At 44.0% G+C, this 71688-nt stretch overlaps 3 protein-coding genes across 7 annotated transcripts in view; 2 read left to right on the plus strand and 1 right to left on the minus strand.

The window, feature by feature from the left end:
• The first annotated feature begins 6082 nt into the window (after positions 1-6082).
• On the plus strand, positions 6083-18482 carry LOC143300504 (ribonuclease P protein subunit p40-like). The gene is made up of 9 exons (XM_076614228.1): positions 6083-6211; positions 8571-8721; positions 9600-9668; positions 10399-10494; positions 11600-11725; positions 12781-12988; positions 14725-14862; positions 17271-17488; positions 18175-18482. Exons 1-8 carry the CDS (start codon positions 6092-6094, stop codon positions 17467-17469), a joined length of 1107 nt encoding a protein of 368 aa, XP_076470343.1. The 5' UTR covers positions 6083-6091; the 3' UTR covers positions 17470-17488; positions 18175-18482.
• Positions 18483-34203: 15721 nt separating this feature from the next.
• LOC143300485 (cathepsin L-like peptidase) lies at positions 34204-53185 on the minus strand. Of its 4 annotated transcripts, none has more exons than XM_076614196.1 (8): positions 53036-53185; positions 51954-52117; positions 50071-50176; positions 49151-49312; positions 47084-47207; positions 44130-44230; positions 40837-41117; positions 34204-34338 (listed from the first exon to the last, which is right to left on the minus strand). In XM_076614196.1, the coding sequence occupies exons 2-8, from the start codon at positions 52106-52108 to the stop codon at positions 34323-34325; spliced, it is 945 nt and encodes a 314-aa protein (XP_076470311.1). In that variant the 5' UTR covers positions 52109-52117; positions 53036-53185; the 3' UTR covers positions 34204-34322. The 4 variants fall into 4 exon arrangements, with proteins under 4 accessions (XP_076470311.1, XP_076470309.1, XP_076470308.1 ...); XM_076614194.1 differs by lacking the exon at positions 34204-34338 and adding an exon at positions 38796-39747 and having other exon boundaries at positions 51954-52108; XM_076614193.1 differs by lacking the exon at positions 34204-34338 and adding an exon at positions 38796-39747.
• A 1164-nt stretch (positions 53186-54349) lies between these two features.
• Positions 54350-71688, plus strand: part of LOC143300682 ((Lyso)-N-acylphosphatidylethanolamine lipase-like) — a 17868-nt gene continuing 529 nt past the window's right edge. The window contains exons 1-7 of one of the 2 annotated variants that reach the window (XM_076614528.1): positions 54350-54505; positions 56452-56540; positions 57660-57949; positions 60566-60797; positions 67497-67611; positions 68542-68725; positions 69779-71688. The exon at positions 69779-71688 is cut by the window's right edge and continues 529 nt beyond it. In XM_076614528.1, the coding sequence (XP_076470643.1) occupies positions 54429-54505; positions 56452-56540; positions 57660-57949; positions 60566-60797; positions 67497-67611; positions 68542-68725; positions 69779-70066 (1275 nt within the window). In that variant the 5' untranslated portion in view covers positions 54350-54428 and the 3' untranslated portion in view covers positions 70067-71688. Of the gene's footprint in view, positions 54506-54867; positions 55048-56451; positions 56541-57659; positions 57950-60565; positions 60798-67496; positions 67612-68541; positions 68726-69778 lie in introns of those variants that run through there. The other variant, XM_076614529.1, reaches the window with a different exon arrangement.

The raw sequence follows: 71688 nt of genomic DNA on the forward strand, positions 1-71688 counted from the left end.
AAGTAACTTTTTTTCATCATGCAATATTTCCATCTGTAATGATGGTTGCGTAATATGTCATTATGTATCTTATCGAAGATTGATTATGTTTTTGTTTTTTTTCTTTCTCGCTTTTTTTTTTTTTTTTTTTTTACCAAACTGTTGTTGTTGGTATTTTGCCAGGTCTGCTTGTCTGAAAACCATGTCAGCAAAAAAAAAAAAAAAAAAAAAAAAAAAAAAAAAAGTGTGTACGTGTAGCAAAAAATGGTGAATAGTGAGGTTTGGCATGTGCTGAATGATAGAAATGAAGGGAAGACAAGTGCCTGGGTGCAGGTGTAGGTGTTATACAAAGCCAAACTACAATATTTGACTATCAGTCGTTCATTATTCTTGCCGTTGTCCTTGTCCTCTTATCTCTTTCATGTTAGAGTTCATAGGTTCATGTTGTTCTTCTTTTTTTTTCTTTTTCTTTGATCTTCTTTTTCTTGTTTTGTTTTTTTTGTTTTTTGTTTTTTTGTTTCGTCTTTTGATTATGTGGTTGTTTAATTTCTCCATGATTGATTTATTGAATTGTTGGCTGCATGGCTTAAAAAGAGAGAGAAAAGACGTACGGTACGGTGCACTTCAAAAAGACGTTCACATTGTTGATTATGATCATGAAGTCAAGGAGTTTTGTCATAAACAGTAGAACAGTCGGGGTTTTTTTTTGTTTGGTTGGTTGTTTGTTTTTTTTAATCAAATGTAAATGATACATTAAGTCAGGGGTTTTTTTTATAACAATTTCAAGTCAGTTCTTTTTAATAATATAATGAAATTAGAAGCTAACAACTTGTCCAAGACAATTAAAAGGATCGGAATCAAAGTGGGAAGTTGAACTTACATTGTCGCAGAACATTAAAAAAAAAATATATATATATATATATATATATATATATGTATATATATAATTTTATATATATATATATATATATATATATATATATGTAACCAAATTTTGACCACTGTTTCTTCTCTACTTTTATAGCACACTTGTCCTTATTCTATATATGTACATTTTCAGGACCTTAGAAATATAGGCTTTAATTGCTTGGATTAATTCTGGACAAAATTCAGGAGGGGACTGAGATCTGTTTTGAGTGGACAACAGATCTTTTCAGGATGACACTTGTGTGTGAGAGGAGCTGGAAACTGCCTGAATTGTGAATCATTCAAGTGACCTGTGGCATCTTAATTGTGTTGTCGTCACAGTTGTGTTCATGGTTTTGTAAATTGTTATGGCGCAGAGCCTGTTAGGAAAAAAAAAAAAGACAAAAAAAGTTGCATGCCAAAAAGAATAAGATGGAAGTAACGATGTTGTACAATGAACCAATGCCTGCGGTATTTCCAGTTTGATTTTTTTTTTTTTTTTTTTTTTTTTTAATGATTTTTTTGCACATACAGATATATATAAAGTATGTTATTTTTCTTTTTATGTTATTGCATGGATATGGGGGGGGTGGGGGGGGGAAGAATTTTTGTGTCTTCTCTTGTCATTTCTTTTGAGTTTTTTTTTTTTCTGATAAAACGAATTTCTGTTATGGACAAAAAGATTTGTCCAGAGAAGGGAAATGCTTAGACTTTTCTTTAAATTGATATGTAAAGAAATGTTTTCTGTTTGTTTGTTTAATTGTTTGGTCATGGAGTCGTTCAAAGAATATTTGGCTAAATGTTCCCATATGTTATGTGCCTATGTTTTTGTTGGTTTTTTTTGTTTGTCTTTTTTATGCTATTGCAAATAAATGTAGACAGTGAACTCACTCTGAGTGTGTTTGTGTTTTTATGTGCTTGTACGTGTATATGTGTGACTGTGCATAACATATTTATGCGCCTTAAAGTCAGTTCATAAATCCCCGGGGGTCTTTCAGTATAAATAGCATCCCTGCCTTCTGGAAATTCTGTGCTAGAAATTTCTTTTTTTCTATCGCTCTCTTTGTTTATGCCATTTTTGTTCCTTCACTGTTGTCTCCCATTTTCTGCCTTCCCAGTCCATCCCCCTTTCTTTTTTCAAGAAATCCTTAACGCTTTTTTCTTTTTTCCAGTCTATGATGTACTATCTGTGCTGTTTTGCTCTGGCGTTTAGGTGATGTGATTGTAAAAAAAAAAACACTGAGATGGGCACTAGCTGTCCATTCTGCAGTGTTACTTGCCTATATTATTTTGGACTTTTTTATGTATTTTTTGCGGACCGGGCAAGAAGGGGCGTCTTTTCACTGTTAGCCGTGCGAAATTTGTCCAAACAGAGCAAACCGATAGGCCTAGTTTGCATCAGTTTGACATGGTAAGTATATTTATCACCAAACATGGAGTATAATACACACTCCTCCTTTTGGCTTTGAAGTATTGTCTTTTCCTTTTTTACGATTTTTTGTAATCTGGGGATGATAAATTAAGCGGAATGTCGAGGGTCCTCAGCATGGCGTAATCTTATTTGGCATGAGGAGCAAAATGGTTAGGATAATGCTTCATGTACTGTGTTTATCTTATAGGTTATTTTGTGTGAGTATGTGACAGTTTTTGTGTTGATGTGGTTGAGCATTTGTATGGTTTGACAGTCCTGATATGGCCCTGTGCGGTCGGCTGGACTATAAGCAACAATTAACAACTTATAATGAACAGAGCTTGAGATCTCTTGAACATAGTTCAGGGTTACATGAGCAGTTGACACTGTTGTCTCACGAAAATGCTTGGACAAATTCAAAACAAATAAAAACAACAAAAAGAAACAAAAAAACAATTTGTTGCTGCCCTGCACGTGAGAGGGCATGTAACTAAGTAAGAAAGAAATATTGTGCGAAGATAAAGATTTTAAAAATCTACTTCCTCAGTAGTTGTTTTTTTTTTCTTTTTATTAAATCTAAAACACTTGATAAGCATTGATATTTCACTTGATATTATCTCACTTGCTAAACGTTGATGACTCACTTGATAAGCATTGGTATCTCAAGCATTGATATCTCATTTGATAAGCATTGATATCTAAGAAGAGTTGATATCTCAGGTCAACCTATGTGCAGACCTGTCAGTGCCTGAAACCCATTCATGTGTATACTTGCACACAGAAGATCCTGCAATGCATGTCAGCGTTCAGTGGGTTATGGAAACAAGAATATACTCAGCATGCACAACCCTGAAAACAGAGTATGGCTGCCTACATGGTGGGGTAGATGAACAAAATGGTCATACACATAAAATGTTACATGTCTGTATGAGTGTGTATGTGTGCATGACTGAAACCTTATTGAATGACACAGGAAATGAATGATGAGCGCCCAAATGGCAACTGTCAGTCAGATCTACCCAGGTAGGCAGCCTGTTATGCAAATGACTGTGTTTGTAAAGCGTTTAGAGCTTGGTTTCTGACCGAGGACAGGCGCTATATAAGCATCCATATCATCAAGCCCAAGACAGGCGCAATAGCCAAGTGGTTAAAGCGTTGGACTTTCAATCTGAAAGTCCCGGGTTCAAATCTCGGTAACGGTGCCTGGTGGGTAAAGGGCGTACATTTTTCTGATCTCCCAGGTCAACACATGTGAAGACCTGCTTGTGCCTGAACCCCCTTTGTGTGTATACGCAAGCAGAAGGTCAAATGAGCACGTTAAAGATCCTGTAATCCATGTCAGCGTTCGGTGGGTTATGGAAACAAGAACATACTCAGCATGCACACCTCTGAAAACGGAGTATGGCTGTCTGCACGGTGGGGTAAAAACGGTCATACACGTAAAAGCCCGCTTGTGTACATTCGAGTGAACGTGGGAGTTGAAGCCCACGAACGAAAAAGAAGATCAGGACAGTTGGAATCCCTGCCACTGTGATCATTAAGGAGGATCCTGCATGCATTATTCTTTTATTCCAAATTATTACTACACCTCCTCCTACCCTTGCACCACCCGTTGCCATTTCATAGACTCTGGAGCGGTTACAATGTATGAGGAAGGTGGTAGAATGGTTAAGGCACATACCTGTCTATACAGTGTCAGAGAGGGTGTTGGCTCGATTCCCACTCTCGCCCTTCTTCCCAAGTTTGAATGGAAAATCAAAAACTAAGTATCTAATTATTCAGATAAGGTGATAACCTGATACCATATGTGCAGCACGCACTTGGCACACTGAAAAAGAACCCATGGCAACATAACTGTTGTCCTCTGGCAAAATTGTGCAGAAGAAATCTGCAATGATATGTACACAAATATAAATACATGCACTCAAGACCTGACAAGCGCGATGGGTTATGCTGCTGTTAGGCAACCAAACTTTGATCAGCGTCTTTCTCACACATGGTCCAAGCTATGATTTCATGGTAACTCCTTTGCATTCTCATTTCACACAAAGCAATCCTTGATCACACTGTGACTGGATGCCATGCCAGTGGCAATGACAATGAGTTTATTCCCATTAACTCTTTTGAGTCATAGAGAAACAAGGAAACATGACAATAACAGGATGATGGCCACAGAGGAAGAGCGAAGATATTTTAAACAAAAGAAACAAAAGGGGAGATAATACAAATGGGGGGGAAAATAAAATGAAATCAAATAAAAGGCCAAATGTAATCATCAATCTGATACAATGCAATAAGAATAGAGAAAGCAATATTCCATAGACAAATGCACAGATCAACAACTTGAATTTACAATAATTGTGAATGAAGTGACATGTTCAGCTCTGTATCTGACTAGTTGAGCCTGAACTGGGAATCCATGGAAGCATTTCTTTCCAAGGGAAATAAATCCAGTCTGAGTCCTGCTCAAACAGCTCTTGATGACACCCCACATTTCTCTCCCTTGTCCACCAATATCCACATCCATCTTGGTTGTGAATCATATCGGAACCCTTCCCTTCATACAAAGTGCCCATGATACATGGTATTCAGAGCTTTGTTCTGGTGCCATCTTGCACAGTCATTCAGCTAATTCCAAAAGAAGAGAACAAAAAACACTGCCTCACCATGCTTTGCAAGATCAACAACAGATTGGTTTACATTGAAAAGTCTCTGTTTTACACCAGAGGGGATAGTTGGACGAGGGGGGCTGAAAGACTCTTCCAGGAACACTCCACTGTGACCCACCCAGTCCCCTGCAATAGTTTCTTCCCCATAACCCTGTGCTAGTGGAACAACCTGCCACCCAGCTTCATGGATACCTTCACTGGAGCTCTTCCAGGCTTGCTTTTTGGTCAGGGTACTGGTCCAGCTAAGAATCACTATCCAGCAGTGTCACTTAGTTTTAACCTTTTAGACCAAGTTATTTCTAAGCTACAGGCCACCCACTTAATCATACCCAGTCAGCTCAGAAGACTTCACTCCTGGGATATATACGTTCACATGTAACCCAGTACATGCCAAGGAAGAAGAAGAAGAAGGCATGGAACGGATCCTCTCTCCCTGCAATTTAATTAATCTCTCACAAGCTGGTTAACTTTCTAGTGATAGTGACAGTGATGGGTAGCCCCGGGTTTTTCTACACTACTTGCAGCGCCATTGTAATCTTCATCACAGACTGAACATCAAGTATATTTGAACTGTACATCAAAGATCTGAGATTGTGTGTGTGTGTGGGGGGGGGGGGGGGGGGTATGTGTGAAGAGGTGGAAGAAAGAGACTTCAAGGAGAAAATGAAACATGGCAGGTAATAGAGCTTCTTGATCCAGATGCAGTTAAGAGGGCAAAGTGGGGTATGAAGGAGGAGGAAGAATGCAGACAATTAGCTATGTTTCATCAAGACCTGTTTGAATAGATGAGTTTTCAAAGTTTGTTTCGAAAGAGAACAGCATTGGTTAAGTGATGGATACATCCAGCTGAATGCGATATTGATGAAAGTGGTGACGACACATTGACACACTGTGGAAAGTTGTTAAGGAATAAACACACACACACACACACACACACACACACACACACACACACACACACACACACACACAGCACATTACACATACACAGAGCGGTAGCGAACACAAATTTTGAGCTCTGTGGAGAATTTCTGTGTTGTATGGGTCCATTTGTGTGTGTATGTGTGGTTTCCGGTGTTTAGTGGAAGGGCGATAACTCACTTTGTTGTTTCGGCCAACCTGCAAAATGGCTGCGCCCTTTTCCAACGCGGTGCCGAAAACTCGGCTTGTTTTCGAAAAGTCCAGTTTTGTGAACCCGAAAAGCTCCCATGGAAAACACATTGAAACTAAGTATTTTACACACAGTGTAAGTGCCTCGTTTACGATACTGTTTATGTTAAAATTATTGTTATTTATTCTCTTCCAGGCAAAGTGAAAGTGATCCTCGTGTCCTACTGTGACCATCAGAACAGCAGAGGAAGCAACTTCTGTCCCCACTATTTCGGCTAGAATTTGATTACAATGGAGAGTGTCTTGCCTGAGTTACATTCCCACTCTCTCGGCCAAGAGGGTTTAGTACAATCGGCGTTGGGATGGTCCCTAAAGCCAGTTAACCTCCAACTCCAAGGCTGCAGCATAAGACTAAGAGCCAGTGCAGTCTTGCCTGCTAGTAAGTTTGAGAGTCATACGAATAGTCAGTCATACAGTCATTGTCCCATTGCAGTGGAGGACATACAGCTCCAGCTATGCTCTTGGCCCAACTGTAAACTTATGTCAGTCACAGATAAAACATTAAAAGCGGAGAGTTGTGTTCTGCTAGTACTGTTTTTATATAGGAAGAAGGTAGCAGAATGGTTAAGACGCTCAGCTGCCAATACAGATGGTTTGTGAGAGTGTGGGTTCGAATCCCGCTCTCGCCCTTTCTCCCAAGTTTGACTGGAAAATCAAACTGAGCGTCTAGTCTTTCAGATGAGACAATAAACCGAGGTCCCTTGTGCAGCACGCACTTTGCACACTGAAAAGAACCCATGGCAGTGAGAGTGTTGCCCTCTGGTAAAATTATGTAAAACGAAATCAACTTTTATAGGTACACGAATATAAGCATACACTCAAGGTCTGACAAGCGCGTTGGGTTATGCTGCTGTCAGGCATCTACCTAGCAGATGTGGTGTAGCATATATATATATATATATATATATATATATATATATGGATATGTCTCCTTGAGAACCTGAAACTGAATCTTACAAGTTACATAGTATTTTTACATTCTCTCTCTCTCTCTCTCTCTCTCTCTCTGTGACCCCCTCTCCTCTTTCTCTCCCTATCCTCTGTCTCATTCCAGTGCATTTCATCTGTTTCTGTCTTTCCTCTCCCCTCTCTTTCAGAGATTTATTCAAATTATTGAAACGCTGTGGCTATTCCAGTTTTTTTTCCCTGGCGGTCAGGTTAACTTCAAGTCAACAAGAAAATGCTATTCCCCAGACAGCTCTCTGAGCCAATCACAGAGCGCACTTCAACTGCCTAATCAACTGTTTAGTTGGCCCTCTATCATGCTGATAACACATTACATCAGTAATAAGGTACACCAGTGACTTAAGGCAAAATAGAATGGAAGATAGGTGGCAATATTTTAAAAATCGGGTGTAGCAGGAATTTGACTGTCGCTCTTGTCGGGATCTACACAGAGCGTCAAGTTTTATATTGATCTGGGATTGACGCCAAGCTACTGAGAAAAAGAAGTGAGAAATCCAAACTGCCCGCTTGAACACAACCAAATCAGAGGCATTCAGTGGCATTTTCTATCGCATTGATCAATGGCAAATTGTTAGAGAATTTTATCTAGAATAGGCAAGTTTTAATTCCTTACTGTCCGCGTAATAGGCATTCAGCTTATCCACTCACTTTCGTATAATAGGCATTCAGTCTATTGAATTTAGACTCGGCCAACCATTGGCAGAACAGCATCTGTCTTATTGAAATTATTTGTTTTATCCCTCTCTCAGCTACAGTGAAAGTTGTGTGTGACTTGTTGCAAGCTACTGTTGACATTTTTTTCAAGTTAAAAGTATTGCTGAAGAAAAAAAACAGAAAAAAAGAAATTGATCCTTTTGTATAACATTTGTCAGTGACACTGCCAGTAAGTGTTTAAGTAAAACTAAAAGTTTAAAACTGAGGACATGTTTGCGCAGAATGTTCAGCAAAAGTTTAAAACTGAGAACATGTTTGCTCTACAAAAGCAACAATTTTTCTTAGAATGCATTAATTATTTTCAAAAAACTGTTAGTAATAGTCCTCTAATACTTACTAATTTTACAATCATAAACACAGCTAATGTGTGTGTGTCTGTGTGTGTGTTCAACTTTGAGCGTGTCAGGGTGTCTGTGCTCTTTGATTACTAATGTGGTAATATGAGACACATGATAGATTATTATTTTGTTGTGGTATTTTTTTTTGTTTTTTTTCATTTATCAGCATGAAGTAAGATTATCTGTATTCATTCCAAATGAAAACTGACTCACAGTATAATATATACATAAGTTACCACATTCAATGTGTTATTTTCAATACTGCTGTTTGATCAGTATTATATTAGTCTCTATTAAAATTATTTAATTATACAATAATAGTATATATGTCAATTATTTATTATGATGTATATTTCATAGGATAGATAGATAGATATAGATATGTGTGTGTGTGTAAATATTTTTCTGTTTGTGCAGGTGAACATCATTGTGCCCTACAATGGTAAGACAGCACACCTGCCATCAGAAATCAGCGGGCTGGAGGAGCAACAGATGTCTCACGTTGCGCGTAATGTTCCAGCCGATCAGCTGCTGGACAAACAGTTCATCGAGGCTTTTGTAAAGAGAGGTGAGCCTTGGACATTTCAAGCTGCCTGCATGTGTTTAGATTTCAACTGATTTATAAGCAAAATGAGTCCATAGTCATATTAATTATAGTCTCCCGTTTCGAGTTTGTGTCCGTCTGTGCTTCCACCAATGTGTATGAGTTTGCCTTGTAAAATGTTAACGCTTGCATTTTTTGCTGAAAATGTTTCTGTATTACAAGTACTAGGCATATATATATAGATAGACAGATAGATAGATATATCACTAAAGTATAGTATTTGATACACAACTTTGCTACAAGTGATCATTGTCTTGAGACCATGTAGATCTCTGTTCCACTTTTCATGTTCAGTTCTCTGACATTGCCTTGACGTGACAGCTTGTAAACTAGTGTGAGTTACACAGTGATTAATATTTCCTCCCATGATACTGGGCAGTTTTTGTGTTGTAGGATGGAAGAAATTATAATAAGAAATGATTGATACGCAAGACAATTGCATTGAAGTGGCTGATAAATGATAATGATAGAGATTATGATTGCTGTCTTAAACCTGCCTGACTAACACTCCCTCCCACCTCTTGCCATAGTAGATTTTAGTGTGTTGTATTTGTGTGTACATGTGTACGTTTGATTATGGTTTGTGCGTACACTACATATATATGTATGATTTATTATGGTTTGTGTGTGTTGTGTTTATGTGTACTGTATGTGTGTATGTTTGATCATACATGGTCTGAAGTGAAGGGAAGGGAAACATTTTTCTCTATTTGTTTGGTTAGAAAAATAAAAGACATACCGGTATATATTCAAACATTATGATTTTTTTGGAAAATTATGATTTTTTTTTGTAGATTATTTTAGATTTTGTATTATAATTACTGATATATTTGATATTGCAGGTCAGCTGTATCTGTTATCACACAAGCGACACATTGACACCCAAGACTGCATCGCCATCATTCCCACAGGTCAGTTGTCACTGTGTAGAAAATAGTTTGAAGCATTTGGCTGTCATTCCCACAGGTCAGCTGTCATTTGTGTAGAAAATAGTTTGAAGCATTTGGCCGTCATTCCCACAGGTCAGCTGTCACTGTGTAGAAAATAGTTTGAAGCATTTGGCCGCCATTCCCACAGGTCAGCTGTCACTGTGTAGAAAATAGTTTGAAGCATTTGGCTGTCATTCTCACAGGTCAGCTGTCATTTGTGTAGAAAATAGTTTGAAGCATTTGGCTGTCATTCTCACAGGTCAGCTGTCACTGTGTAGAAAATAGTTTGAAGCATTTGGCCGTCATTCCCACAGGTCAGCTGTCACTGTGTAGAAAATAGTTTGAAGCATTTGGCCGCCATTCCCACAGGTCAGTTGTCACTGTGTAGAAAATAGTTTGTAATGTGCATGATCGTAATTGGGTTTTCTGCCTGAGTGGAGTTGGGTATTATAATTTATATCCACATAAATGAAAAATATGTGCCAGCATGCAGAATTAGCCGTTTGTTGTAGATGCCAGTGTACGTCGTTTGAGTGAAATCATAGTTATATGATTACGGACAGGCACAACAGCTGGTTGGTAGAAGTGTTGGTCTGTCAGTTTGGGGGTTCTGGGTTCAAATCCTGTGTCTAGAGTCACCAGAAATGTGTTGTTTTGTAACTGAACGAATGTCATTTCGCTTGCATAACAATCAGCGTTATGTGTCTGACAGGTCATCTGATACTGAGCGTTACCAAGGATACGTACGAGAAGCTCGGTCTGGAGGGAAAACCGTCCGCTTTTTCGGGCAAGAAACCAATGAAATATGGTGAGGGTTAAAAGACGCTTCCACTACCAGCACCTCTTAATTAAGCAGCGGCCTACAGACAGGCCAGTATATATAACATTTTTATGGACTCAGCGTGCACACTGGTGTATCACATTTGTTTTTGAGCCACTATGAGGAGTAATGGTATTAGCAGCTGTTGCTACGTGAAACTTTGAAAATTATGTTGTACATGTATTTTATGAGTAAGGATGACAAAGACATCAGAGTTAGCATTTGAAATAATCAGAAGAAAATACAGGAATGATGAACATGATAATAGAAATACATCATCAGTGATATACTTTTTTTTTTTTTTTTTTTTTTTTTTTTTTTTTTTAATGTTTCTTAGGTTGTATCTCAACAGAAAAAAACTTGCCAAAATTGACTCACCTGTTAAAATGATTAGATTATTTTATTCTGTGTGGTCTGTTTTCACACATGCATAGAGTTTATATATTCCGCCTATTTGCCTGAACATTATTTGTAAAAGAATATATGTGGAAGTATGAAGAGTCTGGTGTTTAATCTTCAAACTGTCCTTTTTGGCATAAAAAAAAGCTATAGATTTTTTTTTTCCCAATAATATATATGAGTGAAAACTGGGAAGACAACGTAACAGTCAAAACATCCTAGTGTTTGTTTACTGCAGTCAGGATCACCTGATTTTCTTCTCTTTTTTTCTTTTTTTTTTTTTTTTTTTTTTAATGTAACAAAGGAACCCCCACACCCACCCCCCACCTCCACCCACCCCCCCACCCCCCCAAAAAAAAAAAGAAGTTCATTTTAAGTCTGCCAGCAAAAAGAGAAATTGGATCAGGATCAGGATAAATACATTGCAGGGGCCAATCTGGCCATTGTCGGAACAGACTTGGGAGAGCACACATTAAAAAGAATGAATGAATAAAAAAAAAAATGAATAGCTTGGTGTAGGGGGGTCCTTTTGTAGTAAAATAAATCAAACAACAATTAAAAGAGTAGAAAAGAAGGTGTTATCCAGCTGCATTTTAATATCATGTGTGTGTGGGTCACTGTGTGGGTCACTTAGTGTGTGTGTGTGTGTGTGTTCATGCATGAGTGAAAATGAGGAGTTTGTCACCTGCTCCAGTGATCGACATTGACCTCAAGCGGAGCAGCTTTACACCAGGCAGGAAGGGGTATGACCGCGCTGTGTGGTGCTTGGAGAAGTGTCTGGGCCTCACCTGTGACTACCTCTTCTCCTGGACACCTCATGGTAAATACACTGTTTTTACCAAACTTCTCGGAAAATTCTTTTGAATGTATTTTTGACAATTTCAAGATGCTATCTGCTATTGCAGAAGGTTTGCTGCTTAGTCCGATTGGACATTTGTTATAGTTGTCACAGTTGTTTGATGTTAGCGTTTCCTTCTATATTGTGCCTATGTCTCCCGTTTTAATGCTTTATTTTTTCCACTGCTCTGTATCTTTCCCCACCACACACACACACACACGCGCACACACACACACACACACACCATTTTTCACCCTTTGCCCAATGCTGTTCTCTCCACCACGCCCCGCGCTCCACCCTCCAGCACCCCCCACCCCCCTTTTTTTTTTCTTCTCTTTTTTTTTTCCCCCGTCTAATATCACTTAAAGTGGAAGACGTTAAACTGAAGACTGCTACTACACTGTATTGTGATGTATTGCATTACCAAGGACTGACCTTCAGTTGTTTAATTATTATTGCTTTTGTGAAGGACTAGGGTTGATCTTTGGTCGTATTTGATTATCATTTATTCCACATCTCTTCACCTGGTTAGTTCCAGCGTGTCAAAGTGTTAATGTTCCCAATCGAGCCACATAATTTTGAGACCTGTTTGAAGACATAATTGGACACAAAACAGAAACGCCAAAGAATCGATAGACAGATAAAAAATGTGAAAAAAAACTTAGCCGTATAAAGTGCACAGGAACAGGTGTCGAGATGGCTGCCGGAAAAAGAGAGGGCACTAGCCAGGGGGACAAAGGGGAGGTTACCTACTTCCGGGAGGTTATCGGCCATAGTACTTTCGTTTTCTCCGCATAGGCGGATAGTAGTTTGCACAGGACAGGAATGTCAGACCCCTGCCGGAATCTGCACTAGTTGGGTCACGGTAAGTATGTTATTTAAACGTAATTTTAGATAGAACATTTCCTTTGATTATAGTTATTACAGTTGGTGTGGTTTAATGGTTTTGATTCTTTTTTTCTTTATTCTTTTCCTTTTTTTTTGAAAATTTATTATATTTCTTCTTTTTTCTTTTTTTTTCTTTTTCTTCCCCCCAGATGAATCGGTTTGTCCAAGTTCAGTGGCCCAGTTCTTCATGAGTAAAGGCCTAGTGGTCTCCCCTGTGCCAATGGCAGTACGAACCCAGTGGTTGAACCGTGCCTCAGTGCCGGTGGTCGACAGTGCTGTCGTTGAGGAAACGGAGCAGTCCTGCAGCAGAGAGGCATTGTGGGAATGGCTCGGGGCTGTTGCCTGCGGGATTGACATGTAAGTAGAAAGAGCAAGAGGTGTTTTAGGTCATGAAACAGCTTCTGTTCCATCTCGGGTTGTCTTCTACAAGTCTGCCAGTCTTCTAATCTTTGTCGTTGTTTTGTGTCGAGAGGTTGTTTTGTGTTGAGTGGTTGTTTTGTGTGGGTGCCTATTGATGAGCGCCCAGCGATGACCGGAAAGCGAATGCCTAAGCTGGGCAGGGGGTCTTTCCCTTTTCCTTCTTCTTCTTTGCTGAATGTTGTGCTGTGAAAGTGGGTTTCCCAGCTTCCCTTTGGGTGGACGCCTTCTTCCACACATATGTTCCTGTCCTTTGGGTTGGAAAAGAAGTGTGCTTCCAGGGAAAGATCAGCAGTGTAGTTTTAAGCGTGTAGACTTGCGAATGTTTTTAGGCTTGCAGTTGTACGTTCAGCCAAACACTTTTGAGCTCCCCAGATCTCAGAACTAAATGCAAAATTCCAAAATCGGTTCAGCTCTTTAAACTATGTAATTAGTGATGTTGCTGGTGTCTGTGTGTAAGGAATGTGACACCGTGGTTGAAAAGCTGTTGAATCGCCTGGTATTTGTGTTTTTTATATGTCTGTGTTTCCTTCTGTAAAAATTACAGCTTGTGTGTGACTGGTTATTGTTATGTGAGGTGTACTTCAAGTTAAAGATAATATTTAAGATTTTTTTTTGTCTTTAGTGCACCCATACTAAACACCTGTGAGTTTTTGTGCATTGTTTATGTGTTTTAACACCAGTTTCTTTTCTTGGTGGAAATACAAATCTAAAAGAAAAAAGAATCAGTTGGAATGCAAAACAACATTAGACAGGCACATTTTCACCTCAATCACTTATTGCGGGCCAGCAAAGAAAAAGACTACATAAACCTGAATATATATACAGTGTTCTGAATGAAGCGCTTAACTCTTTTAAGTTTTGAACTGTCTTGATGGGGGTGTCCGGGTCTGCAGGTTGTTCAGTGCTGTCTCTCCCCCTACATGTACTGAGTATAACAACATTTAAATGTGTATGTGTCTGTGTGTCTCTTCGTAACTCTGAGAACAACAACGGCAGATGTGCAAGTCAGCCAGTGTGCTAATATCTTCACCGTTGGAGAATAAAGATTCATTCATTCATTCATTCTTTCTTTCTTTCTTTCATTCCGATCCTGCACTTATTTTTCTCACTCTTTCTCTCTCCTTGTCACCCACCATGCACCTAATTATGTTTTTTGTTTGTTTTTTTTTTTGCTGCCCCATCATCTGCACCATTTCAGTAGCATCTCTCCCCCACCCCCCGACTCCCTCCATACACAGTCATAACAGTGGATTCGTCTTTCGCACCCCCAAGTGTTGGCTGTCCACATGGAGCTATCGATGATGGGTGTTTATGTGATAACTCACTTTTTTTTTACTTTTTTTTTTTGCTGCCCCATCATCCGCATATGCACTGTTTCTGTGGCATTACTCCCACGCCGCTCATTTAGATTCCCCCATACATGGCCACATCCGGGTTCATCCATCACAGTTCCAGCATCGGCAGTCCGCAGGGAACCATCGATGTTAGGTCACACCAGAGGAGACCCTGCACTGCTGCTGAGTCACTTCGGTGGTGTTCAGTGGTGCCTGTTCTGATTTAACGTACTTAGGACACCACCTACTAAGCCCCCTACTAACGACAGTAATGGCTTAGTTGCGGAGCCAGCCTGAGTGAGCGTCCCCCCCCCAGGTGATAACTCGCTTTGCCTGCAGGTCGGAGGCTTCACCAGACAGCTTTGTGTCGACGATGGATTGCCCCTCACCCTCCACCACCTGCGACCGATGCTGTGTTCTGTCGGTGACCGGGTTCCTGACCCCTGCTGCAACGAAATGGCTGCTGGATCGGGTCAGGTAAGGACAGACAGAATGTGAAGACGTGAGAGCTACGTTTTGTGGGTTTAAGTTTCATGCCAACAACGCCTGGTTTTAAGGACAGACATTGTGGTTAAAGTGCGGGAAAAACTGATGGTTAACTTTTGTGGGTAGACATAGAACTCGTGGTTAATTTTCATGGGTAGAATACCTGGGTAGATTTTGTGGGTAGAGCTCCTGATTAACTTTTGTGGGAAGGACTCCTGGTTAACTTTGTGGGAAGGACTCCTGGTTAACTTTGTGAGAAGGACTCTTGGTTAACTTTATGGAAAGGACTCATGGTGAACCTTGTGTGAAGGACTCATGGTTAACTTTGTGGGAAGGACTCCGGGTTAACCATATTGGAAGTTCATGGTTAACTTTGTGGGTTACTTTTGTGGGAAGGAGTTACGGTTAACCTTGTGGGAAGGACTCATTGTTAATGTTGTGGGAAGGACTCATTGTTAACCTTGTTGGAAGGACTTCTGATTAATTTTGTGAAAAGGACTGCTGGTTAACTTTGTGGGAAAGACTTGTGAGAAAGACCCCTGGTTAATTTTGTGGGAAGAAATTGTTAACCTTGTGGGGAGGACTCCTGGTTAACCTTGTGGAAAGGACTCCTGGTTGACTTTGTGGGAAGGACTCATTGTTATCTTTGTGGGAAGGACTCCTGTTTAACCTTGTAAGGACTCCTGGTTAACTTTGTGGGAAGGACTCACCTTGTGTGAAGGACTCCTGGTTAACCTTGTGAGGACTCCTGGTTAACTTTGTGGGAAGGACTCACTTTGTGTGAAGGACTCCTGGTTAACTTTGTGGGAAGGACTCCCAGTTAACCTTGTTGGAAGTTTATGGTCAACATTGTAAGAAGGAATCCTGGTTAACTTTGTGAGAAGGGCTCCTGATTAACCTTGTGGGAAGGGCTGACGATTAATTTTGTGGGAAGGACTCCCATTTAACCTTGTGGGAAGGTCTTGTGAGAAGGACCTCTGGTTATTTTTGTGGTAAGGACTCCTGGTTAACCTTGTGGGAAGGACTCCTGGCTAAATTTGTGTGAAGGACTTGTGAGAAGGACCTTGGTTAACTTTGTGGGAAGGGCTCATTGTTAACCTTGTGGGAAGGAGTTGTGAGGACTCCTGGTTAACCTTTTGGGAGGGGCTACAGGTGAACTGGCGTATGTAGAACGTGATAGACGGGCATCAGAACCACGTGAACAGAGAAGTGGACTTGTGTCATGAAGGTCTGGGGAGTGGAATCCCACCCAGTGCTGGTGTGTAAGGAGGGTTGGAGAGTTTTCTGTGTCAGCATTTGGTGTGGAAATGTTTGATGCTTGAATTCATTTTGTGTGCAAGTGTGTAGGATTGAAATAAGCACGCCAAACACCACATCAGCATTCAGTATTTTGGGAAAATATGTAGATGCCCTGGCATGCAGTCCCACCCAGAATGAAGCATGGTTTCATGATGAAAAAAAAGACTAAAAGGAACAAAACAATTTGTGTGAAAACAATGCACATTCGAGTTGCACTTCACGTTGCAGTAGAAGTTGGTATCATCTGTTGAAGATGCTTCAAAAAATCTTAAGGAACATAGCAAACACATATGACTAATTGATGGCAAGATTTGTGCTCGACCAGACCAGGTGACAAGTATGATTTTCTGGGCAGGACTTTTGGTTGCTTAACCTTTCTCTTTTTTTTTTTTTCTTTTTTCCCCCTTTTTCTATCAGAGCAAGAGGGTTAAGAAAATAGTTCCTTTCAGACAAATCACAATACTTTTGGACAAACTGACATAGAAACACTTTGTTACAGTGCAAAAAATAATCATATACATGCAGAACTACTTCCCTGGCTGTAGAAGTGATTTAAAGGACCAATAACATGTTTGATGGTGATGGGGTTCCAGGACTATTTCTCTGGCTGTCGGATGCCAACCCCTGCCGAGTGTTTGTTGGAACGATCATGAAATTTGGTAGGAACATTTTGAATTTGGTAAGAACACTCGCACTCCGAGCCACATCAGCAAATGTGAATTTTATCTACAAGGCATGCAAACACTCGGGCCTACCTGCAACACAGTGTAACTGCTACGATTGAGCTGATTGGTCCACTCAATGCTGTTTCAATGTAAATGCGCAAGCAATTAGCTGAGCATCATCATGTGAAACCAAAGTTTGTAGTGACTGCCCTGGCCTCGTGCTCAATAGATCTAGAGCATCTGGGTAATGTTACGACAGGAAAGCGTATTACCATGCTATCTAGTCGAAAATGAACTGAGAACAATATTGACGTTGGGCGTAACATCAGAACGAACTGCTATCGAGCGTAACAAAATACGGCACAGTCATGACCATTGGCATCTCTATAGGCTGAAGGAGTGACTTAAAGGACTAGTTAACCTGCCTGTGTGCAGGAAGGAGGTGGAGACAGAGGACTGTGGATGCAGGTGGGGCAGCCTGACCCTGATGGGGTTCCAAGACTGCCCAGTGTCCGTGGGCTCCAGGGAGCACGGCTTCCTCCAGTCAGGGGACAACCACCACACCTTGGTCTGCTTCCCCAGCAAGGAGTACTGGCTGTACTCGGCGTACGGGCAGCACGATTTCTGTCAGTGATTGCTGTGATGGACAGCAGGTTTGGAGGGGTGGGGTGGGGTGGGGTAGGAGTTGGGGCTGGAGGGAGTGGGTTGTGTGAGTGTGTGTGTGGGGGGTGGGGGAGAGGGGTTGAGAAAGTGTGTGTGTGTGAGTGTTGGAGGGATTGTGTGAGAGTGTGTGTGTGTGGGGTGGGGGGGAGTTGGGGGGGAGGGTGACAGTGTCTCCATGTGTGTATGGGGGTAGAGAGGTGAGTGAGAGTGTGTGTGTGTCTGTGAGTGTTGGGGGGTGATGAGAGTGTGTGTGTGTCTGTGAGTGTTGGGGGGTGATGAGAGTGTGTGTATTAGGGGGATGAGAGAGTGTGTGTGTGTCTGTGAGTGTTGGGGGGTGATGAGAGTGTGTGTATTAGGGGGATGAGAGAGTGTGTGTGTGTCTGTGAGTGTTGGGGGGTGATGAGAGTGTGTGTGTGTCTGTGAGTGTTGGGGGGTGATGAGAGTGTGTGTGTGTCTGTGAGTGTTGGGGGGTGATGAGAGTGTGTGTGTGTCTGTGAGTGTTGGGGGGTGATGAGAGTGTGTGTGTTAGGGGGATGAGAGAGTGTGTGTGTGTCTGTGAGTGTTAGGGGGATGAGAGAGTGTGTGTGTGTCTGTGAGTGTTAGGGGGTGGATGAGAGAGTGTGTGTGTCTGTGAGTGTTGGGAGAATGAATGAAAGTGTTTGTGGTTTGTCCACAGGGGGTATACCTTGTTTGATCTGGGGACAGCACTGTTGTTGCTGGCGACGCTTAGTGTGTGGGTGTGCAGAGATGGGCTTTGACTGTCTGAGAGGGAGAGAAGTTGTCAAAAACAAACATTGAAGGATGCGAATGTATGTGTGTGTGTGTGTGAGCGTGTATGTGTGTGTGTGTGTACAATTTTGATGAAGTCCAACAATAAAATGAAGAAGACTTGAACTGTTTAATTCTTTTTGCATGCACAATGATGAATGTGCCGGCAGGGAGTGCGCAGGAAACAGAAGTGAGTGGATGTGTGTGTGTGTTAAGCTCACTCTGGCCAAAGGGCCCCGAATGCTAGTCATTTGGATGAGACGATAAACCGAGGTCCCGTGTGCAGCATGCACTTAGCGCACATAAATAGAACCCACAGCAACAAAAGGGTTGTCCCTTGCAAAATTCTGTAGAAAAATCCACTTCAATAGGGAAAACAAATAAAACTGCACACAGGAAAAAATTTAGAAAAATGGGTGGTGCTGTAGTGTAGCAATGCGCTCTCCCTGGGGAGAGCAGCCCGAATTTCACACAGAGAAATCTGTTGTGATAAAAAGAAATACAAAAACAAAATCAAGGCCCTACTGTGTCAAATGAATGAGCCAGATCGGGGTTTTAGATAGTTTTGAAATTTTTGAGTGGCACCTAATTTCCATAATGACGTTATACGTTAAAAATATCATAACTGACCTTTCCACTCTTCACTGCGACCAATAAACGCAGAGTGTGTTGTTGTGCTTGCGAGCAGGGGAGTTATTTTCACGTTGACTGGTTCATGAAAACAGTGTGTGTCAACAAAGGCATCTGACCCAGTTTCTTCTCAGTCACAAGGCAGACAACAGAATTAGACAAAGGGGCCTTATCGCAGCTATGTAATGTTTCAAACTCTGTGTGCTTCCTGGATTGGTTTACAGATCATCAGTGTGTGAACATTTTGAACAAAACGTATGGATACTTTTTTTCTTCTTCTTTTTTTTTTTTTTTTTTGTTATGGCATAAGAAGGAAGTTATTTATTTTGTCCCCAACTAACTCATTATGTTACTGATCAGTTTGGAAGTTTTCAGTTCATAAATTGTTACATTTGGTTGTGGGTTTTTTGACAATTTTATTTCTTACACATACAAAGGCCTGTGGGGAAAGTCGGGGGAGCCAGCTGGCTGTACTGAGTTAAGCAGTTTTAATAAAGTACAAATGATTTATTTTTCGATAAAAAAAAAATTCTTAAAGATTGCCTTCTTGCTACAGGAAATATTCACTTGGCACAAGCTGTGGAGACTTTAAGACTTTGATAAATATTCCAGTCTTGTCATCCTGTTCTCTGACATGTTTTTCAGTTGGTATCAGCAGTCACTCAAATCACCTCTGTCAGCATCAGACCTTACTATGAATGTTGGTAGAAGTTGACATGTATTGGACGGGCGCCGAGTCGTTAAAGCGCTGGACTTTCAATCTGAGGGTCCCATGTTTGAATCTCGGTAACAGCGCCTGGTGGGTAAAGGGTGGAGATTTTTCCAATCTCCCTGGTCAACATACATGCAGACCTGCATGTGCCTGAACCCCCTTCATGTGTATGCGCAAGCAGTAGATCAAATATGCACGTTAAAGATCCTGTAACCCATGTCAGCATTCAGTAGGTTACGGAAACAAGAACGCACCAAGCATGAATACCCTTGAAAACGGAGTATGGTTGCCTACATGGCGGGGTAAAAACGGCCATACACTTTAAAGCCCACTCGTATACATACAAGTGAACATGGGAGTTGCAGCCCACGAACGAAGAAGACATGTATTATGCTACAGTGACAGTAGATTTCTCTCCAAGGAAATCACATTGCTGTCCTCAGGAAGAGCATTTCGTCATAATCTGATGCTACCCTTTTAATTTATTTTTTCCTTCTATTTTCCTTCAGGAATTGCACATGTTTTATTATCAGAGTGCATTTTTCTACAGAACTTTATCAGGGACAACCCTTTTGTTGCCTTCAGACTTTATACATTCTCTTAAGTGCATGCGACAAATGGGACCTTGGTTTTCGGTCTTGTCCAAAAGACTAGCGACCAGACTGCCTCTCAACTCATGGTCTAATAGACGAGGGCATAAAAATCCTGGTCGGTGTGTGTCCTTGAACCATGGACACTGGCCTTCTGGACAGAGGAATCGCCACAAGGCCTGTGCTTCGTGTTGAAATCACTGGGGTATGTCAGCAGAAGTTGCCATCACTACTCAGTACAACACTGGGAAAATGACAGCAGAAGTTGTCACTCGATACTCGCGTACAAACTGCTATCATGCCTGAAAGACAAACCCTATCAGGAGAGACTGCGTGAACTAAAATTACCATGCTTGGAACACAGGAGGCTCCGTGGAGACATTATTGACGTATACAAATACTTGCACTATGGGTTTTACTCAGTCTCGACCTAGCTTCCAACTGGCGTCCACACGTGATCTCAGAGGCAGTGCTTTGAAATTAGAGAAACACCAGTGCCGTCTTAATATCAGAGCAAACTACTTCTCTGAAAGAGTTGTTAATACCTGTGGTGACGGCACCATCTGTTGACTCTTTTAAAAACCACCTGGACAGCTATACTGGACTGAGCTACCTTCAGTGTATGTTCCTGCCTGCCAATGTTAACCACCACCCTTGTACTTGCCACTGCCTGCACGTCACATGCGCATCAGTGATTAGATCGCGGATGACGAACAAGCCCTTGACGGGGCCTCAACTGTCTAACAGTCAAGTCAAGTACTACCAAGTCCAACACTGCCTGACGTGTGAAGAGGTCGGGTTAGGGGTACCCCAAGTGCACATCTGAGGAGTGGATTACCCCACGTCTGTCTCCTCAGTTTGAAGGCTGAACTGAAACTACAGTGAACGTGGCAGTCAAGGTACTTATACTTTCATCTTATTTTTCTTTTTCTTATGATTTTGAGAAAAACAGAGTTTTTGATTTGTTAAAATTTCATGTTGATTATAATTATTATTCTTTTTTTCTACTTTCATTTTAATTGTTATTTTTATTTATTTATATGTTTATTCAATTTTGTATATAGTTATCTTCTGGGGGATTTTCCCCTCAAGGCCTGTTATCATGGTGGGTCGTTTGGTCAGACATCTGTAGCGCATATGGAGTTGTCCAAATGCAGTGACACCTCCTTGAGCAATTGAATTGAACTTCTTTCTTTCTTTCTTTCTGTGTGCTTCCTTCCTTTTTTCCTTCATTTCTTATTTTCAGTTTCTTTCTTCCATTTTGTTATGTTTCTTTTCTCTCTCCGCTTACAGTAAGTCCCCATTGTAAAGATCAGTTCTTACATACCTGCATTCACAGAGGGACAAAGACTGTCATATTGAAACACGTAGCTAAAACAAAATACAGGTTATTGCCATGAAAGGACACTCTCCCTCCTCCCACCCCTCTCACACACAAAAACACAAAAACAAACCCAGAATGGTATAATGGGTCCTCAGTCAAACACCTTTCCCCCCTGTAGCACTCCAGAGACACTTCAGTGGAAGGGGTGGGGGGTGGGGTACCACTTCTCTACCAGCTGGATAAAACGTAGGTCTTCAGTGGCAGGTTGAAGTGCAGGGGGGCGGGGGGATTTTTTTTCTTTTTTAAGATGCAAATAGTTGGATGGGTGTAGAGCTGCCAGATCATCATTTCTTTTTTGCTTTAAACATTCCACTACATTAACTGGCCCCAGTAATAAAAAAAAAAAAAAAAAAAGTAGCACCAAGAAGAAAAAAATCAACCTACCTCTGATTCTTCTATCCTGTAGTCTTTGACAGTGGAGCATCTCTGACAAACTGGCTTTCTTTTTTTTTTCTCTTTCTTTCCATTACACAACCAACATCAATTTGCCGATGACTCTGTCATGGTTCATGCATGCTGGGTATTTTCGTGTCTCCATAACCTACCAAACACTGACATGGGTTACAGGATCTTTAATATGCGTATTTGATCTTCTACTTGTGTATACACACGAACGGGGTTCGAGCACTAGCAGGTCTGCACACATGTTGACCTTGGAGATCTGAAAAATCTCCACCCTTTACCCACTAGGTGCCGTTACCAAGATTTGAACCCGGGACCCTCAGATTGAAAGTCCAACGTTTAAACCACTCAGTTATTGCGCCCATCAACCTACTTCTCAACCTCTACCTGTTCCTCATCTCTGAACAAATGTGGGGCATCTCTGATGAACTAGCAGCCCACTTCTCTCCATCTCTACCTGTTCTCCTCATCTCTTTCAGGGTGTCACTAAGTTTTAAGGCTACTCTGACTATATATGTGTGTTTAATTTGTTCAAATTTCAGTCTAAAGTCTCAAAAGTGTGGTAGTCAGTGGTGGCAACTAGAGCAGTGGTGTCTCCATTAAGGGGAAGGCCTCCAGAGACTTGGTCTCTGCTGTTTGAAATGATGGGCGCAATTGCTCAGCGGCTTAAGTGTTGGACTTTCAATCTGAGGGTCCCAGATTTGAATCTCGGTAAAGGCACCTGGTGGGTAAAGGGTGGAGATTTTTCCCATCTCCCAGGTCAAGTACTGTATGGCTGCCTACATGGCGGAGTAAAGAAAGAAAACGGTCATACACGTAAAATGTTACGTGTCTGCCTGAGTGTATATGTACTATGTGTGAAGGCCTGAAATCTGATTGAAAGACACAGGAAACGAATGATGAGCGCCCAATGGCAGCTGTCAGTCGGCTCTTAGGTAGGCAGCCTGTTGTGCAAATGACTGAGTTTGTAAAACGATTAGAGCTTGGTCTTTGACCGAGGACAGGCACTATATAAGTATGCATATCATCATCATCATCATCATCAAATGACTGGGTGGCACCTTTTGAGTTTGATTGATTCACAAATTTCAGTCATGTATTCACACATAACGTAAAGGAAGTGGACCTGCCACAATTGAACTTACTGCCGATGGAAAAAGGTGAGTTTTGTGACGAGATTTAAAAGATGCGAGGGAATCAGAATGACGGAGGTTATCAGGGAGCTTGTTCCACGTCTTTGGCGATTGAAAAGAAAACTATCTGTGATCTGGCGTACCAGTTCTTACATCTGTGTGCCTACTGATCGATTTTTTTCCTCATCATCCGACATGTCGATCAACGTTTCCTTTTTTCCAACGATCATAGTATAGATCTAGATCAAAGTTTCAAACTCAGTTCCTATGTCTTCACCTCGGCTTTCCGGCTTCCACGAATCGTAACAAACACTCGACACAGAAACTGGTTTTCAGTAATCTCATATTATATGGTTGTTTGTTGGGGTTTTTTCGTGTTGATTAGTGATATACTGCAAATAGACGTGGTGAAGACTGCACAGGTTGATTTAGATTATGTTCACTGTAAAAACAACTTTTAAAAATATATCTTGAAAAATCTATTGAAACGTGCTAGTTTATTGAAACATGCTAGTTTGTGCTGGATAATCATAGCCACAACGAATTCAGAACAAGGCAAGGTATGTTTATTTCAGGAAACCTCACGTGGGGATTCATGAAAGCATTTCGCAAATATACAACTGATCACAGCTGTCCAAAACAGCATGTGCAGCCTAAATCGGTGTAGGTTGTGAGCCAAATCGGTTTGAAGCACAAAAGCTGTTGCAGGCCTGTTTTCTAGTGAATTGTAAACGGTGGACGGGCGCAGAATGGCGCGATGAGTGACACTGTCCACCAGGAGCACAAATTTAAAACAATGGTACGTACAAGGCTCTCCACGCCATCTTGTCATGTTTACGCTCTGTCTCGTCTTAAGCTTTTTTTGGCTATTAAGTGTATTCATTTGGCCTTACTTTGCTGCATGCGGCTTGTCTGTATTGTATTCTTACATTCTGTGTACTCGATTCGACTCGGCCCCCCTCGATTCGTTCGTTTTTCTCTACCTCTAAGTCGATCCTGTCTTTCCTTTCTCTGTTGGGGGTCGGATTTTCGCTGGGTGCCTAAGCGCGGGTACCATGCCTCGTATGCCATCCCACGAAAGCAGGGATCATGAGGCAGGGACTGAGACTCGGCAAGAGACTCTCCCAGGCCCGGAGCTCATGATTCCTCCCGATACGGACCGCGGCGATGCATCTTTAGACACTGATCGCTGAGGCGACTCTTGTACCAGTAAAACGGTCATGAAGGGAACCGGGGGGAAAGGGGTACGAGCGTCGCCTCCCGAGGTGTCCCAGCGCGAGGCAGGGAGAGGGGGGAGTGGCAAGTCCTCTCTTGGCGGTGGGGACTCGCAGCTAGGCGCGAACTCCCAAGGGGAGGCCGCGCCCGGCCGTTACCCGGGTCCCCACTCGGAGACGGCCCTCACAGGCCCCATTGCTGTTCCCCCTCCTCCCTTCTCTGTCGACCCCACTCCCCCACCTCCTTCTGGAGGGGGGGGGGGGAGAAAAATTTGGTTCGGGGGGGGACCTCTACTTTGCCCACCCCGGGCCAAGCCACCCCAGTCTCCCCACGGGAGGGGATTTGGGGCGCGTGGCAACCCGCTATCCGGCCAGTCTCCCCTGCTGGGGGAGGCCCGCGCGTGTCAGGCGGTTCTGGGCAGTCAGCCCGCTCGTCTTCGGGCGGGACTGACACCCAAGTCGGACCTGACCTCCCTCCGACTTGGCCAGGTTTTTCCCTTCATGGAGGTCAAGGCGCCAGTGACCCTTGGGGTTGGGGTCACAGGATGGCTGGTGCCCACGGGTGGTTACCCCCATTCTGCCAGTACTGGGGCGCACCTATGGTGCACGCTGGGTTGCCGGGAGGACCAGGGACCAACCCCTTGTCCACTCCCCACCGGACCCAACCCAGCACATCTCACAGGGTGACACACACAGCCCCGACAAGTGGGATGGACTTCTTGTCGGTCAGGTCGAGCTCCTCGACCAATATTGCCACTCAGTCCACAAATCGGTCCTCTGTCAACCCACAGGTGACCGCCACGGTCACAACGGCCTCCTTGTCAGGACCAATGGCTGCCGAGGGGCCCCGCTCGGCCTGGGGGAGCCTGCAGTTCCCACCTACCCAGCCCTCAGTCCTACAGGGAGATGAGTGGGTGTTTGTCTCCTCACAGCACTCGTGGGTTCCTCTTGCATCCAGGGACGCCCTCTCTGAGAAGGTATGGCACCCACCATCCCAAGCATGGTTGGACCTACGGTCCACACGCTCCTCACCTGCTTCAGGCGTCAAGGACATAACAACTGTGGCCATGGTCCCGGCTCGGGATCGTCCCAGCTCATCCCGCTGGGCTGACCACAGCTCACAGGACGCCCCAGTGGGTACATCCACTTGGGATGGCACCCAGCAGGGGATGGACTGCGAACAATAGTTGGAGCCTCTGTCTTCGGATGAGAACAAGCAGATGAGCACTCTTCGCCCCCATCCCAGGGGGACAGATTGAGCCTGCGCCTCCCTAGGGACCAGCCTGAGCCAAACTCGGACTTTGCCGAGGTCGAACTGACCCTCCCCAATAGGGTCACGCATGCCGAATCATTCCCTCAGGCTACTTTGTTACCCTTGACCCTCCTTAGGCCATGTGACTCTAACTCCAGAACCACAAGGCGACCCAGAGTGCCAGAAATGGCGCAGGAATGGCTTAATAAGCCAGCCCGCACTGTCAGGGGTGCTGCTTCCATCCCTCCTCCAGGCAGGGAGTCCCTCTCTGCCCCGGGCGCTTTTTCCCCGGGCAAGTTTCTTAAAGATTCCTCCAAGGGAGGGGTGTGGTCCTGGTACACACAGGACCACCCTGCCTACAGGGAAGCAGAGCCCTCCGCGCAGGACAGGATGTTGGTCTCACAGCGCACCACCTTCCCCACTTCAGCTACTCTATCCTTTAAAACGTTAGCAGAGTGGGACAAATTGGCCCGCCGCTGCCTCCTCGAGGTTTCCACGGCTTATGCCTTCTTCGACACGTTCCTCCACAGGGCCAATGAGCTGTGGGAACAGCGTCCGGTTAATCAGGACACGGGGTCTCCTTCCTCTGTCCCGCCTGGCCTCTTCACCGACCAGAGTTTAAACACTTTTGGCAATAGGGTAGCATCTGGTCTCACGGCAGCTGCAGACACAGCTACCAGCCTTCACTTCAATACTGTGCTAGTGCGGCGTGATGCCGTTCTCCACCTCTCTAACATTCCTGTAGAGAAGGCTGCCCTGCAGTCCATCCCAGCACAGCAGCACTCCCTCTTCGGCCAGTATGCGCCCCATTTTGTCAGCCACAGGTCAGAGACAAAGAGTGAGGTGGCCTCATATTTAGCTCACACCTCCCATGGGCGCCAGGGTTCTATGCCATTGAAGAGACCAGCCACCAGGGCCCCTCCATATACCACGCCACCTAAGTCAAAGCGGCGTGCGCAGAATCAGCGGCAGAGGAATAAACCACCTCATGTCCGTCCAAGCCGACGGGCCATGCCCAATGCCAGAAGGCAGCCCCGATTCAGCACCGCCAGTCATTCAGCCCCTCCAAGTAGGAAACTTGTACTGGCATGCACATCAGTGGCATGCTCTGGGACTCAACGACTGGATTGTATTGGTGCTAGAATCGGGGTACATGCTGCCTTGGGCGAAGGATCGCCCCCCTCCAAGATCCACTCCTCCTCCTGATGTGCCCAGCTCGACGGAGCAGGAGAGCATCTTAGAGAAAGAGATATCGCACCTACTCCTCAAACAGGCGATATCTCAACTCTCGGACCCGGACCCCGGTTTTTACGGCCGGTTGTTCGTGATTCCAAAGGTCTCTGGAGGGTGGAGACCAGTCTTGGACTTGTCCCCCCTCAACAAATTCCTCCCCAAAATCAAATTCAAGATGGACACACAGGCACAGATTCGGGAGACCATTCAACAGGGGATTGGGCTACCTCTATCAATCTGAAAGATGCTTATTTTCATATCCTCATCCATCCGGCATCCCGTCGGTACCTGAGGTTCGTGTGGAGGGACAAGGTGTTCCAGTTCTCAGCCCTCCCATTTGGTCTCTCCCTTGCCCCTTTCCTGTTTACCAAGGTGGTGCGGGAATTGGTGTCCATCGTCCGGTCGGAATCCATTCGTCTCTGTGTGTACCTGGACGACTAGCTTATCCTGGCCAATTCGCAGGCCCTGTGCCAGAGTCATACGGCCAGACTTCTAGACCTTTGCTCCCAACTGGGCTTCCTCACGAACCAGGAGAAATGCGATCTGTCCCCAAGTCAGTCCTTTGACTTCTTAGGGATGAGATTCGACACGCGGGTCCATGATAGTCTCTCCGACGCCAGATTGCTGGGACTGTCTGGCAGGTTTCCTCAGCCACTTGCGCCGTTCCTCCCAAGCAACAGCACGGACACTTTCTTCCCTCCTGGGCATGATGGAGTCCATGGCACCTCTCATTCTCCTGGGCAGGGTTCTCAAGCGCCCTCTTCGGAGGGCACTGAGGTTACGGTGGTCCCAGAGCACTCAGCCATTGGATACCCAGATATGTCTGGGCGAGTGGCTCCTCGAGGTGACATCAGAGTGGTTAATCACCTCTCTTCGGACACAGGGGGTGCCCATATCCCCACCTACTCTTCAGGTGGTACTCTTCACAGACATCTCCTCCCTGGGCTGGGGAGCCCACATGGACTCATTCCATGCAGCAGGGACTTGGTCCCCGGAGGAGCGCCTATGCCACATCAATGTTCTGGAACTGGAGGCAGTTCGCAGGGCTCTCCTGCACTTCATGGGGGAGGCCGCTGGCAAGACCATCCGCTTGTTCACGGACAATACGACGGTCGCATGTTACGTGAACAAAGGGGGGGGGAGCGCACTGCGGACCGAGGCTCTCCTTCGTTGGTGCCACAGCATGGGCATTGCACTTTCAGCGAGACACATAGCAGGAAAAGCCAACATCTTGGCAGATGCTCAGCAGGTCCAAGAGTGTCATCCACACAGAGTGGACCCTGGACAAGGACACCCTTCAGGGGGTGTGGGAACGGTGGTTTCGGCCGATGGTGGATCTTTTTGCCACAAAGTTCAACAAGAGACTTCCCACTTATGTCTCTCCAGTCGCCAACCCAGAAGCGTGGGCAGTGGATGCTCTCTCTCTAGACTGGAGCAGTCTGATTGCCTACGCGTTTCCTCCCTTTCCAATTCTGTCCAAGGTGATACGGAAAGCCAGATTGGAATGCCCGCAGCTGATCCTCATTGCACCGAAATGGCCAGCCCAGCCCTGGTTTCCGGACCTTCAGTCCCTGACACATGTTCCACCCCTGGAACTCGAAACCAAATCTCATCTGCTGAGGCAGCCTCGTTCGGGCATTCCTCATTCCAATCCTCAACTGCTCCACCTGCACGCGTGGCTACTGTGCGGTCGGAACTGTCAGCATCACCATTGAAGTCTTCGACCCCTCGGTCGGCCTCTGTGTTGGCTGCGCTGACCCAGGGGGGTGCCTCCTCTGACCTCCTCTCCATAGTCACCAAAGCAAGGAGGGAGGGAACGGAGACTTTGTATGACTTTCGCTGGAAGAAATGGTTGCAGTGGTGTACAGCTCAGGACATTCCCCCTACTAACCCTACGAGCATGCAGCTGACCAACTTTCTGGCTCACTGCTCCTCAGTTCTCAACCTGTCTGCTAGTTCTGTGCGAGGGTACAGGTCTGCCATCTGTACCACAATCAAACAGCTTGGTGGTCCCGCCTTTGAAGCGGATTTCCTACTCAGAGAGGTGGCTAGGGGCGCCTCTCTGAAGGAAGCTAGAAACCCCAGAAGAGTGCCCCTCTGGGACTTGTTCCTGGTGCTGGATTTCATTCAAAAACAGCCCTTCGAGCCATTGGGGACTATTCCTTTCGACTTGCTCACCCTCAAGACCACTTTCCTTCTGTTGCTGGCCACAGGCCGTCGTAGAAGCGAGATTCATGGTCTTAGTGGAATGCCACAAGATCTGGCCTTCCACAGAGATGGTTCCATCACTCTTCGTTTCCTTCCAGAGTTTCGGGCTGAGAACCAAGACCCCGAGGTCCCTTCCCCCTATCTTTGTCTGATATTCTTGCCCAAGATGATTCGTAGAGCCTACTTTCATGCACACAGGGATATCAGCTGTCTTAATCCCAGAGCACACGAAGTGCGGGCCATAGCTGCTTCGGCTGCTTTCCAGCACTCAGTGCCACTGCAGCATGTCTTGGAGGCAGCCTTCTGGTGGTCTGAGAATCCCTTCATCAACTTCTACCTCAGGGATTTCCGTATGACCAGGGCTGACGGTTCCAAGGGGATTTCCTTTGTTGCGGCTAACACTGCCGTCTCGGTTACAAGGGCTCCCCATACGAACCAGTAGGCATTGCCCTCCTCTATTTGCTTTAAATTCTGCATCAGTTTGACATGGTACAGTATATGACACCAAAAGGAGGAGTTTGTATTATACTCCATGTTTGGTGATACGTATACTTACCATGTCAAACTCGAATGCCCGCCCGTCCGTCCCCGCGTCTCCGCCGTGGTTCTCATGGGGCATTTTCTTTGATGGCCACGGAATGATTCAGCACTTATAGCTTTTAGAAGCGTTTGATTGGCTAAGAGCGGACCGGGCAAGACGGCTCGTCTTTTCACTGTTAGCTGCGCGAAATTTGGCCAAGCAGAGCAAACTGATAGGCCTAGTTTGCATCAGTTTGACATGGTAAGTATATATATCACCAAACATGGAGTATAATACAAACTCCTCCTTTTGGTCAGCTAATCCAATTTGTAATGGGCATATGAGAACCACAAAACCTATATACGTACGTGTATGAGAACACGAAGATGAGCAGCTTCCGTTATTGCTGGGCCTGTTGATGATACTTTCTAGTCTGTACCATTTCCACTGAAAATAGCCCCCAGAAAAAATAAAAAATAAAAAAGGTGCGGTGAACTGGGTACAACGTGCAAGTTTGCTGAGAGTGACGCTATGTCATATTTGTTGGAACATACACCCAACCACTCATCCACCAACTCACACGACCTATCCACCCCAACACTCCCCCTCCTAGATCTAATTAATGCATTATTTTTTTCCCCCTATTTTGGAATGTTCATAGTGTGATTCTTTCCAAATATCAAACTGGCAATACCTCTTCTATGATCAGTTGATAGTAGATTTGTATATATTAGTCTATACTGGTCTCTATTTTTGTCGCTTAAAGTGAACAATGTCTGCAGTGATCCATGGCTTTTTGCTGAACGAATACAGGATTGAATTAATCGTGCTTCGACCCCCCCCCCCCTCCCTCCTCACCTCCCCCCCCCTCCCCCCAAGTCAAGTCGATACATATTTATGTTATTTAGATCTGGGAGCGAAAAATGTTGGCTCTCTGTGTCAAAGATGTGGTTTGATTTGATCAAAACGACATATTTTGCTCCCGAATCTAAATAATATAATCAAAGATTTAATGTTTCGACTGGAAATTATAACACATGTAGTGCTATTGGTCGAAGAAAACAATATCAATAAGAAAAAATATTATCGATACGATGACAACAACAACAACAACAAACAATAAGAAGGGAAAAAAAAAGGACACTAGAATTCAAATCATATTTTGATGCGTTTCAGATGCCATACTCGGCAGGTTTTGGACGGTTTTGGCATGTCGATATCAATACCCAAAAAGTGCACTATTATACGTAGCGGTTTTGCTTTGGTATGCGATTGTGGACATGTAAAAATTATGTGTCCTTGAGCTCCTTGCCAACTCAAGAAACGTCACTCTTATTGAACGTATAACGACCATCCGGCCAGTTACGAACCAGCCAGTCCAACAGCTGAGCTGTTCTTTGTTGTTTTGCGAATAGATCCCAGCCAAAAAAACAAAAAAAAAACTCGCAATGTGTGCTGGTGTGCTGAAGAATTGGCGTGAAGCAGCCACGCTGATTCTTACACATAGCCAAAGGGGTAATCCTCTGATGAGCAAAATCAACCCGTCAGCAAGCGAAGCGTTGAATCAAATGACGTCGTCTAAAGAGGGGGGACTACAGGTGTTATATCTGAAACGAAGTAGCAATTCGTCATTTATGCCAGACATGTATGTATTCCCTGGTGGAGAAGCAGATAATGCTGATTTTTCGCGCGCCTGGGTGACGCTGTTTGGGGCTACCTCCAATGCCAATGCCGAAAAACGATTTGGTTTTTCAAAAACATCTTCTCAGAATGCTCCGATGTTTAGTAGAAAACGGGATGCTGACTTCGCAGCTCTGCCCAGCGAGATTGCCTTCAGAATCACCGCTATTAGAGAAACATTTGAAGAGTCTGGAATTTTGATTGCTCGAAAAGCTGATCAGGCAGGATCCAGGTTTAATCAACAAGCAACAACGGCCTTTTCCTTTGGATCAAACCATGCTTCCCAGACGCAAGAATGGCGCGAAAAAGTGGCGAGAAATCCTGAGGAATTCCAAACACTCTGCAAGAAACATGATATTTTGCCAGACATCTGGTCTCTGTATGACTGGTCCAACTGGTTAACTCCAAGCACTGGGAAAAGTGCTCAGGGATTTGCAGGACAAGGACAGGGAGCTCAGGGATTTGGACAAGGACAGGGAGCTCAGGGATTTGGACAAGGACAGGGAGCTCAGGGATTTGGACAAGGACAGGGAGCTCAGGGATTTACAGGACAAGGTCAAGGAGCTCAGGGATCTGCAGGACAAGGTCAAGGAGGTCAGAGATTTGCAGGACAAGGTCAAGGAGCTCAGGGATCTGCAGGACAAGGTCAAGGAGGTCAGAGATTTGCAGGACAAGGTCAAGGAGCTCAGGGATTTACAGGACAAGGTCAAGGAGCTCAGGGATTTACAGGACAAGGTCAAGGAGCTCAGGGATCTGCAGGACAAGGTCAAGGAGCTCAGGGATTTACAGGACAAGGACAAGGAGCTCAGGGATTTACAGGACAAGGACAGGGAGCTGCAGGACAAGGAGGTGCAGGAAAAAGAGCTCAAGGGGCTCAGGGAGCAGGACAAGGGGCTCAGGGAGCAGGACAAGGGGCTCAGGGAGCTGGACAAGGAGCTCAGGGAGCTTCAGGACAAGGAGCTCAGGGAGCTTCAGGACAAGGAGGTGCAGGAAAAAGAGCTCAAGGGGCTCAGGGAGCAGGACAAGGAGCTCAGGGAGCTGGACAAGGAGCTCAGGGAGCTTCAGGACAAGGAGCTCAGGGAGCTTCAGGGCAAGGAGCTCAGGGAACTGGAGGACAAAGGTCTCTTGGAGTGAACAGATTTGACGCTGCATTTTACATCTGCGCCCTTGGACAACAGCCTGCCATGGGAGCGGATGCAAATGGACTGGTTCAAACAGTGGTAATGAGCAATTCCTTTACATTTTGTCCTTGAGTTATTGTATGAATCCTCAGCCTGTCTGCTTTTACATATTGTCAGCTTCTGTTGCTTCTGTTTTCCATTTCCTCCTTCGTGAAGAAAGGTTATTTGCAGGAGTTGCCACCATTGTGTTAATGGTGAAGATTTCTTCCTTCCATTACACGACCAACATCAATGTGCAGATGAGTGTCATATTTGATGCATACTGGGTATTTTCATGTGTCCATAACCCACCAAACACTGACATGGATTACAGGATCTTTAACGAGCATATTTGATCTTCTGTGTGTGTATACACATGAAGGGGGTTCAGGCACTAGCAGGTCTGCATATGTTGACCTGAGAGATTGGAAAAGTCTCCACCTTTTACCTACCAGGTGTCATTACCTAGAGTCACACCCGGGACCCGAAGATTGAAAGTCCAATGCTTTAACCACTCAGCTATTGCCCCAATTTCCAATCTTATTTCAGATGGGTAAACCTACATCCAGTCCAAGAGTGTATAATCATGTAAACGGTGGTTGGAAGTCTACATAGACTCACGTCATCAGCCACAAATTGATAAAAGAAACAACCTTTTGCACATTTCATTATTTACCATTTGGCACTATGAGCCTTAATTTTAGTTTCTGGTTCTTGTTTTATATCTGTGATGAATTAAGAGAAAGTGCCACATGAAGCTGAATTTAAAAACAGGCTGTCACAGGTGTTTGTATTTGACCTTTTTTTCTTGCGGTCTTGATTATTGAATTTTTTAAGTGTGGTACTTTCAATGAATGGTAGTAAAGCATGTGAATTCAGCAAGAGCATGTGCATGAATATAGAGTCAGCATTTCCATCTGAAGCAGGCACAAATTTGTGGAAGACTCACTGACAAACTGTTTGTGTGAAGTTGTCACTTGCTTAGGATGGTGCATTCACTTCATTCAGCAAACAATTTGACCTGTGTTGAAATAATGAATACAAGATGTGCTGACAGTGAGGTGGCAGCTGGAAGTCCTAATTTTTTTTTCCTCCACAGTGGGCCAATCCCCAGAATTTGGTGGATGACTACACAAACAACCAGTTGCAGCTGGCGCCTCCACATCTGTACGAATCTGCTCGCTTGGCCAACTTTAACTCCACAGATGAACTGCTGAAGACCCTTCAGAGCCGTGCCGGCCAGCCCCTGGACAGGTGGATGGCTGTCCCCATCCAGTGTGCTGATGGCGTCATCTATGCCTTCCCTGGTGAGAAGCTCTTCTGACCTTAACCTGATGGCCAGCCCCCCCAACCCGCCACCTCCCTGTACCATTTAGTTAGTTTGATGTACATGTCCACTTCCATTCTCCTTAGACTCTCACTCTGTTATTTGCATAATTGCAACTGTTGACAATGGAAAACAGAGTATGGCTGCCAACATGGCGGGGTAAAAACGGTCAAACAAGTAAAAGCCCACTTATATACATATTATATACATACAAGTGAACATGGGAGTTGCACCCCATGAACGAAGAAGAAGTAACTGTTGCACTGTCGTCAATTGCTGTTGTTACACTTACAGTGATCACAGCTTTGGCAGCCAGTACCTGTACTGATATAACATGTTGACCAGTTTTAATATTTGCTGTTTATATATAAAAATTGGGGATTTCCTTTCTTGTGGCATTATGCTCCCAACCAGTTCCATTCCCAGTTTGTCCTTGCAACTACCTAGTTTTAATGTATTTGTTGTTGATTTGTTAGGAATTTCCTTTCTTGTGTCGTTGGTTGTGCTCTCAGCCTGCCTTCCATCCCAGCCTGCCCTTGCAGAAGGTGGTTCTCAACCTGTGCTGGCACCATCAGTCTTGGCCATGGATGGGAGGGAAGATCCACTCGTAGTCAGGGCGGTTGAGACCTACACAGACCAGACCATTGTATTCTTCACCTAAGGTTTTCAGTTTGTGGACTGACATACAGGTTGGATTTCTTTCTTCAGACAAGGTGTCAGCCATATGAAGTGGATTCAAGAGACCATCTTGGGCTGGACAGAAGACAACCCATTCAGATATTTTCATTAGACCCATGAGATCATACAGAGATGAGCAGTTTTAGAAGTGAATGCTGTTGTCATGTAGAGTGTCACTTGCATGACTTTGTGGCAGTTGTTCTGCTGACTCACACAGGAATTAGATCAGGCTGGGTGGTGTGGTTACCCCATATCAGTTTGGATAAGATGATAAACCCAGACCACGTGTGCACCATGCACTCTGCGCATTTCAAAGAACCTACAGTAACGAGAGGGTTGTCCCAGACAAAATTCTGTGAGAGTGAAACAAATACACTTGGCAGACAAAAAACAAAAAAGAGAAGAAAAAGAAATGTATGTGTGACACTGCGCTGTGGCTGGCGATGTGATTTCCCCAGAAAGAGCAGTGCGAATTTCACTAAGATGAAATCTGCTAGCATGATTGTGACAAAACATGATACAATCAATGCAATTATCTTGCATTGCCAAAAGTGGTTTGGCACTTTGAGGTTGGTGAACAAGGCAGTTCTTCTAAGATGTTTCACTTCTGTGGCAGCAACAGTAGAAAGTGACAAGATAGGCGAAAATAATATACACTACAATGGAAAAGTATAAACACAGCTACTTCAGTGGGCACTTTTGATTGTTTTTGCACTTCAGTGGTAGATCTCCTTGAATGGTTCTAAACATAACCTATTTTGATGATGGCTCTGAAACAAGTAAAAGTCTAATAACACGAGATTAGCTCGTACATATATAAAATGGGTGAAATACATAACGTTCTGAAAAATGTTCTCAGACAGGTAGACTGCCTTAGTTATACGGCCCCCACTCCCATAGCCCAGTGAGTTTGTTATTATCACTGATATATATTGCACCTATCCTCAGTCAGAGACCAAGCTCAGAGCACTTTACAGTCATTTGATTTGTACAGCAGGCTTCCTGCCTGAGTAGAGCTGACTGAGAGTTGCCTTTATGTACTTATCATTCATTTCCCATGTTATTCAGACAGGCTTTTGTCATGTGCGCACGCACGTGCGGGTGCGCACACACACATGTACATTAGTGTGGATGTTACTATGAAATTTTGCCAGGGATAACTCTCTTGTTGCCATGGGTTCTTTCATGTGCCCTAAGTGCAAGCTACACATGGGACCTCAGTTTTGTGTTTCATCAGAATGACTAGCATCCAGACCACTACTAAAGGTCTAGTGGTGGGGGAGAAAATCCTGGCGAGTGTGGGATTTGATCCTGCACCCTCGGATTCTCTGGCTTCCTAGGCAGACCTTCATGTTGGTCACAGTGTGTGGATTTATTTGTCCGAGTCAGTAACGGTGTGTTTTTTCTCAGTGTGTGTTCATTCTATTCCTATTTTTTAGTCTCTCATGAGTAAGGTAAGATGCTTCATTTATGTCCACGTTTTCTTAGTTACATATTTATTGTGTATGTGTAAACAGGTATATGTGGTCTGTTTTATTGTTATTTTTTTCTTCTTATTTTGGTGGAGTGTTGGTGTTGATGTATTTCTGTTTTCATGGTTCGTCTTTCTCACTCCCTCTAAGAACTTTGTTTTTCTTCTTTTAATGTGTGTTTTAATGCAGTAGGGCTGGGTGAAGAAGGAGGAAAGAAGAAAAAAAAACCATGTTAGTTGCTAAATCTTGATTCCAGCGGTTTAAGGTAAATACAAATCTGGTTTCACTCCCTCAGGAGACTCGCTGTACCCGCAGCAGCCGGACTTTGAAGGGGAGGCGCCCATCATGCAGCGCAGGGAGACAGTGCAGCAGCTGATGAAGCAGTCGAGCCAGCTGCACCGCGCCGTGTCCCAGACCAGCAAGACCAAGAAGAAAGGTGCCAGCCAGGGCGCACACTTCCAGCTGCTGTGCAACCTCAAGTCCCTGCCCCACGGGCAGATCTCCCCCAAACAGCGTTAAAAAAAAAAAGGAACCCTGATGTGGCCGCCGCCTCCTCACACCAGGCCTGCAGAATTGGAAGGTGGTGGTGGTGGTTTGAGATAAAAAAGGGGGTGGTGGGGGGGGGGGGGGGGGGGTGAGGGGGGATGTTTTGTTGGGAGGGGTTGGCCGTTTGTTGAAGTATTGACCTGAGAAGAGAATGTTAAACTCTCTCCACGCTTTTTTCTGAAAGGGGGGTCTGAAGAGTATGGGTTGTAAAAAGATTTGTTAATTAAAGTTTAAATACGGATGTGTGTTTGAGGGGTGCTGATGGTGGGGTTTCATGTTGTTAGCAAGGCATAGAGTTGGGGGAGCCAAAAACTAGTTGCTCTTAGTTGAAAGGGGGAGGGGGGGGGGGGGAGCAGTTTTGTATTTAAGTATTGTTGAAGTTCAGTACTGGTGCCATGGGCGGGAGGGCAGTAAAAAAAAAAACCCCCAAAAAAACCTCAGTGATACATCAAATATAATTGTGCGCAATTGTTGTTGTGGATCTACATAGGAGGGGTAAAATAATTATTCAGTGTTGAGGAATTGTGCCATTTTGAAGATGATTTTGTGAAAAATTATGCAAGTCTGTGATATAGGGAGTGGGGGGGGGGGGGGGATAATATAAATAAAAAAGCATAAATAGAAAAAAAAAATTGAAATTTTAAAAGTGCAAGTCTCTTGTCACACCAGGCTTTGAAGGCTTTAAAACTTTAAAAAAAAAAAAAAAAAAAAATCATAAAAATTAAAATAAAAAAAAGAATGGGTGTGGAAGGGGTTGAGAATATATGTGAAAAATTATTGAGAAGTCTGAAGGTGGAGCTAGGAGGGAAGATGAAGCCAGGGAGCGTAAGGACCCATGGGAACCCACTTGAAGAAAACTGATTGCATAAACATCTCATTCCGTTAATGTTCTGCTGAGTTCAGTTACAGAGAGCATCATCGATATTTGCAGTTATTGCGTAATGCTGAAAGTGGCTTTTTTTTGTAAACACAACATTTCAAGTACAGTTGCTTTTTGTGGGGTTGGTTTGTCATGTTGATGACAAATGCCGAAGTGGGGAGTGGAGGTTATGTTCTCATGACCATCTCATCAGAATTGAAACCACACTTCCACCTTGAATAGTCATCCAGTGTCTTCCACAATGTTTATCCACCATGGAGTGATGAGAGAAAAGCCACCTCGGGTTGCATCGCAGCATGAATTTCATTTTTTATATCACATGCGTTCCAGATAGGATAAGGTTCTTGTTGAATGTTGCAATCAAAACACATCCCATTTCACATACAATGATTGGAGAATAAATCTAGTTTTCACGGCATACTGAGATGGGATTGATTTCCCTCCAAACTTCTCTGCATGGAAAAATAGAGGTTGAATTCACACAAACCCAGCACTGACCCTCGTAAAAGATTGCGCCCACATTCTACCTTCTAAGGCTGGCCTTCAGTGGCACCCTATAGGTGGTGTTACAGTGGTTCTTTGCAGATGAGTGTCATCTGTACCTGCCATTGCAGCAGTGTTTTAAATGTAATTTTAGAAGAATCTTCCCCTTGCATTTGAATGCAGGAGCAAGGAATTTTTGTATTTTTTGCAGAACTCTATTCATACCTCTCCACTTGGTAAATCTACCACAATATACAGCTTTGGATACGGTATTCACATGAATGCAGAGTCTGTAAATCGAAGAAATAAGTATTTATTTATTAACACTTTTGTTCTATGAAATTTTTGAAATAAACTTGACTTGATTATTTCTGATTGCAAGTGTTTTTGTTTTTTGTTTGTTCTTGTTTTTTCATCAAGTACCATTTGTATTCAGGCATGGTATCTGTTTGGATTAATATCCATTCATGTATTGGATCCATACTGGAAAGCCAGTGCTTTTTATTTCCTTCAAAGGACGGCTGCCCCCAGATTACCACTTATGCAGATCAAACCTGACAGTGCTATTGCCTTGTTTACAAAAAGGGCAATTTTAGCAGGGCAGCAACTTTCCCTACTATTAACTTGGCTCACTATGATTGCATGTACTGTGGCCTTGGTGAGCACTTTCCTCTTTATCTGGAAACATTTTCAGAATATGGCAAGCAAAGACTGACAGATGCAAGCATGGCACAAGCAAGTGCAACTTGGACTATTTATAGCCCAAGTTTATAGTTTTGCCAGTTTGGTGATTTTCTCCTTTTGGTTTTAAAGAAATTTCCAGTCAGATGTCAGATTTATTGTCGGCATCCTTTTGTGTGTGTGTGTGTGTGTGTAGAACGTTTTTATATGTAAAGGACATTTTGGGGTTTAATAACACACACAACTTGGTCTTGGATCCTGGGGCTTTTCTTTGTGTGTGATTTGCAACATTTGTTGTCATTCTCACACACAGGAAATAATAATATCCTGAATTCAAAGCAGTCAAACATCCACAACAGTATGCTGGTTTCAGATATTTATCAAAACTGAAGGCCACATAAGTAGATATTAAGAGACTGTGGCTTTGTTCTACACAACAGGCAGGGAGAGGGGTTGGAGTTTTGGTCAGTTTCAGGAACAATGTAGCATATCTCAGAAGTTGCTTGGTTCAGAAAAAAACAACTGGTCAACACAGATGGGTGGCCAACTGTGCAATGATTCAGAAGGAATGACCACACAGCAGAAATGATCAAGAAGTAAGGAGTTGCTGCTTGGTGTTGGGGGTGATTTGGTAGAAAGTGGTCTGCAGCCTGGGTGGTTGGGTGAAAACCAGTCTGCATGATGAGTTGGTCTTTGGGCAGTTCAGCAGGAAGACGTCTATGCAACAGGAGAGTGGGGAATGGTTCAGCACAGGCCGACACAAGACAGGCATTTTAAAGAATCATGCCCTTGCACAAGGGTTATGAAATAATGGGTGTACACACAAAAATGGTCATGTAATACACAGCTAAGCAGTTGGCCCTGATAACAGTTTTATCAACTCAGTGAAGTTGGTCTGCCTTGGAAGACATATGTCCGCACAATGGGATAGCTGCCCATGAAACAGTAGCAAGTCTGCACAGTGGAGCAGATGACAATGAAATAGTTGAACAGAAACCGGCACACACAACAGGGCAGCTGGTCGTGGAATGGTTCAGCAGAAGCAGGTCTTGAAATCGATGTCACTGAGCATGGAATGGTATTCAGCAAGAACACCTCCAGGAGTGTGTTCTCGAGAAACTGACTGTGGAATGATGAGAGCAGAAAGACCTTCAGGTGGCAGGGTCATTGTTGGAACAATGACATCAGGAAGGGCATCAAACCACAGGGTAGCTGGCCGAAGAAGCGATGCCACAAGCGTTGCCTCTGTTGCGAGCTATCAGAATGTAGCCTTTCTGTCCCCATCCCCCTCCCCAGCTGCACAAAATGATTTTCAGTACAGTTTTATAATGAGTACGCAACAAACAGTCAAAATAACTTTGTGTATGTGCACATTTGTAACACACAAATCTTTTTGTTTGTTTGTTTGTTTTGTTTTTCATCTGCTTAAGGGCAGTGCTGCATGGGTAAAATTGGGTGGGAGCATTGATTAAAATGTACACCTCCCAGTTTAAACAAGTTGGATGTTCTCAAACCCTAATCACCGATACCTCCCAGAAGTATCACTTCCTCAAGGAGGCGTCACTACATTGACTGATTGGTATGGAGACTTATACAGTGCCTATCCTCGGTCAGAGACCAAGTTCTAAGCGCTTTACAGACACAGGGTCATTTGCACAACAGGCTGCCTACCTGGGTAGAGCCGACTGACGGCTGCCACTGGGCGCTCGTCATTCGTTTCCTGTGTCATTCCATCAGGTTTTAGTCATGCATACATACACACTCAGACATGCTACATTTTACGTGAATGACCGTTTTGCTCATTTACCCCGCATTGTAGGCAGCCATACTTCGTTTTCTGGGGTGTGCATGCTGGGTATGTTCTTGTTTCCATAACCCACCGAACGCCGACATGAATTCCAAGATCTTTAACGTGCGTATTTGATCTCCTTAGTGTGTATACACATGAAGGGGGTTCAGGCACTAGCAGGTCTGCACATATGCTGACCTGGGAGATTGGAAAAATCTCTACCCTCTACCCACCAGGCACTGTTACCAAGATTCGAACCTGGGACCCTCAGATTGAAAGTTCAACGCTTTAACCATTCGGCTATTGCTCCCATCATTCAGAAAAAATCAATGTACGCCACACCACATCTGTTTGGCAAATGCCTGATCAACAGCATAACAATGAGCTTCATGTACTTAACTGAGTAGATTTTATCTACAGAAGAGAGGACCGGATAAAAATACTTCTTTTTTTTTTTCCAACTCTGGTTCTTCATATAGTAATACTGGTTAATAAGCATACACAATCACAGCCAAAGAATGTCTTGACAGGAGTAACGAAACATATCAGCACATACAATGCGGTTTTACCAGACATGAACAGTCTAAAGTCAGTACCTGTTTTTGACGAGCCAGAAGTCCTGACTGCCTACCACAGAGTGGCCATACCCCACAGCCAGCACCCCATGGTCCAGCCACAGAGCGCTGCAGTTTGGGTCGTAGTACACGCCAGACTTGTAGAAATGGAAAGTGGACAGGGAGGCGTCAATGCCGACAGAGATGGGCCCCACCTCGGCCAGGGCCCTCTGCAAGGCCAGTTCGCTCCCCTTGGGCGCCACATTCACATAGCCGTTGTCTGTGGCCCCGACATCAGAGGTCCTGAAGCGGCATCCGTCGTTCTGCAACATGCCGTCAAAAAGTACTAACATATATCACGTGGGTTACAGCTTTTAGGCTTCCTCAGCAATTTGCCTGATCATTACGATTTTTTTTTTTAACTTTTTTTTTTTTTTTGAGTCCACAATTACTAATGTTATGGTTGCTTCATATGGAGAAATTTAGTAGGAAGCCATAATCCTTCCAGTGTTTAATAAATTCTTAAAATTGTTAAGTGTTCCTGCAGTGACAATGTTGCTGGGCATATTATTCCAGAAGTTAACAACCCTGTTAGTAAAAAAGTGGGAAAAAAGGTTTGATTTGGTGAATGTCTTCATTAGTTTTAGTGGCTGTCCTTTAGAGTGAAAAGATTTTGTGTTGTGCTCTTATCATAATGTCCATGTAGAATTTTACATACATTCTCAATGATATCACTCCTTAACCTGCAATATTCCAGGCTTGGGAGTTTCAAACTAGTTTAGTCGCTCTTCGTAGGACATACTACCTATCCCTATAATTTGCTTGGTAAATCTTCTCAGTACATTTTCAATCAAGTCAATGTTTTCTAAGGTAGGGGGACCATACCACATCACCATATTCCAATATTGGTCTTACTAATGTTTCACATAATGGCAGCATGACATCTTTATTTTGATACTGGATGAAATGGGTGATCATGCATGCTATTCTATTTGTGTTTTTTACTGTAGCATTAATGTACTGATCCATCCATCTTCACAGACTACAGTCGAGCGTTTCTGCTAGTCGGAATATAACCCAATGCTTCCTTGTACTGACAAAACTGACCCATTTACTCCCTTGTACTGACAAAACTATAGAGAGGTGCAAGTACAGACACCTAAATATCCAGTGGCGGCTAATATTCAGTCTGTCATGATGTGACCTCATTGCAGAAAAGAACTTGACCAAACAATCTCCATACTGAATGATGTATCTGTTTTATTGAACATACACTTGGAATGGTAAACATGTTCCAGCTTGGAAGTTTGTTTTGCGTCTTGAATATGAAGAGGGAACAGAAGATAATACAGAAGCATTTATTTGTATTCTTTATTATAACCATCCTTTTATCTCCCTCCCACTACAATAACCACCTGGTGAAACTGTGAAAAATTATGAATTGATGTTACAATCAGTAGTAGAGGAGAATGACTGATATAGAAAATAGACAAAGGCCTATTTGGAGATTCCCCATGCCTCTATTTTTATGTACGTTTCCACATTTTCTGTGTCTTCTTTCAATTTCTTTTACATTTACAACTAAAGCATTCATTCAATACTTTCACTTTTTTTTTTTTATCAGGTTCTTCTCATTGCTGTTCTCCATGTTTTTGCTCCATGTAGTAGGTCTGATTTTAGATAGGGAGTTGAACAGCCTAATCTTGATGAAACTATTGAAAGAAGTTTTTTTTTTATTAGCTCAAGAAGCATATGTTCTTGAGCCGACAGAAAGCTGTTCTTTGCCTTGTCAGTGACCCTGCGTAAGAAAGTGAATGAATGCACTGACTTCAAGTGCGCTCCCATTCAGTGTGATTAGGTGGGAACTGGTCGTGCTGTTTTCAGGATCTTTCTTTTTCCCTTTTTAACTCTTTCCGGACAAAGGAATGCTCACGCATTCCTACACAAAACGTATTCGGTTTCGGACGAAGGAATGGAATAGCATTCTCCGAAAGTAAAATTCCATCATGCGCTGTACACATTTTGTGATTAGCCAAGCAGAGTGCGCTATTCTGGGTCACTCCACAATCGAATGGTATGATTGGTCAGCCTGGGATGTGTGGCCCGTCTCGCACACACGCTGACAAAGTCACTGACCGGTCGTCTGCTTGCGTGCCAGCCTGTTAGCAAAGCGGGCTCTTCTCAGAATGTTGTGAAGCGAACAAGGCAGTGACGGCAACGTTTTAGGGTTGCCGAAGTACTTGAAATGCTACAAACTGAAGGGTCGGACATTGAAGAGGTGGATGATGACGAAGAAGAAAGCGAATTTAATGCAGAAAGCGAGCATGGGTATGGTGATTCGGGGTGAAAAATTGGCAGTATTTTCTACATATGGCAAAACTGTAAAAATAAGATGAGAAATTTGATTTTTTTTATATGTAATAGCTCAACACGTAATAAACCAGTTCTGAAAGTTTCATTTTCTTACACAGTATTTTGTATTTTTTGTAATTTTTTTCCAAACCCATACAAATGGGCCGTCTGTGGGGAAAAGCAAGGGAGAAAACTTGTCGTCCCGAGTGAGTTAAGTTGTGGATGTTAAGGCCAATTTGTGCTTAAATGGATGCTGGCTTTGTGTGTGTGTGTGTGTGTGTGTGTGTGTGTGCTTTATTTTGCTTCCCCCCCGCGCCCCCAGCATCAGCTTATTGCTGTAGGACAGTAGTGCCAGATCATCCACATACTCCAGGTCTTGTAGATGGGTCCACAGCACCCACTGGATTCTGTTTCACTTCAGTCCTGTGGTTATCCCTTTGACCAGTTTGAATGGCCAGAAGGAAGGGGGGATAACAAGCAGCCTCTCTGGACTGGTCTTCACCAGGTGAACAGTCCGGGAATCACTCCAGCACTTTCCAGTGGTAATTATGTCCTCCTTCGACAAAAGCCATGTTAACTAAAACGGGCATGATATAAGGTTACGCACTGTGGTCCATGACAAACATGCCCAAACCAATACACTCCCTCAAACACAAGGAGTGGGGCAGAGGGCTGATCATGGGGTCAGATTTTTCTGCTTATGGCTGAACTGTGATCTTATCCATTTGAGGTATGAAGGGTAACTAGCTGATAATCAGAATGACAACAACATAAGTAATCTTACATTCACAAAGTAGTTAACTTGTTAGCACTTTTTTTTTTTCTTTTTTTTAAATTAGTTTTCCTGTTCTTAATTTTGCAAGTATCAACTGATTTTGTTTTCAATACTCAGCCATCTTGCATAAGAGATAACTTTAAAAAAAATTATTTTTAATACTACAGAAATAAGTATGTAATTTTTTTTTTTTTATTCCAATACTGACCTTGCCTTCATAAGGGTAGGACTGCTCTGTGTCAATGCCTTTATTTTTGTGGACATATATGAAGGCAGCGTTCATGGTACCTCCCCTGCAGCCCACATTTCCTGTTATGTAAACAGAGGCAATATACTACAGTCTCATAGTTGTATATCTAATCTTTTATTTCCATGGAAAAATAGCTGTCACAACAATAAGAATTACTTGATATAATGCATTTTACTTGTCTCCAAATATTCATGCATGGATATGTCTGTAAATGAATAATCTAACAGTCAATGAAAATGGTACAGTTAAACAGTAATACCAAACACACACACACACACACACACACACACACACACTGTTGCACACACAATCATGCACAAAAACTACACAAGGACAATCTCATGCATACAATCATGCACAAACACACACACACACACACAAATCATGCAAGGATGTATTCACTGTATATTATTCCTTCTTTTTTTTTTCTAATCAAAATGGCAGTGCAAATTTCTTTCACTTGCATTGTCAATAACAGATGTGATCAGAAGGGTAAGAAAAGTGGACAATGTGTAAATTGATACTGATGGTAAGTAAGGGGAGTATGAAACGGAGAATTTTGACACAGGGAGTAGGAAACGGAGAGAGTAACAACATGGGGTGGGAGTATGAAACAGGGAGAGTGTTGACATGGGGGGATAGGGGGGTGGGGGGGGGGGGGGGTATAAAGCAGGCAAGAGTGTCGGCATTGGGGGTGGTGAGTATGAAGCAGGGAGAGTGCTGACATCAGGGGGAGGGGAGTATGAAGCAGTGTTCACATTGGGGAGTATGAAGCAGGGAGAGTATGGACATGGGAGGAGTATGAAGCAGGGAGAGTGTTGAAGGGGGGTGGGGGGGGGGGGGTATGAAGCAGCAGGGAGAGTGTTGACATGGGTGGTGGGGGGGGGGGGGGGTTATGAAGCAGGGAGAGTGTTCACATGGGGGAGTAGGAAACAGGGAGAGTATCAACATGGGAGGAGTATGAAGCAGGGAGAGTGTTGACAGAGGGGGGGGGGGGGGGTATGAAGCAGAGAGTGTGTTCACATGGGGGAGTCAGAAACATGGAGAGTATCGACATGGGGGGGGGGGAGTATGAAGCAGGAAGAGTGTTGACAGGGGAGGGGGGGGGGGTATGATAGTGTTGACAGGGGGGTATGAAGCAGGGAGTGTTGACATGGGAGGTGTGTGAAGCAGGGAGAGTGTTGACACAGGGGAGTGGGAAACCGGGAGAGTGCTGACACGGAGTTGGAGGGGGGGAGTATGAAGCAGGGAGAGTATCGACATGGGGTGGGTGGGGGGGGAGGGTGTTATGAAACAGAGAGAGTATCGACATGGGGGGGGGGGGAGTATGAAGCAGGGAGAGTATCAACATGGGGGGGGGGGTTGAAACAGGGAGAGTATCGACATGGGGGGGGGGGGGGGAGTATGAAGCAGGGAGAATGTCGACATGGGAGGAGTATGAAGCAGGGAGAGTATCGACATGGGAGGAGTATGAAGCAGGGAGAATGTCGACATGTGGCAGGGGGGGGGGGGGGGGGGAGGGGGGTATGAAGCAGGCAGAATGTCGACACGGGAGGAGTATGAAGCAGGGAGAGTGTTGACATGGGGGTTGGTGGGGGGGGGGGGGGGGAGCATTAAGCAGGGAGAGTGTTCACATGGGGGAGTCAGAAACAGGGAGAATATCGACATGGGAGAAGTATGAAGCAGTGAGAGTGTTGACAAGAGGGGGGGGGGGGGTTATGAAGCAGGGAGTGTATTGACATGGGGTGTATGAAACAGGGAGAGTGTTGACACGGGGGAATAGGAAACAGGGAGAGTATCAACATGGGAGGAGTATGAAGCAGGGAGAGTGTCAACATGGGGGGGGGGGGGAGTATGAAGCAGGGAGAGTATCGACATAGGGGTGGGGGATGAAGCAGGGAGAGTTGACATGGGAGGAGTATGAAGCATGGAGAGTATCAACACAGGAGGAGTATGAAGCAGGGAGAGTGTTGACACAGGGGAGTAGGAAACCGGGAGAGTATCGACATTGGAGAATGTGAAGCAGGGAGAGTATCGACATTGGGGGGGGGGGGGAGTATGAAGCAGGGAGAGTTGACATGGGGGAGGGGGGTATGAGGCAGGGAGAATGTCGACACGGGAGGAGTATGAAGCAGGGAGAGTGTTGACATGGGGGGGGGGGGGGGAGTATTAAGCAGGGAGAGTGTTCACATGGGGGAGTCAGAAACAGGGAGAATATCGACATGGGAGGAGTATGAAGCAGTGAGAGACTTGACAGGGTGTGTGTGTGTGGGGGGGGGGGGTGGGGGGGGGGGTGTTATGAAGCAGGGAGTGTTTTGACATGGGGTGGGGGTGTATGAAGCAGGGAGAGTGTTGACACAGGGGAATAGGAAACAGGGAGAGTATCAACATGGGAGGAGTAAGAGGCAGGGAGAGTGTCAACATGGGGGGAGTAGGAAGCAGGGAGAGTTGACATGGGAGGAGTATGAAGCATGGAGAGTATCAACACAGGAGGAGTATGAAGCAGGGAGAGTATCGACATAGGGGTGGGGAGGAGGAAGCAGGGAGAGTTGACATGGGAGGAGTATGAAGCATGGAGAGTATCAACACAGGAGGAGTATGAAGCCAGGAGATTGTTGACATGGGGGGGGGGTGGGGGGGTTATGAAGCAGGGTGAATGTCAACATGGGGGTGGGGTGGGGGGGTATGAAGCAGGGAGAGTGTCAACATGGATAGAGTATGAATGAAGCAGAGAGAGTATTGACACAGGGGAGCATGAGGCAGTAAGAGTATCAGTCTTGTCAAAAGCAGCCAGCACACCGAGCAAAGCTACGACAAACAGGTCTCCAGAGAAATGCTTGGTAAAGAGTTGAAAATATAAGAAGAGAAAAAAAAACAACAACATAGGGTGGAGGGGGCCATGCCTGACTGACCTTCAGTGAAGGAGCAGTCCATCAGGTTCTGTTCAGAGAGGGACATGAGCCTCCCTGTTTTGTTGAAGTGTTGTGCTTCCAGGGCTCCTGTGCTGGAGAAGGCCCAGCACGACCCACAGTTCCCCTGAACATGTTAAGATAAGATACGATAAGAATAACTTTATTATCTCCAACTGGAGAAATTTGGTCAGGTGCATTATCACAACATAGACAAGTAAACAACATGGGGACCATAACTGTAAAAGTCAACAACAGCTTTTACGAATATTACGAAGATACAAATGTAAAAAATATCACATACACCGTTTCATACATACATCCACACACTGCAGGTAATAACTAGTATTCTTAATGTAAAAACAGAAAGAATTAAGAAACATTATTTGAATATAATTATAAACATAGCCTACTATACTGCACATTGATTATAATAGACAGATAAGAATAAATTGCGGAAAACTGCAACCAGATAATCAGCACACACCCGCACCCCCAACCCACGCAGATTACTTGATTAAACAAGAGTAATAAACATATGTTCTCAAATAAAAGCATTTCACATATTCGCTTTTAAAAATATTGCAATTAATTATTACATCGTAATTATTAAACAGAATATATTTAGAATATGGACGTTAGCATTAGACATATTCCATTGTACATTCATCCTGCATATTGCACATTCATTATAACCAATTGTCACGTTTTTAAGCTCAGTAAACACACACACACACACACAACTAGAACAAGATACAGCCTATCATGCACAGACTTTCACACGTCTCACATGAGAGTACGCGCGCGCGCGCACACACAGAGTTCTCAAGAATTTAAAAGGTGGATTGAACGTGGAATAAAAGTCTTCAGAGCTCTGGATTTCAAATCCACACTCAGGGTTTGTGGCCTTACTTCTGGCCTCAAAATACATTTCAGACATTCCGAAAACTGGTTGTTTTGTTTTGTTATGTGTAGACTCAAAGTCAGTATTACAAGCTTTGATTCTCCAAATCTAAAGAAGCGAACTGAAATGACAATGGAAATAAAACATTATTCATCAGGAAATTAACAAAGAATGAGGCCAGGAGATGAAATGATTTAACAAATAGTAAAGAGTGGTAACTCTCTTCATTCACAAGGTACACAACTTCAAGTCAGTGCTGCTTACGCTACCGATTCAGCCAGCACACAGGTAAATAAAAGGTACATTGGAACAAACCCAGACACTTCCTCAAAAAGGAGGCGCTAGGCCTGTCCTTATACCGATCATTTGACATGTGCACACAGCAGCAAAGACAGAAGAAATGTGCGAACACAAATTAGCTTTTATTCAAGACTGGCATAGCCTCTTTATCCTGAACAAGCCACACAGAACACAGACAATACAGAACACACACATGGTTGCCTCAGTGGTTTTTCAACTGGAAATTAACAAAGAATGAGGCCAGGAGATGAAATGATTTAACAAATAGTAAAGAGTGGTAACTCTCTTCATTCACAAGGTACACAACTTCAAGTCAGTGCTGCTTACGCTACCGTTTCAGCTAGCACACAGGTAAATAAAAGGTACATTGGAACAAATATTATTCATCAACTGACCAAACAGGGCATTAATATAACCCTCAGCTGGGTACCTTCACACTGTGGAATATCTTCTGATGAGTGGAGACCAAGCAGCTAGAAAAGCAGCACGAAATTTCGAAGGCGCAATGCAACTTGACATCCAGTTAGATCTACATCTAGTATAGAAAATGTATCCAGAAATCGGTTTAAGAAATTGCTTATAGATTAAAATAATCAATATTACCAATACTGTGTAAACACAAAGAATGTGGCTAATCCCAAACATTTTCTAAATTTGACACCAACAGCACATCCAAGACAAATTACAAGTCTAATGTATAGAATTCATCTAAATGCCTTTCATACAAAATTTTCTAAAAATGCGCTATATAAATACTGATCATCACTGTCAAGAAGTGAGAGAGGGGGAGGAAAGGAGACGACTTGCATGCATGTGTATGATGCGTGCATAGTTCATGCAGTTAATGTGTGTGCTTTTTCAAGGACCTGGTTTTTGACAGAAGTGACGTAACCTCTGGTCCTCCAGTCCACTGACTGTGGCAGGTCGCTAGCAGAAGAAGAAAGGTACAGGATGGACTCTGCCGTCTCGTTCAACTTGACAGCCGACGTCTTGAATCCGTTCAGCGTTTTGACAATTTCGGTCTGCGTCTATTCATAGAATTACACGACCAACATTAAATGAAGGAATACGAGTAAATAGTGTGAAACAACCAGTCAATCACTAAAAGTATACAATTGCAAAAAAAAAAAAAAAAAAAAAGAGCAAAAAACAAAACAAAACAAAAAAACTTGATAAGCAAAATGGATTCATTTATCATTCAGAGTGATCCACCGACTGATCACTTCTTCATTCATTCAGCGACTCAGTTACCCATCCAATTTAAAGACATATATACACAAACGTAGGCATGCGTTACCTATGTGCACACACACCTGCAAACACATGAACACACAATCCATGCACACATATCCGAACATTACTAAGAGGTGTGTTTTTGTCCTGACCATCCTGTAGATGTGGCATGAAGGTAGTGTGTGGTGGATTATCTTTTGCAGTGATGATGGAGTCTCCCGTCAGACCGACGGATGAGTAGGCAGGCAGGCTTAGCTGTCAGTGTGTGTCCTCATATGGGAGAAGAGGCCGATTCTGGATGCGCAGCAGCACTTCCCACAGGTGTTGCAAGGGAAAACATCTCCAGAAGTTGAGCCCTGCTTCCTTCGCTCATGCTTCTCCTTAATGGCCAGCGTTCTCTTGTTTTCAAACGTCTTTATGCCACTAGAGCACAGCATCCTCCAGCAACAGCGGTCAAGGACACCAGTTTCCCAGGAAGCGATGTCTTTGTCACGGTGATACCTTCTTATTATCTGTGCAAGGTGACAGTGGAGAATGCTGACACTGCACTCACCATGTCCGCCAGGTGGTTGATGCCCAGCCTGTAGCTGTGGACCCCACGGTCAGCTTGGAGATTGTGCCGCACAATCATCTTCAGGTTGCTCTCCCAGATCTTGCGCCTGCAATCACCAGATAGATGCACAGTAAGCGGGTGCTCCACGATTAAACACCTGCAGTGAAGATGTTCACACAGTACACCTGCAGTTGACAATGTACACACAGTACAAATGCAGTTCCAGATCTTGCAGCTGCAGTGACAGATCCTCGCAGAGCCCTAACAACTTCCTCAGTTAAGATACTCAGCTTGGTCTAACACCTGCAATGGATACATGTTTGCCCTCTACACGTCACACTGCCACTCTCATCTATAGATCTTTCACATGTGATAACAGATGGAGATACACATCAATGATTATGTGTCGTCTCGTTATTCATGTGTCTTCTGCAGACACACTTACAGTAAACGCTGATCCATAAATCACATACAAGCAGTGGACAGATGCATGCAGAATGTCACATTTTGATCCTTTCAGATCTAAGCCTGCACTGAACAGATGCATGTACAGTACATGTGTTCCCCACTGAACAGATGCATTTACAGTACATGTGTCCCCTGCCCCCCACTGAACAGATGCATGTACAGTACATGTGTCCCCCGCCCCCTACTGAACAGATGCATGTACAGTACACGTGTCCTCTGCACCCTGCTGAACAGATGCATTTACAGTACATGTGTCCCCCGCCCCCCCACTGAACAGATGTATGTACAGTACATGTCACCCCCCTCCCCCCACCCGCTGAATAGATGTATGTATAGTACACATGTCTCCCCCCCTCCCCACTGAACAGATGCATGTACAGTACACGTGTCCCCCACCCCTCCCCACTGAACAGATGCATGTACAGTACATGTGTCCCCCACCCCTCCCCACTGAACAGATGCATGTACAGTACATGTGTCCCCCACTGAACAGATGCATGTACAGTACATGTGTCCCCCACTGAACAGATGCATGTACAGTACATGTGTCCCCCACCCCTCCCCACTGAACAGATGCATGTACAGTACATGTGTCCCCCACTGAACAGATGCATGTACAGTACACGTGTCCCCACCCCTCCCCACTGAACAGATGCATGTACAGTACATGTGTCCCCCCCCCCCACTGAACAGATGTATGTACAGTACATGTCCCCCACACCCCCACTGAACAGATGCATGTACAGTACATGTGTCCCCCACCCCCCACTGAACAGATGCATGTACAGTACATGTGTCCCCCACGCCCTGCTGAACAGATGCATGTACAGTACATGTGTCCCCCGCGCCCTGCTGAACAGATGCATGTACAGTACATGTGTCCCCCGCGCCCTGCTGAACAGATGCATGTACAGTACATGTGTCCCCTCCCCCTGCCCCTCCCCCCACCTGCTGAATAGATGTATGTATAGTACACATGTCCCCCCCCCCCTCCCCACTGAAAAGATGTATGTACAGTACACGTGTTCCCCCCCTCCCCACTGAACAGATGCATGTACAGTACATGTGTCTGCCCCCCCCCCCAACCCCTCCCGAACAGACGTATGTACAGTACACGTGTCGCCGACCCCCTGCTGAACAGTACACGTGTCCCCCCCCCCAACTGAACAGATTATGTACAGTACATGTGTCCCCACCCCTCCCCACTGAACAGATGTATGTACAGTACATGTGTCCCCACCCCTCCCCACTGAACAGATGCATGTACAGTACATGTGTCCCTGACCCCCCGCTGAACAGATGCATGTACAGTACATGTGTCGCGCCCCCCCCCCCCCCCCCACACACACACACACAACCATACATACACGCCCCTCACCCCCCCACCCCCATCCATGTACTAATCAAAGGTCTACCTGGCAGCCTCTGTCCTGTCAGAGTCATAGGACTTCTGGTGGACGTGTTTGAAGATCTCCCACTGCCGGTCTAGGTCCCAGGGAGCAGCATCAGCAGCCTGAAGACAGACCCAGGCCACTCCCAGCACCAGTGGTGCCACCATGGCACTTGGCATCTGGCAGTGCTTGGCATCAAGATGAAAAAACTGTTGTCACACTGTGAACCTTAAGTTTTTCTCCTTTTTTTTGTTTTTGCTGTGTTGCTTTTCCTCTATAGTTTCTTGTCTCGGATAGATCGTCACGATGTTATCAGTTTGTTCATTTTATCGTTCACCTTGCTGATTTGATTAAAGAATACATTTTTTTTTTAAACTTAAATTATGCTAAAAGAGAAAATGCAGTAAAACTATGGTCAATGATGTAACAAAAGGAAAAGAGCACAATGAAGACAGAAAATGAATTGTGCAGCGTCAGATCGAGTTGACAAAATGTGACAACTAGAGCTCCTGCCAACACAACGCATACATCAATAGTATTTATTACTTAAATAACTTGAATTTTACAAACTGGATAATATTGATTACATTGAAAACAATGATGATTACGCTAATAAAAACAGCTACACTAATGAACAAATTATACTAATAATATTATCATCATAGCAATGGTATGTCATTTCACCACACATTCTCAAATTTGCTAGAGCTGAAGGCTTGATATTTATCACTCCCAGTCAGTTGAGGAAAGAAAAATCCAGCGAAAAAAAAAAAAATTTCCACGCACGGCTAAGAAAGATCATTTTTGCAAGCTGCACTGAGGTCAGGTGTGCCGCGGCCCAGAGACGAGCAGCTGTATATGGTGGCCATTTTTGCAGCGGCAAGTTGAAGTGCAGCAGACAACCATGCAGTTTTGTATTTGCATGTGTTATGTTGCAAACTGATGGAAAGAAGGCGAAAGGTTTTCTGAAAAAAAAAGAAGAAAAGAAACTGAAAAAAAGATACGTGATGCCCCTTTGATATGCACATCATTTTATGACTTTCACCAGTATACCGCGGCCAATGGAATTCAGTAAAACATCATGGAAAGTTAATTAAGTAACTAACCTCAAATGGAAAGCTGAGGCCACAACAGTACAAACTGACAACCTTCTTCTTCTTCTTCAGTGCAACGTTTAGTGTGGAACGGATCAAGCCTGCATCCTCTTATTCTTACTGATTTAGTTGTGACTGTCAGGTCGGAATCGACGGAGCGCGTCGCAGCCGGCCCGTCCAGGTGAAATAGATTGAGACTCGGTTGTTCATGTTCAAGTTCGTGTAAACTGCTGTAGCCTACCAGTGAGAAAATCGTGCATCACACTCAAAGTGTGTCAGCGTGCGTGTTTTTGTGTTGTTGTAGTATGTGAGAGAGATTTAGACCTCAGTGACTCAATAGAATTAACGCGATGAAAATGGGCCTCGTTCAGCGAACACATACATAAAGCATCATTAGGCGGAGTCATTGAGTTGCGCGCTCACACACAAAACACACACACACACACACGTCACGGTATCGTCGGCCCTAAATTCCACCAGCACAAAAGGTACGTATCTTCATAAATTTCCCTGCGCCTATGCCATGAGCTTTTTCAGGAGGAGGCTCTGTCATGAGTTGATCAGTATTTTCTGGTGTGCTTGTATATTTTCGACAGCAGCAGGCATGCTTATATAATTTTTTTTCTCTCCTCACAACAGCGCAATCTTCGACAATCTCCCCAAACTACGACAAAATCATCAGTAAAATAATGTTGGCCGTATAAAGGAAGAAGACTAAGAAGAAGATGACATTCTGCGTTAGTCTTGCATAAGCGTAGATACAACTTGCATCGCCTGTAACATCACAGGAAATTGTCTTTTCCCCTATGTTTGATGACAGAGCTCAAAATTTATATGTATGTATGTATATATATATATATATATATATATATATATATATATATATATATATATATATATATATATACGACTTTCAGCTATCTTGTGCTTTCAAACTGGACCCCGGCGTCTGATGAAGTTTCACTGAAGTATGAATATAGTTAATGTGAAAGTTGAATTTGCTGAACTGATTGGCTTTGAACTCAGTGCATTAGAGTTTTCTGCCCAAAATGAAAGTATGTAAAACAAGTCAACCGCAATGTCTGTAATATGAAAATAAAATTACATCATCTCCGGAAAAATAAAATCGTTGTGAAAGAATTAGGTTACTGAAAGAATACATTTCAATCTCGTATTGTTAATCACACACACACACACACACACACACACACACACACACACACACACACACACAGAGGGAGGGGGAGGGAGGGAGGGAGAGAAAGAGAGATTGCCAACATTTGAAAATTGCATTGTGGGAAATAGTCCCAAGCATTGGCACTTGATCGGCAAGCATGATGACACACTTTTCGGACCGCCTTTTGTAAGTCGGTCTTTTCTTCATATTTTGACCTACGTTTTCGACATGGGTAATCTGACTCGTGCATGGCGATTCTCAAGGCTTCTTGCGTTAAAAATCGTGTCGCCAATGGCAAAAGAAAGGTAAGGATGCAGGGGAGAGTACATTGTTTGCCTCCCCATGGTAACCTTGACTTTTCTCGATCACTTTTATTTGATGGGGCGAACTGTTTGTCATGGAAGGGTTCGATTTTATCAAAATAATATATTTATATATCTTAACCTTCACGTGTACCGGAGATAACTGGACAGGATGACTTGAAATGAAGGGCCTGTGATCGTAACAATGTGTGACTTCCAAAATCATCTGAACTTTGTTATGAAAGTGAACCTTGGTACAGCTGCACTTTGCAAGCGTATCGTGTACTTTTGGAAGTTGACGTCAGATTTCGATGACGTTGGCATCAGGAAGTCGTTTGAAACATTAAAAAACTTTCTTCAAAGAAGAAGAGTTCACTGAGCGGACGACGACAAACAAACGCACGCTGTGGCAAGGAGGCTTTAAGTCTATGGAGCTGCCCAGTTCCTAAATTAGGAAAAAGAGAATCACTGACAGGCAAACCGAATCCAGAAACCGAGCAACGGAAACACCAACAGGAATGAATGATGGCGGGTTCATCTCCGAGGTAGACATATCGTTCATGTGTAACTATCGCTGTATCAGTTTAAATTTTATACAGAGCACTTTCACCAGACCGTGAGTTGTGGGCTTCGTTCATTGTTCTGTATTCATACATAAGCACAAACGGTTGTTACTGGCTGTGGTTAAAGTATGCGTACGTGTAGGGTGTACACAGACGCAGACGTTTTTGACTCACTTGTGTAAACAAAGTATGTTTTAACCTGGTGTTCGGTTGTCTCTGTGTGTGTGTGTGTCCGTGTGTCTGTGTGTCCGTGGTAAACTTTAACACTGACATTTTCTCTGGAAATACTTTGTCAGTTGACACCAACTTTGGCATACAAATAGGAAAAATTCAGTTCTTTCCAGTCATCTTGTCTAAAACAATATTGCACCTCTGGGATGGGCACAAAAAAAATAAAAAGAAGCCTAATTATATGCAAACTGCATTTACTGTTAGATTTATATTTTTTGTATTCTCTAAACTTGGCACTTTGACCTCTTATTCTGACACAACAACAAGAGGAGTCATTATCATTTTTTGTTCAAACAGGAACTTATTTTGCTAAGCATGGAATTTTTATTTATTTTGCAAACGTTTTGGTGCAGATGGTAAACAAGGGAAATTACTCTGTAATTAATGCTAGGGGACTTAATTTATCACAAGTGAGTCTTGAAGACCTTGCCTCTCTTGTTTTGTTTTGTTTGGACATGGAGTGTTGCGTGGTGAGCAGATCCACATACAAGTTCTGCATCCACAGTTAATCCGAATTCTTCCTTTTCATTTTCAGTTTTGGGGTCTGGGTTGAAAAGTGGAATTTTTAACAGCAATTTGATATTAGTTTTGGTTTGAAGTTTGGTTTTGATAATTAATATTTTTATGTGTTAAAAAAAAGTTATTGTTTTTTGGTGGGACTCGTTTCTGCTCATAACTAATTCAGTTTCATGCCCAGAGCTGAGAGAAAGTTCAAAAGAAAAAAATATTATGATTATGTTTGCCTTTTCTGTTCATTTTCTTTTTAGCTTTGTCAGTTTTTGTTGTTGTATGAATTGATTATTCCATTTGATAACATTGTACACAGGTACACATTGCACACATGCACATACAGTCACACACTCAGACATACACACAGACACAGACATACACAGACACATACCACCCATACACCACGCGCACGCACGCGCGCGCGCACACACACACACACACACACACACACACATTGCAGAAATCATTCATTAATACATTATTATGTATGGGTACTTGTAAGCTTGATAGTATGTACATTCATGACAGCATATAAATTCAAGATGAGGACATCTCATGCATACATCATCTGTTGTTCATCATCCAGGCCAACCTATTTCAGGCTGGAACAGTAGAAGTAAAAACGGAATATGTTTTCTTTTTCAGTGAGACCAACAGTTTCTTCTTCAAATTCTTACAGTGGCGTCAAACCTCATTCAAGGATCTTGAAAGCATTGACAAGAAGATTCTTGACTGTAAGTAAATATGGACGTCAAATTATTTTAGTTCAAAATATTAATTTTTGTTGCCATGCAGTCTTTCCTCATTTCTGTGGTGTGTAGATTGTGCCATTGGTGGAGGTGGGATGGTATAGCGTGTGAGGATTATATTTTTATATCTTTGGTTGAAAGGTAACACACACATACATGGTTATAACTGTGCGTGTGCACACGCGTGCGCGCACACACACACACACACACACACACACACACACACACTCTGAGTAACACACCTACACACATACACAGTAACAAATATTAACATGCACATACATGGATGTGCATACACTCACAAAGTCATGTGCACACATTTTCAGTCTAATACCATCATCTTAGATGAACAGACTATAAATGAATAAACGAACAAATCATGTGCACACACATTATACTTCCGCATTGACACGCAGATACAGCCCATGCATGTGAGGCTGTTTGCTTTAAGACTGAGATTCACATACACCGCATGATGCCGTGAGCATTTTATATGTCCATTGAGACTGAGCATGACATGCCACATTGAACATGTTGGAGACAGTGTGTTTCATGTGTGATTTGGTGAAAGTTTTGCATGTGATATATGAAAGAGTTTTTTTGTTTTTTTTTAATTATTAACAGTAAAAATTAACATGCTTAGCATACATGTACATGTATTAAGGGAAAAAAAAGGAACAAGCACACAAGGCTTGTTTTCATCCTGCCCTCTTAAAAAGGGAAAATATAACAAACACATGATGCATGTAACATCATTCAGAAAGGGAAATTTCAAATAATGCACTGAAAAAGAAAAAAGAAAATACATACAATAATATTACTTACAAGAGAGAGAGACACTGACACTGACATATTTTACTGTCTGTTCGGCATAAACGCCCTCTAGATGAGAGATTAAATCTTCCACAAGAGAGAGAGTGTGTGTGTAACGTTGTGTACAGACAATGTGAGTGGTTATATTATAAGTTACAATTCAGTGCAAGCTGGTAAGCATAATTATATCCTATGTAGATATATATATATATATATATATATTTGCAATTTGAAATGCAATCATCTTTGAAAATCACACAAGCATGTATATTGTTCATGTACATGTTCCAGCGCTACCATGCATTCAGAAGAAGGACTTTGTGGCGGTGGACAATTCAAACAAACTGTGGTCAGTGGTCTGCGGCACCAGCAAAGAGGACAGAACCCCTGTGGTCATGGTTCACGGGATGGGGGGAGGGGTGGGTCTCTGGGCCCTCAACCTGGAGTCTCTGTCACGCAGCAGGCCTGTGTACGCCTTTGATCTTCTGGGCTTTGGCCGCAGTTCTCGCCCGGTCTTCAGCAGCGATGCTAAAGAAGCAGAGAACATGTTTGTGGAGTCCATTGAGAATTATCGCCGTGCGGTAAGTCAGTGAGATAGTCTTACTTTTTTTCTTTCCTTTTTTTTTTTTTTTTAAGGGGTGTTAGGCTGTCTCAGTGTTGTTCTTTTTTGCATGCAGCTTCTTTGACAGAGGACAGGCTTTTTGTTTAACTATGCAAAATTCACTACATTGCTTGTTTTTACAGCTTTTTTGGGGTGTGTCAGGCTCTGTTACTTTGTGGGTTACTTCCTCTCTTCCTGTACCCTTGATTTTACTCTCATGGAGTCCTACACACTCAGTGACTCGGTGATGCATTCACATTTTAACAGATTCATATGCACATGCATATATTTAGACATGAGCGCTCATGAACTTGTGCACACATGTGCATGTTTGCATGCATGCACGCACGCACGTACGCTCGCGTGCATACACACACACACACACACACACACACACACACTCATGCGTGCAAATTAAATGATTATAATTTTTGGATAATGGGCATATTGCAGCTGAAAGTAATAGATATTATAACATGCCAATATCAGAAATTGGTGAATGGAACCATGTTCATCAGGATCTCACTCGGTATTTCACAATAAATTTAATGACAGGTTTCAATGCGAAAGACATTTTTTCTCAATTGCAAGTGTGTGTAGTATGCAGTGTAGTCAGTTTTACATATGTTTCAGGGGACAAAGGAAATAAGTCTTGTTGTAAACCAAAATTTACATTAATCCCTTGTGATTACAGGACGGAAGTTTTGTCCATGTCATTATAGGAATTTTTTCCTGTTCACAAAATGATTTAATTCATGTGAAATTGTCATAATTGGATTCTGTGTTCATTTTCCTTTCAGAAAAGTATAGGTCATTGTTGATAATTTCAAGTCTGAACCCATTAAAATTGAATATGGAGGGATCTGTTTAAGGCCCAGTGCTCTTCACACTGTACACTGCTCCTCTCGCTGAAATTATCAACAGCCATAATGTCAGTCATCATTCTTATGCTGATAACACTCAACTCCAGAAAAGTGATGCACCTGAAAAACTGTTGTTGCTCTTGAAAGAAACATCCAACTGCTTCCTGGATATTCAAAATTGGATGACTCTAAATAAGTTACAATTGAATGCGGACAAAACTGAAGCAGTGATCATAGGAACTAAACAAGATCTCTCTTCCATCACAACTGACACAATCAAACTTGGCAGTACATCCATCCCTCTTTCCAGTTCAGTCAGGAACCTCGGCGTTGTCCTTGACAACACACTGTCCATGCAAAAATTTATCAGTCAGACATGTCAATCCTGCTACTGTCAACTGCGGCGCATCAGTTCCATCCGGAAATATCTGTCCATTGACGCAACATCTAGACTTGTCGTTTCTCTCATTCTCTCTCGCCTTGACTACTGTAACTCTCTATTGTCTGATTTGCCTGCTTCATCTATTCAGTCCCTTCAGCACATACAAAACTCTGCTGCCCGACTCGTCCTCAGAAAGAAAAGATCTGAGCACATCACTCCTCTTTTGCAACATCTCCGCTGGCTCCCTGTCTCACACCGAATAAAGTACAAGATCAGCACTCTGTGCTACAAATGTATTCACAAATCAGCCCCTTCCTATCTCTGTGGCTGCCTTCACCTCTACACTCCATCTCGCTCACTACGATCAGCTTCGGATCCGCTCCATTAACGCATACCCAGATTCAAACTCTCGACTGTTGGCCGCCGTTCTTTCTCTCTCTGGACCTTGCAATTGGAATGAACTTCCTCTTTCGCTTCGTCAAGTCTCCACACTCAGCTCTTTCAAGTCTGGCCTTAAAACCCATCTCTTCCCAAAATAGCCTCCCTTCCCTGGCTCTTCCTTGACTTCAGTTTCTCCAGTTTTAGGGTTATGCGTGCGTGAGAATGACTGGTGCGAAAGCGCTTGGATTTGTCTCTGCACAAGATTCAGCGCTATATAAATACCATTATTATTATTATTATTAAGGTTACATATACTTCCTTCTAGTTGTTTGCATGCTACACGTTTATGAATTATTGCCCCCCATTACCAAAACGTCCCTTGGCAAATAGTTTCCACTGAACATAAAAAAGGCTTGGCAGTGAAAGGGCTAAGAATATACAGAGAAATACATGGGTGGCGGCTGAGAGTAAGAATGTAATATTTGCTTGCCTAAACTGGGTTGCTGTGTAATAGTTACATGGACTTGTCTGTGTGTGTGTGTGAATGTGTGTGTGTGTGTGCGTGTTTGTGTGTGTGTGTGTGTGTGTGTGTTTTGAATGGCATTTCATCATGTCTTATTCCACAGATTGGGCTGGAGAAATTTATTCTGCTGGGTGTGCGTGTGCGTGTGTATGTGTGCGTGTGCGTGTACTTATTCCTGTTCTGATTTGCATTTCATCATTTCTTATTCCACAGATGAGGCTGGAAAAATTCTTTCTGCTGGTTGTGTGTGTGTGTGTATGTGTGTGTGTGTACTTATTCATGTTCTGAATGGCATTTCATCATGTCTTATTCCACAGATGGGGCTGGAGAAATTCATTCTGCTGGGGGTGTGTGTGTGTGTGTGTGTGTGTGCATATGTGTGTGCGCGTGTGCATGTACTTATTCATGTTCTGAATCAGGCATTTTGATCATGTCTTGATTCCACAGATGGGGCTGGAGAAATTCATTCTGCTGGGGCACAGTCTGGGGGGCTTTCTGAGCGCCGCCTACACCCTGCGGTACCCGCAGCACGTGAAGCACCTGATCCTTGTGGACCCCTGGGGCATGCCTCGCAGACCCACAGACAACCACAAATCTCTCCCTCTGGCTGTTCGTCTGGTGCTGTCTGTAGTCGACCTTGGATACCCCATGTCCGTTTTGAGGATACTTGGGCCCTTCGGTGAGTGTGTGTGTGTGTGTCTCAGTGAGTGTGTGCATGTATACAGTGCATCTGTGTGTAAAAAAAAAAACCCCAAAAAACATTTTAATTACACATACTTAACCGTGACCCAACTAGTGCAGACTCCGGCAGGGGTCTGACATTCCTGTCCTGTGCAAACTACTATCCGCCTATGCGGAGCAGACGAAACTACGGCCGATAACCTCCCGGAAGTAGGTAACCTCCCCTTTGTCCCGCTGGTTATCGCCCTCTTTTTCCGGCAGCCATCATGACTCCTGTACCTGTGCTCTTCATACGGCTAAGTTTTTTCGTATTTTCTGTCTGTCTGTCGATTCTCTGGCGTTCTTGTTTGTGGTCAAATTATGTCTCCAACCAGGTCACATAATTATATAGCTCGATTGGGGAATCGTGCTAAAATTAAGGCGCGATCGCAATCGATTCGCTGACACTGTGGGCCCTCTGCTACTGGCCCTCTAAACAACGCCAACCCGCCGCCTTCTCCACTTCCTCCGCTCCATCCGGTCGACTCCAGACCTCCGCCACCTCCTCTGGTGACTTCTAGAGGTTTGTGGTCACACACTCAGGTCAGTGTTACCTTTCATGTCATTTTTATCGATCCGCGAACTCACTCGACGCGATCCGCGTTTTCTCGGCCCTGCCAGTCGGCAGTGTACGAGTCGATCTCCTCTATCTCTTTACCATACCCACAGTTGCACCAATGGAATGGCCACAATCCCTTGGGGACAACAACAAAAAAAAAAAAAAAAAAAAAAAAAGAGAAGGCAGCTTGTCTTGGATCCGCACGTTTGACTGGGCCCTATGTGCGATGCGTCCGTGGTGGCGGCCGTGACATCGGATCACGCGACCCCCCACGCGGCTTGCCTCGACCGTCTCGGATCCAATAGCGACCGAGGCGTGTAGGGATGCCCTCCCCTGGTGTAGGGAGGAAGGTGGACCACTAGGGGACACGCTTGCCCATACGCGTGCACCCCCCTCCTTGTCCGGATCACCCGATCCAAGGGAGGCAACCCCTGCTTCGGCACCCTTGCCGGTGACTGCCGCAGTTATTTCCCTTGCACCGGCACTGCTCCTCGCCTTCAGTGCGAGCGTGTGCACGGTCCTACCAAGCTATGCGGTGATGACCCCATTTGCCACACCGCCGAGTGCTGCTGTTTCCCATCCACTAATGGTGTCTCAGCAAGCTACTCAACTAAACAATCAGCAACTCATCGCTAAACTTGCTGCAGCAATTATGCACCACTCTGCCTTCTGGTGCGGCGCCTTGCGCCCACAGAGCAGGTACGTGCACGCCCCATTGGAACTTGGGCAGTGTTGGATTCTTCTGCCCCATTGCCTAACTCTGCTGTTTCCCAGACTGATATTGGCACTTCCACGTTGGAGTACCTCTTATATCATATCATATATCAATATCAAGGCGTGCAAGCCTGACAAGGCCTTTTACCCGCTTGAAGTGGGGAAGAAAAAGAGAGTCCCCACGTAGGCCTATGTCTGTTGCATTTTTCAACATTGAGTGCGCAGTGCCTGAAAAATCAGAAAATATGTAAATGAGTTTTGTTTTTAAGTTTTCACAATGAATATCAAGATAATTCTTAAATGTATTAATAACTCGATCCTGCCTCTCGGCAGTGCTCGGGCCGATCTTGTCTATCACTTTATCCGTCAACACACAACTGACAACCGAACGTCGGTCCTCTCGCAGGAGCTATTCGCGAGATTGGACCGCCGTTCAGCAACAGGGGGATGCACATCCCACGGCAAGCCGACGGACTTGTCACCCCCTCGTCCACGACGCCCATAACACTGGATTACGGCGCCGTCATGCTACATGCCCCGACCGTCTCGCGTCCGATGGCGACCGATTCGGGTTGGGATGCCCACGGCACAAAGGGACATTATAATTATTCCCCTTGCGCTCGTTTTCACCTGTGTCGGTTACGGTGGCATCGAACCACGGACTCTCACACACAACATGACACTCCTCCCTGTTCAGCGAGGACACGTCGCACAAGGGGGATATGTGCTCTAAAGACACCTTCCTTTTCGACGATTTTCGGCGCCAAGGGAGGCAACTCCACATTTGTAACCTAGGCGCTTGAAGCTGTGGTTAGTTTCGCCGACACAGCACATCACTCCTGCCCCCCGTGCTGTCCACCAACGATGTTTTCTTTCGGTTTCTCATTGGGTCCTCATGCCAAGTCAGGGACTTTACACATCTTTGCATAGCAACTGCACTTTTCTTGCTGTTTCTCAGGCTATTGGCCACAGGAAATGCATCACAATATTTCCCCTTCTATCCATTTGATTTATTATCACAAGCAACAATCACGAAATATAGATATATATACATATTTAAAAAAAAAAAAAAAAAAAAAAAAATCTCTATATATGTATATATATATACATATATATATATATATATATATACACACACACATATATACATATATACGAGATATATTGCTACATTCAGACACATTCTGCTTTCACTTATAGATGCGTACTTATCCATCGGTATACACATGTGTATGTGCTTATGGGATAAGTTCAGACGACTTTCATATTAACATGTAAAATTATATTTCTATCTCTATTCATTGACATCTATTCATTGAGATTCCCTACATAGCAATATAGGCACACTTGCATTTGCGGCCTTCTGTTCACAATGCCCAGAACTCTCTGCCTCTACGTACTGGCACTTTATTCATATGCGTATGTACATCTCATATGTAGGTGCATGGACAGATTCCTTTCCATTGATGATTATGCACACTTACCCACTTACTTGGGTATATCTGTGCACGCTACATGTATGCTTATACAGCCGCTTATTTCTTGTGTTTCGATCTCTTGTCATTGGCATACTTCTGACATCATCACTTGAGCTGATGGAAGTTTTTATTCCCTCGGCACATATATGTATTCATTGTCATAAATTCATCCCTACCTTGCTTTTGGAGGACGACTGCACTCACAAAAATAAAATAAAATGATAATAGCCTCATTCACGCCTGAATGTATGCTCCTTCACATTTCAGTAGGGGTTGGTCCTTTGGGATCCACACACACCCCCTTCACACCCACAGGGCTAAGAATGCCTCTCTTGGTGCAAGGACAGACAAGGCAACCCAACTCATTTGCCTGCAACAATCGCCCATAAGGCTGGAGATGCACAAGGAAGGATGAGGCAGTCCAACTTAGAGGTGCCACTCTGGACACACATGCCTTTCATTCCTTCCAAGTTTGTAAGGCATCCCTTCTTTCTCCCCTTGCCTACAACAACCCTTGGTTTGCACCACTGTGATTGTGACAAAAGCTCCACACAGGCCCTACATCCTAGCCAGCCTTCCCATGAAGAGGTGTCTATCCTGCCTTACAAGTTTTAGCGGACCCAAAAACTGCCCACTGGGCAGGAGACAATCACCCTCAGCCCATCTCTTCTACTCCTCTCTAGTAGCAGAAGGCCTGGGTCATAATTGTTTTACTCTACATTTGGGAGAAAGGCATATTGACGAGGACGGATGCGTCCCACAAAGCACAACGAACCGTCCATTAGCCACAGGGGTGTACCTTTCTGCCCACTCATACCAGCACGGCAGATGCCGCATTCAAGCACATCAGTTCACCCCATCACCTTGCTTGAACACAAATCCAGCATCAACATCTCAAACAATTGGCATTTGAAAGCACTTTCTGCACTTAGTCTCCCCTGCCCAATCCTTTCGGCCTCTACACACAACCACTGCTGTGGTTACAGATGGCCATTCCTCCTCAAGCACTGTCTTTCCAATGAGACACTTCCAGAGGTTTCTAGCCTAGGCAGGCTATCCCATCATGGAGCCCCAGCCTTCGGTCAAGGGCCTGTCAGAGGATGACTTTGTTGTCACTTCGGAAGCAAGCACCATGTCTTTCTGACACACGGTTGCACCACAAGACCCCGTCAACTCTTTCCGGCTTCCTTACATTGCAACATAATCTGCATGGTGAACACCTTCGTCCCTGAAGCACACAGCAGCTGTTTCCTGATTTACCCATGCTGATTGGTGTCCTTCTAGGAACAGTATATGATAATCAGTCGTGTACGACAGTCTCCATCAGAACAGCAGAGGAGGCATCTGCTGTCCAGTCTATTCGGGCTGGAATTCGATTATACAATTTATAGTAGAGAGTGTTTTGCCCAAGTTGCATCCCCGGTCCCTCAATCAAGAGGGCCTTAGGACTCATCATTGGGACGGTTCCAAAAGGCTACCTAGGCCTAAGGCTACAGCACTAAGTCCCAGTGCAATTTGACTTCTAGTCTGAGAGACATAGTCATTCATGAAAGACTAAGCTGCAAATGATTTCCCTTTGCAATTAAGAAACCACTGATAATACAGCTCTCACCTTGCAGTTGGCCATACTAAAAACGTATGTCAGATCAGTGCCTTGATGTCAATAGCCAGTACAACACATCTTGAGCCACTTACCTCCCTGCCCCGCCCTGCTCCATCCCAGACTCAGTGCGCACCACTCACAGCCAGAGGCCTGTCATGGATCCGGTCCCCTTTCTCACTAAAGAACCTTCAGCAAAAATTTTCCCCATGGAAGCCCTCTTCCATTTGGGAATTCCACCACAGAATGAGACTCAGTGGCCTGTGGGCACATGAAATGCACTTCCACAGCCTGATCCAACCCAGCCATTGACTGCAGACAACTTTCTGCACACACTCAGGCAGAGAAGCCACCAAGCCTTCCGTATGTCCCTTCGTGATGGTACCTACCTGGGCAATTACACAACCCTGTCCCAGAGACACCAGGGACATCAGGTCTTTTGTTGCCAAATGTCTGCCATTCTATGCATAGGCAACATACCAGTGCTGTCATTTTTTGACAACGTCAAAAAAGGGGGGAGGGGCAGAGGGGGGGGAGTGCCCATCGCCTATCAGCTCGCATGGAGGAGCTCCACAGATCTGGCTGTCATGCCTGAGGCAGGCCCAACACGGTGACCTACCTCTGTCTCATGCCACAGTTTCCTTCAAACACAAAAACCACTTCCACTATCGGCCCACAAATCCGTTGTGGAATCATCAGATCAAACCACATGCGCACCTCCTTGCATTGACGCTCATCCGCACTCATCCGCTCAGCTGTGGTCCACAGACCTCCCCCACAATACAGCTGTGGACCTCTGTCTTCTTTACCCGCACTAATGTCCTTAGGCGACACAGTACACTCTACTTTCGTCAAATTCTACTTGAGGGACACCTATCGCCTTAGGGATAATGACTCATCGACTTCTACCAGAGAGATGTCGCACGCCTGCGGGTTGATGGCGCAAGAGCCATCGCTTCTGTGGTAGCTGCACAACAGACCATCACAGCACACAGACAGTAGAACAGGTGAGCCCTCCACCTTGTCGCGCTATTCTGCACTAGTTGGGTCACGGTTAAGTATGTGTAATTAAAAGGAAATTTTCTATCTAAAATTACGTTTAAATAACATACTTACCGTGACCCAAATTTAAGACCCTCCCGTCCTCCCCGCTTCCTGTTCTCCCTGCTTGCTGCGCTGGTGATGGCATATTGCCGTCAAAAGAGGGCGATAACCAGCGGGACAAAGGGGAGGTTACCTACTTCCGGGAGGTTATCGGCCGTAGTTTCGTCTGCTCCGCATAGGCGGATAGTAGTTTGCACAGGACAGGAATGTCAGACCCCTGCCGGAGTCTGCACTAGTTGGGTCACGGTAAGTATGTTATTTAAACGTAATTTTAGATAGAAAATTTCCTTTATATAGCATCATGAGTGTGTGCATATCAATGAGTGTTTGCATATAAGCAGTGCATCTGTGTGTATAAAAAAAACAAAAAAAACAACTATTAATAAACATTCATATAGCACCATATTTAACGGGGAGCTCACAACACTTCACATATATACACACAAATACACACATGTTGAATCTGAGCATAAAGTATTGAATCCCAAGCTTGCCAGAATTTTGTCCCCCTTCACTAGACCTTGAGTGATGATCTGGACGCTAGTCATTCTGATGAGACGATTAACAAGGTCCCATCTTGAACATGCACTAGGTGCATGTTGTAAAAACGCCCATTGTAAAAAGAGAGTTGGCCCTGGCAAAATTTGGCAGTAAATTCCACTCTGATATGCATGTGTGTGTGTGTGGTGTTTGTGTGTGTGTGTGTGTGTGTGTGTGTGAAGTCTGACTGAACAACACAGGAAACATGAAGAGTTCTTAGAGGCAGCTGTCAGCTCTACCCTGGCAGGCAGTCTGACTCCATGTTTGTAAAGCTCTTAGAACTTGGTCTCTGACTGAGGATAGGCGCTTTTTAACTCTTTCACCACCAGGTTGCTGCGTGAAAAGCACTCCCCGGCGCCAAATATTTAAGAAACTATGCTCTCAGTCAGAGGCTTCAGTTCATGTCAAAACAACACAATGGACTTGTTCACTTCAAACTGGGTCAGGAGGCAAAGGTCAGTCCTTGTTCTGTTAGCAGGGAAACTGGCTGCAGCTGTCAAGTTTTGTGACAATGTGAAAAATGGTCGTATCAACATGACCCCTTGATGCCAGCAAAAGTCACCTATGGCGGTGCGCTGTCTCGTCAACAAAAGTCGCCTGTAGCGGTAAAAGAGTTAAGTACACATATCAGTCAGTTGTGTGTGTGTGTGTTTTGTTTCCAAGGCCCCAGTCTGGTGAAGAAGTATCGTCCACAGCTAGCAGAGACCTTTGGCAATAAACTGGGAGACGATTCACTGCTCCACGACTACATCTACCACTGCAACGCTCAGGATCCCAGGTGAACCCACTATTTATCATTTTGTATTGTATTGTATTACTCTTTTTTTTGTCACAACAGATTTCTCTGTGTGAAATTCGGGCTGCTCTCCCCACGGAGAGCGCGTCACTACACTGAGAATGCTACCCATTTTTGTTGTATTTTTTCCTGCCTGCAGCGGTTTTTGGGGTTTTATTTTCCTACTGTAGTGGATTTTTCTACAGAATTTTGCCAGGGACAACCCTTTCATTGCCAGGGGTTCTGTTACGAGTGCTATATGCATGCAGCACACGGGACCTACGTTTATTGTCTCATCTGAATGACTCACACATGTGATGTCATATTGCTATAAATGCATGTAAATTTGTTGATTTATTGCTGTTGTCTTGGCCCTTTTGGTTGTTCTTCATTGAAGCTCTTTTTGCAATAATGTTTTCCTAGAAAGTGGTTAAAAGACAGCTTTTGTTCATTTTTAAAAAAATATGAAGGTTGAAAAAATAAAAGCCTGAGTAACGATGACAAAATCAAGGAAACAATAAAATCAGAAACAGAACATGCACTGTTTCAGTAGTTCTTACCAAATGGAGTTGGTACCAATGACACCTGTTGAGAATTACCAAAACATACTTCAGAATACTTATTGAGTTGGGGATCAGACACTGTATGGAAAATAAGTTTCACTAAAAGCAGTTTGTTGGACTAAGAATCCTCACCTAATCATTGTTACTTTTCATAAAGAATTGATCATGTATGACCGGGATAGTTTATGCCACATTGACATAGTCAGTCTCAATGGTGAGCCTAGGAGCTTTCTGAAAATAAACGTATCACAATTTCTTTTTGATTGTAAACTTCTGTTGCAGTGGAGAAATTGGCTTCACTGTGGTCAACTGATGAGCTTTCTGAAAATAAATGTATCACAGTTTCTTTTGTCGTACTCTTCTGTGGCAGTGGAGAAATTGGCTTCAAGAACATGACTGAAGGGTTTGGCTGGGCCAAATACCCGATGATGGAGCGGATGGCAGACATCGACCCCAGCTTACCCATCACCTTTGTTTACGGAGCAGAGTCCTGGATTGACAGGCGAACTGGCCTCAATTTCCAGAGATCCCGCAGAGGTTACGTGGATGTGCAGGTAAACACCTTTTGTCGTTTGGATCATCATGTCCATGTCTTTTGAACTGTAGGAAAAGAACTCTGTGTGTGTGAGTGTGTGTGTGTGTGTTTTCATGTCACATACTTTGGGTAGCTTCTCTTTCACAACCTTTCATCAGATCGAATATGTATAGTGATAAATTTGATATTTTTTGGTTGTTATTTGTTTAGAGGAGGAAAAACATGAACAGGTCAAGTGAAAGCAGATTCCCTCCCTTGACTTGGTAAGCTTTATAGCAGTACTCGGAGATGGAGGCAGGTGCGTGTTTCAGTCAAAGATCAGAAGACAAAGCCAAGGTGATAACTCTGTGATGCAGTGGAAACAGAAGTTTGGATGAGAGTGGTGCACTGGTTGTTTCAGTGTTTAATACCCAAGCACTTCAGATAGGTCTGTAACTGAACGCCCTTGTTTTTAATCTTTCCATTCTCATTATGATAATGATCAATGTTTATGCTTCCAAATGTGTCAGATTTTACAAGGAAGTGAGAGACAAGATGGAACAACAACAACAACTACGGAAAAAGGAAGAAAAACTTATGTGAATAATACTTAGAAATGTTTAAAAAAAAAATTTTTTTTAAGCAGCCCACCTGTGTTGTGGATCTGTAAACGCACACACCATTAAACAGGTGTTCTGGCCTACTTATGCTTCCAATATTGTTTCATATTTTAATTTGTCAGTGTTGTTCTAGCTAAATTATAAACAAAGGACACTGTGGCAGCGGCTGTGGGTCGCTGCTGATGTGATGTATGATCCTTTGACAGATAGTACTCGGAGGCTGATCACAACTGGTGTGATCCATGGTCCCTTTTACAGTAAATCATTCAATCACGTTTCAGTTACACAGACATACACACTTACACAGACATGTCATATTTTTATGTGTATGAACGTTTTGTTCATTTACTCTACCGAAATTTGAACCCAGGACCCTCAGAGTGAAAGTCCAACACTTTAAGCACTCAGCTATTGTTCCCGTCACACAAGGAGGCTGATCATCATTCATGTGACTCATGATCCTTCCGCCGCAGATCATCCAGGGGGCGGGTCACCACGTGTATGCGGACCGCTGCCACCTGTTCAACAGCCTGGTGGAGACCATCTGCCAGGGGGCGGACCAGAACCGACCCCCCCACATCGGCCCCGAGCTGGTGGAGAGGATCCACGGGGTGGCCAGCTTCACCTGCCTGCAGCTCCCAGACCCCGGGGACCCGGACTTTCAGCACCCAGTGGGTCACGGGGATGAGAACACCCAGACCGTCTTCAACCAGGACTGTGATGATGGTGGTGGTGGTGGCGGCTGCGGGGGGGATGCTTAGTGAGGACAGGACAGCAAGAGCTACGTGTGAGGGGCAGGGATTTGGTGGTGTTGGGACCGTAGTTGACTGTGATCGGGGGGAGAGAGGGGGGTATTGGGGGGTGGGGTGGGGGAGTGGGTTGGGGGGACAGGGGACACATTCAAAACCATAAATGTCTATGTAGAAAGTTGATAATGATGATAATATTCTTATACAGTGCCTATCCTCGGTCGGAGACCAAGTTCTGAGCGCTTTACAAACGCAGAGTCATTTACACAAGAGGCTGCCAACCTGGGAAGAGCCAACTGACAGCTGCCATTGGGCGTTTGTCATTTGTTTCCTGTGTCATTCAGTCAGGTTTCACTTCCTCACCTATGCACACTCTTACATATATGTAACATTTTAGTTGTGTGACTGTTTTGTTCTGATAGACAGATAGATTGGGCAGGTCAGACTCTTATATGCACATGTGTGCATATATCCAGATGTTGAGTCACACAAAACACACACACATGCACATACACATGTACAGACACAAACCGTCTCTTGTCCTCTGTCAGTGAGGCAGAATGGTATATGTAAGAAAGTGTTACAGTACAAAGATTTTGTGTGGAGAAATTGAAAGTAGCTGTGGCTAATAGCCTCCCTTGGTAAGTTACCTCTCTTTTGCCATCTTAGTTTCCTAACATGGCCTACATTTACGGTTGTGTTTTTTAGGGGGGTTTTTGTGTTTTTTTAAATAACTTTTTCTCCTTTCTGCCCTTTCATTGACTCCTTGTTTTTGCATGTTACCATGTTTTCAAACAGAGCACAAAACTGTGTTGACCGTTTGTGCGATCAAACCAAAAGTAAGCCCAGATGGAACTTGATCAGCACACACAATCAATCCCCATACTCTGGGCACTTGCGTTATCAGTCATTTATATATTTATATTTATTAATATTGATTGCTTATTGTGCATGAAAAATTCTAGGTTCATTTTTGTATTTGAAAATGCGCACTTGAATGCCTGTATGCGTGTGTAGGCATGGAAACGGGGATGTTATTTACTCATGGTAAGCTATTTGTACAGAAATTTTATATTGCTCCAGCTGTTAAAAGAAATGTTAATGATAATGTTACTGCTGTTAATATGTTGAACCTAATGGTTACATACATTGCACACATAAACATGAGTATTCAATTGGGCAGACATGGCTCACAAACACATATGCACACACACTTGTACGCAGCACTCTCTCACACACACACACACACACACACACACACACACATTTTAGGCAATTAAAAAGTCTTGAGTGAGTGTACTATCAACATGTTTTGATTGTGAACGTCTTTGAAATGCTCAATGAAACAGCATTTCTGAGGCTTAAGGCTGGTAGTAATAGGCATATATGTGGCTGTAACAGTTATGTTACTGATTACTTAGTTTATTTTCTGAATGACTTATTGAAGAGCCATCACACACTGAGATTCAAACCCAGACCCTCACGGACACTGTACTTGCAGATAAGTGTCTTGACCATTCTGCCACCTTCGTCCCAGATTTCCTAAAGGATTTGTGGGGTCCATAGTTTTAATCCCCACAGTGCCTGGTGGGTGGTAAGATTTTTTTTTGCAGTCTCACAAAATAACATGCGTG

The sequence above is a fragment of the Babylonia areolata genome, chromosome 26 (assembly GCF_041734735.1).
Source record: "Babylonia areolata isolate BAREFJ2019XMU chromosome 26, ASM4173473v1, whole genome shotgun sequence".
In the NCBI taxonomy this organism is placed as follows: Eukaryota; Metazoa; Mollusca; class Gastropoda; order Neogastropoda; family Buccinidae; genus Babylonia; species Babylonia areolata.

What these genes read in the sequence shown, in the direction of transcription:
- LOC143300504 (XM_076614228.1), top strand. Translation starts at nt 6,092, where the DNA reads ATGGCTGCGCCCTTTTCCAACGCGGTGCCGAAAACTCGGCTTGTTTTC. An exon ending in CGAGGCTTTTGTAAAGAGAG is followed by an intron (nt 8,722 to 9,599) that starts GTGAGCCTTGGA and finishes TTGATATTGCAG; the next exon opens with GTCAGCTGTATCTGTTATCA. An exon ending in TGGCTGCTGGATCGGGTCAG is followed by an intron (nt 14,863 to 17,270) that starts GTAAGGACAGAC and finishes GCCTGTGTGCAG; the next exon opens with GAAGGAGGTGGAGACAGAGG.
- LOC143300485 (XM_076614194.1), bottom strand. Translation starts at nt 52,108, where the DNA reads ATGCCAAGTGCCATGGTGGCACCACTGGTGCTGGGAGTGGCCTGGGTC. An exon ending in TCAACCACCTGGCGGACATG is followed by an intron (nt 49,313 to 50,070) that starts GTGAGTGCAGTG and finishes TTCTATGAATAG; the next exon opens with ACGCAGACCGAAATTGTCAA. An exon ending in GGACTGCTCCTTCACTGAAG is followed by an intron (nt 44,231 to 47,083) that starts GTCAGTCAGGCA and finishes TTTACATAACAG; the next exon opens with GAAATGTGGGCTGCAGGGGA.